At 35.1% G+C, this 72,089-nt stretch overlaps 1 protein-coding gene across 4 annotated transcripts; it reads right to left on the reverse strand.

Moving 5' to 3' along the window:
• Nucleotides 1-1,689: 1,689 nt before the first annotated feature.
• On the reverse strand, nt 1,690-34,148 carry LOC138697840 (uncharacterized). Of its 4 annotated transcripts, none has more exons than XM_069823405.1 (8): nt 33,872-34,141; nt 30,425-30,552; nt 21,610-21,734; nt 17,784-17,887; nt 12,350-12,562; nt 11,111-11,229; nt 9,404-9,641; nt 1,690-4,655 (listed from the first exon to the last, which is right to left on the reverse strand). In XM_069823405.1, the coding sequence occupies exons 1-8, from the start codon at nt 33,914-33,916 to the stop codon at nt 4,521-4,523; spliced, it is 1,107 nt and encodes a 368-aa protein (XP_069679506.1). In that variant the 5' UTR covers nt 33,917-34,141; the 3' UTR covers nt 1,690-4,520. The 4 variants fall into 4 exon arrangements, with proteins under 4 accessions (XP_069679506.1, XP_069679533.1, XP_069679524.1 ...); XM_069823414.1 differs by lacking the exon at nt 1,690-4,655 and adding an exon at nt 5,382-5,440 and having other exon boundaries at nt 33,872-34,148; XM_069823432.1 differs by lacking the exon at nt 12,350-12,562 and having other exon boundaries at nt 33,872-34,139.
• Nucleotides 34,149-72,089: the final 37,941 nt, after the last annotated feature.

Here is a 72,089-nt window from a genome sequence, read left to right on the forward strand (position 1 = left end):
GCAGGAGTAGGCTACGTGCTGGCATCGGGTTTCCCCTTCTCCCTTCCTCATCTTCATCATCATCACCAATTCCATACACTATATTTACACGAACACTTACACATACACTCACCCTAGTATATGACATAACTCTCCACAGAAGTACTTCATATACAGTATAACCCGCTGAAGTGGTGTGTAACTTGAAAATGGGTCACAGTTGTCATCTATCCGCAATATGCAGAACGCGAAGTGGGTTGGCATTGGATACAAACATACACAATTTGTCAGAGCGAATCCTGATGTCGATGTTACATTATACAGTTAATAGCTACTATTGAAATAAGTACTTTTGTGATTAGATAGCTTGGCCGGTGTTATGTGCCAACATTTGAGTAGGGGTGATGTGGAGTGAGTTAGTTTCTCAGAATATTCAGTGGAGTAGAAGGGGGAAGGAGGTGCAATGCATGCATGCTGACAAAAAATTATAGCTATGCTGAAAAACATTGCTCATGTACCTGCACTCCATGAGCGATCACAGTTTTTCCAGTCAATGCTATCCAAACACTCATATTTACCACAATGCAGTCTGCTCTTTTCACTCTTCCACTTCCAATAAAATAAACTACAAAGTCTTTATTAGTTCCATTATGGTACTAATATTTTTGCTATAGTTAGTATACTATATATTACTATATACTGTATACTATACTATATACTGTATATCCTACTATATACAGTTATATTACAGGTTGTTCTGAATGGTTGTGAAACTTGGACTCTCACTCTGAGAGAGGAACATAGGTTAAAGGTGTTTGAGAATAAGGTGCTTAGGAAAGTATTTGGGGCTAAGAGGGATGAAGTTACAGGAGAATGGAGAAAGTTACACAACATAGAACTGCACGCATTGTATTCTTCACCTGACATAATTAGGAACATTAAATCCAGACGTTTGCGATGGGCAGGGCATGTAGCACGTATGGGCGAATCCAGAAATGCATATAGAGTGTTAGTTGGGAGACTGGAGGGAAAAAGACCTTTGCGGAGGCCGAGACGTAGAAAATTTTTAAATTATGGTTTATTTAACGACGCTCGCAACTGCAGAGGTTATATCAGCATCGCCGGATGTGCCGGAATTTTGTCCTGCAGGAGTTCTTTTACATGCCAGTAAATCTACTGACACGAGCCTGTCGCATTTAAGCACACTTAAATGCCATCGACCTGGCCCGGGATCGAACCCGCAACCTTGGGCATAGAAGGCCAGCGCTATACCAACTCGCCAACCAGGTCGACCCGAGACGTAGATGGGAGGATAATATTAAAATGGATTTGAGGGAGGTGGGATATGATGATAGAGACTGGATTAATCTTGCACAGGATAGGGACCGATGGCGAGCTTATATGAGGGCGGCAATGAACCTTCGGGTTCCTTAAAAGCCATTTGTAAGTAAGTAAGTAACGTAACGTAACAAAAAGACTTGGAACCACAGAAACAGAATGCTATTAGCCTACTATTCATTTTATATAACATTATAGTATGCCTTGAAGTGCACATGGTAAAGTTATTTTATTGCACATGTGAATTAACTTTATTTCACGGTGTTTTTAGCAAACTCCTAATTTTTATTATGGTAAAAAGGTAAAAGTAAATAAAATTATTTACCTACTTTTGTTTGAAAGTAAGTTATTATTGGACACTTTCCTATTTTAAAATTATCATTTTATTTTCGTATAAAGTAAAATACGCATTGCTACGTATTTTTGCATAGCAACGCATTTTAATTTTTATAACACTCACTTGGCAACATCAATCTAAAAAAAAATTAATACCCTGGTAGTCATACCACAGTCTAGTATATACATTCACGAAGCTCAATACGTAATAAACATGCATCCATAGATAGTTGCTAACCACTAGGATCACTATTATCGCCTCATTACAGACAATGTGAAATAGTACCGGCACAGTCTATTGTTCCTGTTGTTCCTAGCAGTCTCACAACTCAAGCTTCGTGACTGTATATACTAGATTGTGGTCATATGGCGATGACAACAATGCTTGTTGATTTTACATTTCTAAAATATGATTACCATACCAAACAAACACAAACGCTAATGTGGCATTCTGTACTATAAAAAGTACTACATTTTAACAGTCTTATTATTTATTACGAATTTATTTTCTTCTAAATTTTAGCAAAATACACAACTTATAAAAGAAAATACTACATTTTAACATTATTAGTTATTACGAATTTATTTTCTTCTAAATTTTAACAAAATACACAACATGCAGATTACATATCGTACAGTATATGCCTGGTTGTGAAAGTAGCTTTATTGCACTCATGCGTCTTAGAAAATTCCCTATGTTCGTGTTATAATCTAACCCACTCTTGCATAAAGTTGCACTTCTGCAACTAGTCTTGTAATATAGGGTAGTATTGTATTCTGTAAAGAGACTGATAAGGTATTCAAATTATGTTATGTAAAAAATCAATGACAATTAAATTTTCAGTTATCTCAAACTGAACCAGATAAAAGAACAATAATAGTACAATAAATTTAAAGTAAATAAACAGAATTCAATGAAAACCATAGCTATAGTATCTTGTACTTTAACAAATTATTAACATGAAAATATTTTCCGTTTGTTTTATAAAAGAAGATTTTTTTATCTCATATAAAACTAAACGTAATACTATTTCATTTACAGAGTAAACAAGATCTACTGATTTTACACACAGAATCAACGTAAAATACTCACTGATTTTAAAAACGAAAACAGAGTTGTACCGGTATACCCAGTTATAAAATTTAATCTATCATTTCAGTTCAAAAATGGAAATAAAAAAAATTGAAACGTAACATAACTATAACTATTTTGAATAATTTCAAGGAAAAAATTGTTCCAGGGCCAGGTATCGAACCCAAAACCTTTGGCTAAATGCACTAAGGCTCTATCAATTGAGCTACCCAAGAACTCTACCAGATCTACCAACTCAATTTCTCCCTTTATATCCACAGACCTCAAAGTGAGCTGACAACCGTCAAGCAACAAACACTGAGTGCACACAAACTCTGTGTGACTTAAATTGTGGTTTTCCTGTTAACGAACAGTGACGTGTATTATGCAAATCTAGCCTACAGGTATAATTCCCTGTGAAACTGACTTGAATAATTTCAAGGGAAAAATTGTTCCAGGGCCTGGTATCGAACCCGGAACCTTTGGATAAACGCACCAAAGCTATACCAATTGAGCCAATCAGGAATTTTTTTTTCTTTTTTTTTTTTTTTTCAAATAATGTATCAGTAACTTTTCAATTTTTAACTTCTACACCTACATTTAAATACACACAAAGTCAAGCCGAGAAATGAGTGTGGTCATCATATGAATTAGGTACTTTTACTGCATCTACTTGGAGGAATTGGTGAAGAACTGTTTTCAGGACATGGGAAGGGTAGAGATAGGAGGAAGAAGAAAAAGTGCATAAGATTTGCTGATGATATGGCGTTGTTAGCAGAAGAGGAGGCGATACTAAGGAATATGCTACTGGAGCTAAATGACAGCTGTGAGCAGTATGGGATGAAGATAAATGCAAACAAGACGAAGACCATGGTTGTCGCAAGAAAAATATAGAAGGTAAACTTGCGAATTCTAAATGAGGCAGTAAAGCAAGTGAACAGCTTCAAATACTAGGGATGTACTATAAGCAGTAACATGAGCTGCAGCCAGGAAGTCAAAAGGAGGATAGCAATGGCAAAGGAAGCTTTTAATAGAAAAAAGAGTATCTTCTGCGGACCTTTGGAAAAAGAACTAAGGAAGAGACTAGTGAAGTGCTTTGTGTGGAGTGTGGCATTGTATGGGGTAGAAACATGGACATTACGACGAAATGAAGAGAAAGGAATAGAAGCATTTCTAATGTAGATATGGAGAAGAATGGAGCATGTGAAGTGGACAGACAGAATGAGAAACGAAATTGTTTTGGAAAAAGTGGGTGAAGAAAGAATGATGCTGAAGCTGATTAAAAAGAGAAAAAGGAATTGGTTGGGTAACTGGCTGAGAAGAAACTGGCTACTGAAGTATGCACTGGAAGGAATGCTGAACAGGAGAAGAGTTCGGGGTAGAAGAAGATATCAGATGATAGAAGACATTAAGATAATATGTGAATCATATGCGGAGAAAAAGAGGAAGGCAGAAAAGAGCAAAGATTGGAGAATGTTGAGTTTGCAGTGAAAGACCTGCCCATGAGCAGAATAGTTATGTATGTAGCCTATGTATGGTACGTTTATTGCTAAATTATTTTGCAGTTATTTTTTATTATACATAGTAGAAGTTTAGGGCATATTATGCATGTCAGGATTTAATGTTGATTCTGTTGATTGATTTTGTTGTATTTAAATTTTTGAGAGGGTTCTTATGGTAATAAGTTATCATTATTACATACCATAATAAAATATATTTCTCATTTTGCTTGCATTTTTTTATAATTGAGACAATTCAGGATCTGGAAAATCTTTACACACAGTGCAATTAATTCTTACAATCTTGTTGGTAAATTATATTCCACACTGTTAATCAATGTAGTTAAACTCTTCTGTAATCGGAAAACAACTGAATGTATTCTTGGGTGATCATCCAAGGATTCCCAGAATGGATGCATGATAAAATTAGACTGAAAACAAAATAAAAATTAAGAAATATATACAACGAACAGCTGAAATAAAAATTATAACCAATTACAAAAGATAGCAGAGGATTCATAGAATCAGAATCCTTTTATTGCGTGGAATGTTGTGTTTGGTAGGTGTGTGATTGTATGGGTTTGAATTTTCGTAGATTATGATATGTATAAAAAAAATAAAAAATCATTATGCATGTTGCATTATTAAAAGTTATTTTAATTTGTATATTTTTATGCTACTAGTAGTTTATGTTGCAGGTTGCATTGGTGTGCTCCTGCTAAGGAGCAAAATAGAAGTGGTAACGGACGTTTTTTCGAATAGGTGCCCATTTAAGTTCTACACTAAAAATAACTAAAAAACCTTACATGGGAGTAAATTATAACAGAAGTCTAATGAATTACTGGTAGTTCCCATAGAAAGGGGTGAAGTGATATGGGGAAAGTGAAGTGAGAGAGAGAGATTGCTTTCCATGAAATTTTTTTTCTGTTTCCATGATCAGATTAATGAATTATGATAACATATTTTTGGTTTATGATTTCGAAATAATGAAATTTCATTACTTTTTCAGTAGGCCTAATGCAACTAATATTTTTTAGCTTAATATTTTATGACTCGAAATATTTTTTGATAACAATATTTCAGTAAAATATAATCTGATTTCATATTAAGGATAATATATATATACTGTACATACATTACCTCTGATTGAGGTTCTTGCTGATATGTACTTCTATTATCAAGCAGAAGGCCCTACATCTCACTTGACGATATGTGTCTGAGGAAGAACAATTTGTTTATTGGAAAATTATATTCCAACTGATGAAGTTTAACAAAAGTATAGTTTTTCAATGCATATCAGCACACTGTGGATTATATGGAACCAGTAACGAAGCTGCTGATTGTCTTGCTAAGCAGGAAGTAAAATCTTACAAAACCCCATGTCAACTTTATCATTTTCAATAGTTAAAAGAATAATAATAATCCATGGCGCTACAACCCACAAAGGGCCAAGACCTACCAGCCGGCTGCTGGCCTCACGGCCACATGCCGAAGCAGAGGTGGACGATCATCCAACCAGAATGGAGGTATCGTGTGATTAGCACGATGAGTCCCCCAGCCATTACAGCTGGTTAGTTAAAAGATTAATTATCTCAAAATATCAAGATATAATATACCATTTCCACGAAATTTCAAATAATAAAAGATGGGAGTGTTTCAATGTACAAAAAAATATAATAATTTCTGAGTATCCAAGGAAAAGTGAAATTGCATCCTTTCGATTACTGATGGGGCACGAGTGCTTGTCAACATAGATATCTGAATTTGTACAAAATTGTAATGAAATAGTGAAATATAACTTGGATAATAAAGTATGCAACTGATGTAGGCTACATCAAATGCAATGAAAGAGGAAAGGAACTGGTCACCCTACCCCATTATCTTCTGGCTTAGTTGCCTCTTGAGTGATACCTTATTGGGGTCACTTATGAGGTTCAAACGTGTTCACTTAAACGAAATTGAAATAATTTCTTCAGGAAGAAATGGATCAGAATCATTTTCAGTGATGTCCATCCTTTTCTGTCTTAAAGAATCTACTGTGAATAGTTTTCAATGCTAGCAATTTTAGAACATCTTTTGGAATGAACTTTTCAGACTTCATATGTACCGGGTATACAAACAGGACCCGTCTGTCATAAGGTACATAACCTCTTTAAAATTATAACACTTTTAACGTTTCAACTAAGAAAGCTTCAGAAATAATTACTTCATACCTTCAGTGATGGATCACTGCTGTGCAATAAAAATGGAGCAGGTACTGGTGCTGCATGTCCACTATTCTCATTTTATAAATGCTTAGGTTATCGAGCTATAAAATTTTATGGAGAACTTGAAGCCATCTATTCGATAATTCAAAATCTGTATACCAGATCTCTTATTTTCAACAAACTGTCGATTTCAAAGTTAGTTGTGCATCTTGCATTGTATGTATCTCGTCTTTCACATATCCAATATTTCCTGGTTTTATCACTATTATCAGAGTAAAAGTGATACCAGTATGTAACATTTTGATATTTTAAAATGTGGCGTCCTTTCTTTGAAGAAATGAGGAATGTCACGATTGATTAAATTTCTAACTGGAAATATTCGAAATTTCCATAGCAACAACGACGATTATTATCCAAATGTAAATTATAGATTGTTGGAAACCCAGCATAGACATCTGAATTTGTACAAAATTATAATGAAAAAGTGAAATATACTTTATTCTTTTAAGAAAATTTTGTCTATATTGATTAAGGTTTTTGATTTTGTAATATACAGTATTTTTTACTTATCTATTGGGAACTTGATTTTTTGTAATATAAAATGTTATATAATATATAAGTTAAATTAATTATTTTAATAAAATAACCTAATTTACTAAAGCTTGGATAATAAAGTATGAAACTAATGTAGGCTGCGGTACATTAATTCAAAAGACAGTCTTGAAACGAAACATCTTGTAAAAAAGATGCAGTATTTTGTTAAAGGGACTAAACTTTTTATGTAGGAATGATGTACACACGAGAAATACAATAAGTCACTAAACTTCAGTCTTAAGGTATAACTAACCTGACTTCTACTTCATTTTAATCTAATCTAATCTCATCTAATCTAATCTAATCTAATCTAATGAACAATGTGACTGTATTCAAAACTGGACATATGTAAATTTGGACAAATAATCAGTAGGCTCTAGACATGAAAGTATGAACTAAGTAAACGTGGACATATTACAAGCTGTACGAACGTTATTATGGACGAAAAATCAGTAGACGTGGAACTATGGACCAAACGTCTAAGGGGGGGAGGGGGAAACAGGACAAACTGTCTGTGAACGAAACTATTTGAACGAAACATTCTGGAAGGACAAAAACCACGGAAATACTTTTGTCTGGCCAGAGATTGACGATGTCATTGTCATATACCCACATGTATTGTTAAATTGGAAATACCAGAGAAGATGCTTTGAACGACATTGTGACTAAAATTAATCACCTCCTTTACTTTTGTGATTTTTAATTTTTCTCATCTACTTCGATTTTTATTTTTCAGTTCATGTTAATAAAATAAAATATTCTATGTGTCTCATTTTGAGTTATATTGTGTTTTATGTCTCTGGTTTATGTAATAAGGCTTACTTTGAGCTAAAAAGTCTATAATAATTACTTGGTATCTACGCATTTTCCATAAATTAATTCACACTCCTACAATATTTGAACAATAATGTGGAATATATTTTTTAAATATCTGTTTCCTAAATTAAATTTAGCATAAATTATGAGAATAATCCAAGAAAACTGATCAAGAAACAAATATGTATCACATCACCTCCTCATCTTTATACAGTGATACCGGTACTTAATGAAAAATACTTATCTATCACTTCACCCCAAACCGAGGGATGGAGTGAGACATCAACATTATTTTCAATACATAAAAATCAGCTATCCAGTCATAAAATTTCGGTATGCAAGAAGAAATTGGAATACAAGATCCACGTTTTTGTTGCATGGAAAAAAAAAACAAAACAAATACACACTTTGCCAAAGATGCAAGTAATTTAAGTTTGGAACTATATCACTTGCACAAAATATGGTAAATCATCATTCATCATCAGCAAAGTACTTATATACATTCATTTAAGCATTATTTTGTTAAAAAAATTGTTTTTCTTGTCATTTACTAATTTCAAGAAAAGATTTATTTTAACAATGGATAACAAATAGCAAAAACTTACCAGTAATTTAGATTTGTAAGTATGTTGAGGTTCACTTGGTCCACAAGTTAAAATCTCATACATCAATATTCATTAAGTATGAGGTCTCGCCCAGCTCATTGAATATTACACGTCTACTATGAAGTAGCCAATGTGTATTATTACCATTTAATACGAGAAAAATTCGTACTGGCACCGGAAATCGAACCCAGGACCTCTCAGCTCTGTGCGCTGAGTGCTCTTTCCAACTGAGCCAGTGCCGGTACGAATTTTTCTCGTATTAAATGGTAATAATACACATTGGCTACTTCATAGTAGACGTGTAATATTCAATGAGGTGGGTGAGACCTCATATTAATGAATATTGATGTATTAACTGTTAACAGTTGTTACAAACTGTTGTTGAATATGGCCACAAAGTCATATATATATATATATATATATATATGCGCTCCTGCATATACATGACGTGTATCGTCTCAAATGCAGGTAGTAAAGCCATAAAAACATTATGAGAGGGGTTCGGCCGGCGCCGTGGATCGTGTCCTGGCATAGCTCAGTTGGAAAGAGCGCTCAGCGTGCAGAGCTGAGAGGTCCTGGGTTCGATTCCCGGTGCCGGTACGAATTTTTCTCGTATTAAATGGTAATAATTAAAATCTCATCTTATTTATCTTCGATATCACGAATATGATGTGCAAATAATTTTATAATAAAAGTATCAGAAGAGAGATAAATTTATACTTTGGTAAACATTACCTATATTACAAATACAGTGAGTACCGGTAATTTGTTGAATGTACTTTAAATATTCTCATCTTTTTCATGTTGCTAAAATTTGAACCTTCATATTGCTGTAGTGGAACACCTGTCATGTATAAGAATCTCTCTTGAGCAAGCTCACACATATTTTTAAGCAATCAAGTTAATATTGAATAAATTAGTTTGGATAATGTTTACAGAACATTCCCTAATACCAACCTTGATTTTCTTCAGAACATTCAACTTTGAAGATCCAAATGCTTTCACCAGATAGTGAATGAAGGCATCAAACTTCTCGAATGTCTCCAATGAATCAATGAAATCTTTTACTAGTTGTACGTAAGTCATAGCGGCATTGTAGATAACTTGTACTTCACTCAAGTGTTCATTAATGTCATGAGTGTAGTTTACAGGTACCGGTACCATGTTTAAAATTTCTGGAGTTTCTTGAAGTACTCTATAAGCAGGAAGCAAACAGGAATGATAATGAACATGAGAGAATTTCCTAATGAAAGCATTTTCAATAGTAATAATAAATTAGAAGTACCGGTATGCCCATGTGGCATTATGACTAGAGAGCTGAATTAAGACAAATCCTATTCTTTTCTTTGATATTTAGGGTTTTCATTGATATATAGGTCTAAATAAGGGAGTTTTATAGTGCCTAAAATGCCTATTTCCATGTTAGTGCCTATTTTTAAATTTTTATTAATTTTTTGTAAATGTCTACTATTTTTCTTAATAGCCTGAACTGCATACATTTCAAAATGGCTAACAACCCCTTCCTTTTTCCCATAATCAGAAAGTCCAGAAATAAGCAACAGACAACCTAAAATTCCAACTTCCATTGAAATAGCAATTGCACATCTCCTATTCTATTACAAAGCAGTTCATCCTTTGACATCTAAATCTAAATGGTAGGCAAACTTTTACTACACAATGCCGAAAATTAAATCATCTAAAGCATCGTTAATTCGTCAGTGGCTAAATGAATTTCCTCATTATTCAACTGATGGCAGGAATATTATTTTAAAAGTCTGCAATAAGTAGGTAAGTAAAACATACTTTCAAATTTGATACCTATCTGTTAAAATGTGTTCTGTAACTTGCAAACTATTGAAATGCTTGTTACGATTTCCACAGCAGAATAAAATGTCACAAACTTTTAAACTTTTTTTAACTTTTTCTTTCAGGTGTCTAGTGAAAAAAGGGCAACAAAATTCCATTTTACAGTCATTGCACACTTGATTCCTGTTCTTGAAAGTATTGGAAACCTCCCCTCCACCTTATGAACAACTTGAACTACTGAATACAGCAAAACAGAAGCCTTCTGAACTGCTGGAGAAAGAATGAAAAACAAGTTGGACGCGGTGCTGCAGAAAAACACAGGACTGAAGACTTTACTCACTGCCACTATCATTTTAAGGAAAAGAATAACAAAGCTGAAACTGAATTATCTGTTCGTCTCTTACGAAATCTAAAATATTGCCTCTTTTTCTCAGTTGATATAGAATGCTCTTTATCAGCTTACAAATTAATTCTAAGTAACAAAGTCTCTAACTTCGTGATGGATAAATTAGAAAATATTCTCATCGCCCACTGTGAAGTAGCAAACTGTGGGTGATGGTGATGGTGATGGTGATGGTGATGGTGATGGTGGTGGTATACCATCACTGATTCTGTAGGTTTCAGTGCAAAATCTTAACCTATGAGAACCAATTGTTAAGAAAGCAACCAGATCTGTGCAATAACCAAGTTTATAAGGATAGGTGTGGACTGTGTACCAGGCAGTGGTGGTATTGGAATTTATGTTCTATGTTTTTATAGCATGATTGATATTCTAAAGTTATATGCCTCAGCTCTATTAAAACTGACAAACCACTGCTAAAAAATAGAGCCTATATTTCAGATATCTTTTAGATTTACCTTCTCAAAAGTTTTTCCATTTGACCCCTGTCTGAAGCAAACTTGCTCCACTCTCTCTGCAGCATATCAATGTCTTTCCTGTTAAGGCCAAAGTAACTATTAGTGACCAGTCCGCTCACCTAGAACAAATTTATTATTATTTTTCTCTTTATTGTTACTGTGGGCCTATTAGCATTGTCTAATATTTGTTTTCTGTAAACATTCTTTCTTGTAAGCTTTTTTTTTTTTTTTTTTTTTTCCAAATAATCTTAAAAGAATTTTAATATTACGTCATTTGTCTTGAGGATTTCATATTTTACCTAATGTTACTTAATATAACATAAAGAGGAAGAGGAAAAAGGACGAATGTATTTGTTACTGAATTTCAGACTTTGTCTTCATCCTGAACTTCAAGTAAATAAAATAAATTCACAGTGTAAATCACTTATGAAGAAAAATGGTCCATGTATAGATTAATAGGTGGTTTCAGTTCAAGTACTATGAAGGAAGAGGAAATTTTCGTCAGAAGCATTTCATTTTTTATTTTAATTAGGCCTACAGGTATTATATTTCGGAGGTCTTACATCAGCATTCTAGCTCTGAGATGTAGAACAAGTAAAAAATTACTCAGTACTGGTACGTACCGTACCAGTATATATATCTGTAGTGTTACCGGTATAGAATAAGCTGATTACATACATTTTCTTATTTTACAGGAGAGCAGTTTTAAAATTGTGTCTTTCAGGAAAAATCAAGGCTACATTGGAAGGAATGCTTTTCTTTATTAGTATAAGTATTAGCTACCAATGGGAGTAGACATATCACGTTTTGCAATAACATTAAAAACATTTGCAACATATCTAAACAATGAAATATTTTTCACTAATTAGATTTCTGACTTCTTTACTGTGTTAATATTTACGATTTACCTTGCTTGACTAGTTTCGAAGTCTTGTGCTTCAATGTCCAAAGCCTAGTGGAGATCTCATGCTATCATCTGGTTTCCTGTTGTGATGGGGTGTATTCATGGTTGTGTCGAAAAGGATGTGCATTTTGAAATTGAGCTGAGTGTTCAGGATGTGATGCTGGTGTGTTTTAGTATGATCATAAATTTCATATTGTTCTAGGGTGTCAAGTTTCTGGGTTTTTAGCTGGATGTGTAGTATTTTCATGTCATTGTCTATGTTGCTGTAGCTGTGGTTGGAGTTTGTGATGTGTTCTGCTCAGGTTGAATTGTTGTGTAGTTTGGTTACCACTTACCAATTCATCAATACGGTTGAGAATTCTAATTAAGGATCTGTTTGCTACATGAAACAAGTTTTCAGCCTTCTTATATGCTATCAGTGCTGCCTTTTTCTTTCTAGAATTAATAGGAGTATTTTCTTCTCTTTCCAATTTTTTTAAGTTTTCCAGAACTCGATATTTGCTTACTGTGTCCACTTCTATTGGCCGTTGTATGATATTGTAAATGGCCTGTAAAAATAAAATTTCACTTCGTATTTCATATAAGTATACATTCTTCGTCATTGTTTACATAATATAGTATATACAAGCTGGTGTACGAGTATATTTGGAACAAGACTGGAACACCATTACCGTACAATATTTTTGCTGCTAGGTTTTCTCCAACATACTATAAAATGAAGATTAATTCTATTATTAAGCATAGTAAAAACGATTGTTTGATTAATTGTGCATCACTGATTGGGTACAGTACCTACGAAGATTATAAATATCCCAAGCATATTACTATGTTACTTGATGACATGTTACATAACAGTAGACCTATGCAGATTTTCAGTACTATGTTTTAAAGAAGTTTCAAAGTTGTGTAATCAAGATGCATTTACATTTTTGTTTCCCGAAAGTCTGGATATGTTCAATTAAAAGGTTTACTTTCAAATTATATTCTTCAGCTGCTCCTTTTACTTTTACAACTTGATTTGCTTTTCAGTTCCGTATTTTTCTTTGACATTTTGTTTCTGAAAACTGCAGCGTAAACGTTTAAAATTTCATATTGTCTGTCTTAGCTTTCCATAGTCATTATTAAAATGTTGAAATTTAATGGTTTTGGGAATTATTTTATTTTCAATTTGAGCACTGTGTGACTAATTTTTTATGCACTACATAGATTTCTGCAATTGAAACATTTTTATTTCATTGAGAGCTGATATAGGCTACTTGGATCAATATCAGATTTATTTTTCTTTGGAGGATGGATATCATTTAGCACTTCTGTACAATTCTTTTGTGCCCCTTAATTATGCTTGAAGAAATTTGTTTATTTTTCATTCTTGAATACATTCTTTTAACATAAGTCCTTTAAATACCGTACCCCGAATGTCACTGTAATTCAAGTGTTCTGCTACTATTCTGTAGTGGCAGAATTTCCATTATGCGGGAACCAGTTGAGAGCTGTATTGTGTGTCAGCTTATATATTACGTAAGCATTGTTCTTAATATGCGACTGTATTGCAAAGTAGACCTCATCAACCCTTTCCTCGTTTAAAATATGTTCCCAACTGCCATTTCGTTCACCAATGGGTTCAGCTCGGCTGCGAGATGCACTCAAGTATCAGTAGCGAGATGATTTCTCAACCAGACCAAGTCCCATTCTTTCATACTGAACAAGTGGGAGAATGTAAGCTAGGGTTGCCAACTTCTAAAAATAAAAAAGGAAGATTTTATCGACTTTTTAGTGACTCATGATTTCTTAATTTTTACTTTAAAAATCACATATTAAAGGATTGCACATACAACCATTGTACACATACTCACATTTGTGTCTCACTTTCATATTTTGAAATTGATTTAGCTTCATGTAGCAATTTATTGTGATTTTTAATACATTAAAAAAACTCTTTGCAGGGCATGTCAAAATTTATAACAATTTGAAACTCTGAATTTATCAGTTCTGGTGAGCATCTGTTCCTCACTTCAGTCCATTTGTTCTTCATCATTGAAAACACTCGTTCCACAAACACATTCGATCCAGGTATGCTCAGTATGAAACATATGAGTCGGGAAATATTTGGCACTTTCTGCTGAGGCATCAATGTGAAGAATTTGAAGAATTAGCCTATTTTCAAAATCTAAATCCCAGCGATAATATAACAAAAATAATTGAAACTGTTATACAGTATTTTACTATTATCCAGCGCCAAATTTTAAATAAAGGAAGAAAAAGTTGTACAGGGGAATAAAAAACGTAAAGCCACATTAACATCCAGAAAACATAAGAATAGGGGAAAAACGTACAACCTGGCAACCCTAATGTAAGCTTAAGCTACTTCTTTCATAAGTGGCAATGCCATTCATTACACTAAAGTCTTTTTTCAGCTTCCATCCTGCTAATGATGGTAGAATTCGCAATTTCTTTTGGCTATCCTTCATGAAACACTACTACATCATTCGGAAGTTGGTGTTTGGTACGCTGTTATAGTAGGGAGCAAAGATATTGGCGGGTCGTACTTAGCACAGTTTTGCACATACCACCCCCTCTCTTCTGACCTGTCCATTGGGATGACTGACTGGCAGTGTGTCGATGCATTCGGGTGTAGTTGCTTGCAAGCCAATCGTTGGGTATTGAGAGAGCAGTCATCGTAGCTGTTGTCTGTTCACTGTGCACATATTCAAACAGTAATTTTCAATACTAACACTGGAATTGCTTCTGTGCCTAGTTGAGCGACATGTCTAGAAAGGGAGCGGATACGCAGAGCCAAGCGAAAGGAATTATTTATAGTGTTTACGAATACTTAAAAAAACTTTAATTAATATAACAAATTAAAATTTTCGTAATATGATTGAAATTCTGGTTATTAAGAGAATGAGGAAAACAGGAATTAGGTCACTATAAGTTTAAGTGAAATATTTTAAGATCTGATAGTATATTGGCAATATACTCATTGCAGTGAAGTAAATCGTTAAAAACCATTGTGTTATTATTATTATTATTATTATTATTATTATTATTATTATTATTATTATTATTAAATTTCCACTGATGGATTTCATTTAATATAGTATTACTAGCCATTGTTAAGTCAATTATATTATATACAGTAAAATAAAACCTGGGTACCGACACAATACTATTTACAAATTATTTACATCGTCAACACCAGTGATTTTACTCACGGGACTGGCTTCATCTTTTCTTGCAACCCTTGTCTTGTTCAAAAGGTCTCTGGTCACTGCTATCAGTTGGTCACCTGCTGTGATTCTTCCTGCCGGAAGGTCCCTGTTGACTTCCTTTGTCGCAATCCCAGGACCACTGCCATCATTTTTGGCCTCATTTTTGAACAGCTGGAGCCATTCATCACGACTTCTACTATTTGTGAAGCGGATGACAATAGGACGCGTCTTCCCTGGTCTGGATGGTATGCGATGTGCTACGCTTACATCATGTTGCACCAATTCACTACCGCCTATGACTTCCGATATTTGGTCGACTTCATAAGTTGATTGTTCATCGATCTCCGGAACTCCAAATAGCATTATATTGTCTCTGCATGTGTACTGCTGCAGATCACTCACTTCCTGTTTGAGATGGTCATTTTCTTGCACTAGCCTCTTCATCTCCTCCTGCGTGGAGTAGAGTTCATGTCTTGTGTGCGCCAATTCCTCTCTAAGACTGTCGAACTTGGAAGATATGAATTCAACTGATTTTCTTAGTTACCTCAAAATACGAATGCTATTCGATATCAGTATAGTAGTTATAAAATCATGTCGCATATTGTATACCAGTAGTTTGTATTATAACAAATGAAGTGTTCACATGTGCTGTTGTTTAATGAAATAATTATAATGCTGCGCACAGAAATTACACTAAATACTGACACACAGACAGTGTTTATATATACAATAAACACTATTTCAATGTTACAGACTTTAGGTTACGTAGCGAGGAGTGAAAGATGTTTCAGAAGCGACCCTTCAAAGAACGTTTACAGCTAAAGTAGGGGTGGAACGTGGGTTGGGTTAGTATGAAGGGGTATACCTCCATCCACCAATATTCCTGCTCCCTACTATAGTGCAAGAAGAACAATTGGTTCAATATTTTTAAAGATACGATATACAGCGGTACATTTAAATAATTTTAATTTTGAATCAGTTTTTCGAAGAACTACTGGAAGAAGAGAGACTGTATGAATGGTTGCAATAGAACTCAGCAACTACCCATATGGCTCTCAACTCTAAAGCTATAATAAGTGCAGTGTTTGATGTAATGGCGTATTTATAAACAAAAAAGTGCCCTGGCTCTGGGATTTCGGTACCACCACCACCCCCGCCACCACCCTGCCACTGCCACCATTTCTGCAGGAGTACTTACGGAATGTCAAACGAAAATACATGGGTATGAATCTAGATATAGAGGTTGTTAGGTCTGCGGAGTATGGAATTATTTATAAGATGAACCACGGTAAGTGTTAATTTGGGGCAAGAGTAACCCATGCCATTAAACGCAAAGAGACGAGTCTGTAAAGTGGCGCCAAATATCGAATGTTCATGCTAACAGAAGCTACTTCACATATATTCTTGAGTGGAAACATTTTCGGGTCACTTGTCCTGAGGAAGAGAGCAAACAAAGAACTACGTAGTTTTAGGTCAATGTTCAAGTTGATGCTTGTCTTCTTCTTTCATTCGTGTACAATGGGCCTGAAATACACTCTTGGTTTGATGACAAAGTCATTATTAATAATTTGTGATCTCCTGATCTAAAGCCATATGACTTTTACTTATGAAATAGTTTAAAATACAGTAGTTTAGAATACATGCTTCATGAAACCTCCATACATTGTGGGGATTCAACATCTGGTATCAGATTGGAAACATTCTAGATTCCAATAGCAAAGCTCTAACGAGCGAACAATAATATTTCCAACAGATAACCTTTCTTCAACACAGTATGCAACATTTCCAACCAGTTTTAAAACTAGTCTCTTTGTTCTGGGAGGAAATCAAACCTGGTGGAGAGGAGGAATAGTATTGCAAGCCTAAAGCTTAAATCAAACATAATTATTTTTTTTAAATGAGGAAAATAGACTAATGCACACTCTCTCCCCAACAGGACACTGTAACAGCATATACAGCTAACTATTTTATGGACAAACTTCATACACTGTTTAAGGTTAAAATGATCAGTACGAATATGTGGTCCTCTCATTCCCCCGACCTAATCCCTTTTAACTTTTATCTCTGGGGAACTCTAAACGACGAAGTCAATAGTCAATGGAAGAACTGAAAAATATTATCCGAGGAAACACAGCCCTCATTTCTCAATAGGAACTACAGTGAACACAACAAATGTTTTGAACAAGAGATAAAACAGTTTCAGCATCTACTTTCTTAATTGGTTAAGTACCGTAAATAACGTTTTACCAGCTTATATTTAGTAATATTTTGTATTAGTAGTTTGTGGCTTGTTGAATTACCAATACTGCGCTGCATATAACCGACAACAAGATTTCTGGGTACAGTAACCAAAGTCTGCAACTGGCTTGACCGAGAGCCGGGTTACCACAATGTAGCCTCTCTACAATCTATTCACCCAGTACAAAATAATGGACATAATGCAAATGTCCAGTTAAAAATTTTAATGAAATATCTAGAGTTCTCTTTGTGATTTAGTATGTGCTGAGTATTATGGCTTTCTATAAATAAAGTGGCAATACAACCTTAAAAGAACACTTACCCATGTGAACTCGTTGATTAAGAACATGTTTCCTTTGAAGAGATCCTTTAGATTGTGAAGGGCCACGACCACTTTATCCTTGTTGGTGAGGCTGCCCATAAAATCTAGATGTATTAAAGTGTATACTTGCTGAAAACTCTCAGCAAAATCCAAAAAATAATGTGGCAAAATGGTGTTCACAATGGAAATGTATTCATTAAACTAAAAATTAAAACAGTGTCTCATACATTATTCAGTAAATTCACTGATGTTAAATTCACATTCCCTGTTTCAAAGAATGGTTAAAAGTCTAATAAATCAAAGTACAAGGTGCTATCGGAATAATGTATGAACGTACTTATTGAGACTGCAAATGGATAAACACCTTGTGGTAGTGGTAAGCTTAACTAATTAGTTTGTACTCATGAATGGTGAAATGATAATGACAGATAGAACCAGGGTATTCGGAGAAAACCAAAGGCTGATTCTTAAAATTACTCTGCAGGTAACACTTTTCATATGACGATAAAAAATATCTGTGAATTTAAACAGCGCTAAGAAAGAATTTGTTTCGAGTGATAAACATATCTAATAATGATACCACAGTCTAGTATATACAGTCATGAAGTTTGAGTTGATGAGAGTACTAGGAACAATAGACTGTGCCGATAATGTTTCACATTGTTTGTGATGGGGCGATAGTAGCGATCCTAGTGGTTAGCAACTATTTATGGGTGCATATTCCCTACGTATTGAGCTCATGACTGTATACAGGATGATTCAGACCACCCGTAACAGTAATTTATTTCAGAAACTAGTGCATTAAAGTTTTCGAGACAAAAATATTTATTACTAAAGCACATGTGAACTTTCACTTGAGCTTGATTTCATCAATCAGCCTTAACAGGAAGTAGGGTCAGTGGCACATTACTTTAAAATTTCAAATGGGAGTCGTGGTCAAATATGGTACCATTTGATAGAGCTCTTTAAAACAAACAACTTTCATAGGAAATGTTTTTATTTATTCCTACTCTTTCAATGAGAAAACGTACGAAAAGACAATAGGTGATTCAGACCACCTGTAAGTCATTTATTTCGGAAACTAGTGCATTAAAATTTTCGAGGCAAAAATATTTGTAACGAAAGCACATGTGAACTTTCACTTAAGCTTGATTTCATCAATCAGCCTTAACAGGAAGTAGGGTCAGTGGCATATTACTTTAAAATTTCAAATGGGAGTCGGGGTCAAATATGGTACCATTTGATAGAGCTCTTCAAAACAAACAACGTTTTTATAAATTTCTATTCTTTCAATGAGAAAACGTACGAAAAGGTAATGCCATTAATACTGATATATGGATCATTTGCGCAGACAAATAAATGTTTAATTCGCAACAAATTTTCCTTTTTTTGTAACAATTGCCGAATCCATATTTTATTTTTGTCTATTGCTTTTTAACCCATGGACATATGTAAATATCCAAAAGCATCTACTCATCTGACATTCTGAGCAGAACCGTTGTGTACCTCATATTTATATGTGGACGGACACAGTTACGTAACAGTCTGTTTAGCCCATGGCTGTGAATTAACAGTTAGCATATCTGACTGTGAAATGAGCGGGCCAGGGTTCAAGTCCTGGTTGGGGCAAGTTACCTGGCTTGGAGATTTTCAGAGGTTTTCCCTCAACCATGAAGCAGAACTGCTGGGTAATTTTTGGCGTTGGACTCATTTCTCTATAATTTATTCACATGTCACTGTAATCATTACTATAGCCCTGGTTAAGTTAATGGTAGGAACCAGCATGCTATAGACCTATATGTACAAGAGAACGACCATTGGGCGAAAAATATCATTCACAGAACAGGAATGGTAAGGAAAAATAAGCCTCAGGCTGTGTCATAAGCATTCGGGCCCCTCCTCCATAAAAAGAGGGAAAAACAGTTTGTTTATAATACACTATGTTATTAACTTCTCCTTTTGTCCCAGTAACTGGTTACTGAGTCATGTTCGTTCTTAGATGGGTATGCTTGGGCGAATGACTTCCACCACTTGGAATAACAGTTAGCATGTCGGACCGTGAAACGAGCGGGCCCGGGTTCAAATCCTGATTGGGACAAGTTATTTGGTTGAAGTTTTTCCTCAACCAATAGAAAGCGGAATCACTAGGTAACTTTCGGCGTTGGACTTCGGACTCATTTCGCCATCATAATTACACTTCCCCTCTTTCATCATCATCATCATCATCATCATCTGTCCACACCTGCGGAGTAACGGTTAGCATGTCTGGCCGCGAAACCAAGTGGCCCAGGTTTGATTCCCGGTCGGGGAAAGTTACCTGGTTGAAGTTTTTTCCGGGGTTTTCCCTCAACCCAATATGAGCAAATGCTGGGTAACTTACGGTGTTGGACCCCAGACTCATTTGACCGGCATTATCACCTTCATCTCATTCAGACGCTAAATAACCTACTAAAATAAAAAATCATCATCATCATCATCATCTCCGTTTCTTTCCTAGGTTTCGGACTTGTTCCAATGTAGAGTCAACTGAGGGCTGCCGCTGAGTTTGGATCCGTGGGTATGTGGTCATTTGTTGCTGGTGGTAGCACTGTGAATCATGGGCTCTCCACTGAGCTCGTGGTAACTCGTGGGACCAGGGTTGAGGGACATTGTAAGTCTACGTGGAAAGGTAAAGGGATTATGTAGACTGTAGAAGAGTTCGGAGGCAGTGCATAGGGGATTCCGTAGCGAGGCCGGCCATAGGGCATGCACACCATTCCAGCTGGGGTAGTACAATGGGCTCACCCAAGCAGCCTGCGTGCGAGGAGTCCCAGTCCGTGCCCTCCCTTGAAGGAGGACTAATAGATGGAGTGAATGACGCTAAGTCAAGTACCAGCTAATGAATAAAAAATAATGTATCGAGACAACGTAACTGTCCGACGAAGTGGTTATGTCGCAGGGTCGGTGAAATGGCGAAGTCACGTGATAGTTACTTAACAGGACCCTTTCCTTCAAATTATTTTAAGCAGTGGTATAATATTACATAGAATTTAAATTCCGTACAGCAGATATTTTCAGGAAAGAGCCAAACAGCCGAACTACTAGCCTTTACAGAGAGACCAGCAGAACTGGGTGGGGGAAATCGAGATGCGACATAACCACTCGGTCGGACAGTAGTCTACGAATTAAGGTCCGCTCCCACTTAATGGAATGTAATCGAATATAATTTCTCTCCACAATATATTTAAGTGAAATATAGTAGGAAGCGGAGCGTCGAATCGAATAGAATTAATGAGTTAGAATATTTATTCCACTATCAGAACAGAATTTCTTGTTTCAGGTATGATCGTATGTTTTCGTGAAGCCTTTGTGAAAAACAAATTAACTGTATCAATATTTGGTAACGTATTTGTTTATTGAAAGGTACAGGTATTGCTGAAATAGTAGGCCTATGTATACAGAAAATTACAATTTAATCATGTGAACGAAAAAAAAATAATAAATCTAGTTCCGAATTTTTGCTGTTCTACGACAAAGCATAAAAATTTGTGCCTTATTCCTTTGTATTTTGTAGAAGTTGTTATATAAATTCATTACAATTTATTTACTGCTGCTGATCATTATTGTGCTGACATATTTCAGGCACTTGCAACATAAATTGTATCATTAGTATGATTGTGATTTCCCCTGCAATTGCAATCCCTTGCTTGCTATAACACTTTCTACACCCTTGGCTGAATGCTATTTAGTCGTACAGTTACTAGGCAGTTGTTTAAGACGTAGGCTAGGTGGTGTTAAGTAACATAATATTTTCATAAATATTACTGTGTAATGAAATGATTCTAACCTGATAGTTGTGTCAGGACTATGGTTGCCAGCTCTGTGAAATCTCCTGTTCGTGAAAGATCCGAAGGATTAATCGCAGCAATACTTGTGAAATAATTTTGTGAAGCTTCATTAGTTTCGAACATCCTGTAAAAACAAAGTGATGCATATCAACATGTTATAAAACACTCGTGAAAACCACAAGAAAATAAATGTAAATTTAACTTAGGACCTACGAGTATATGTGATATGTTTTATGATTAAAACACATTCACTATTAAAATAATATGATTCTGTAAGAAAGAAAAAAGTGTAGGCTATAAAATAATTTCCTTCCTTATAAAATAATTAATCAGCAAACTGTTTTGCGCACTAGTACGAGCGTTTCAATTTCTATAGTAACGGCTACAATACTCACTTTCAGTCTTATGTTAACTATAATATTACGTAAGAAATACTATGTGTAACTATAGAGATTTTTCGATATGTTTTCATTCACCAAAATTCTAAGCAAAAATTTAATTCATACGAAGTTCTTCCTTTCCTTCCTTTTTTTCTTTCTTTATCTTTCTTTCTTCTCTTCCTTTATTTTCTTTCTTTCCTTCCTTCCTTCTTTCGTTCTTTCTTTCTTTCCTTTCTTCTTTCTTTCTTTTCTTCCTTTCTTTTTTATTTCTTTCTTTCCTTTATAATTTCTTTCCTTCCTTCCTTCTTTCTTTCTTTCTTTCTTTCCTTTCTTCTTTCTTTCGTTCATTCTTTCTTTTCTTCCTTTGTTCTTTCTTTCGTTCTTCCTTTCCTTTCTTTTTTCTTTCTTTTCTTTATTCTTTCTTTCCTTCTTTCTTCCTTTCTTTTTTCTTTCTTTCTCTTTTTTCTTTATTTCTCTTTTTTCTTTGTCAGTCTGTTAAGACCAGCGCAGACCGGACACTATACTACAGCCCTGGGGCCTGTTTCATGAAAGTACTTCTTAGTATTAGGAGTGTAAAAATTAGTAGTTAGCAGTGTGGAAAATTCTGTTTCGTAAACAAAACTCTACACTCCTAAATTTTCTACACTTCTAGAACGTTAGCAGTATGACTTCATTCAAGGAGTATGTGACATATTATATAAATTATTCCCTCTGTTGTATTTCATGGTCTCCTCTATGCACTGAATTTATAATTATTATCACAATAATTATAGGAGCCTAGTTGTATTGTTGTCTTGCAATATATATCAGATCACTAAATAAAGGAACCAACATAACTTTTTTAATGAAAGTTTTTGAAAATAAATAACTAATTAATGGCAATTCACTAAACTTACTAACAATTTCATCTACATCTTCTGGCCATCGCGCAAGCTCCTAAAAAGATACTCTTCATTAAATTTATAGTATTCACAACAATTTTAATTTATTCTACATAGGCCTACCATTGCTTTTGAAATCCTTTGCATGTCAAAGATACTGTGATATTGTGCTCCATTGCCTAACAAATGTAGGCCTATAGGTGAAGCAATTCGTGATTGCTATTTTGGCATTAGAACCCTATTCCTTGAACTATTACGTTCTAAAAATAATTGTTCAATGGCAATGAACAGGCGATTAAATTTATTAGAGGTTAGGCAGAATCTTTTTTTTTATAGTAGGTTATTTTACGACGCTTTATCAACATCTTAGGTTATTTAGCGTCTGAATGAAGTGAAGGTGATAATGCCGGTGAAATGAGTCCGGAGTCCAGCACCGAAAGTTACCCAGCATTTGCTCATATTGGGTTGAGGGAAAACCCCGGAAAAAACCTCAACCAGGTAACTTGTCCCGACCGAGAATCGAACCCGGGCCACCTGGTTTCGCGGCCAGACGCGCTAACCGTTACTCCACAGGTGTTGACTGGCAGAATCTTTGATTATATTCATATGTCTCTTTCATAAAAACATAATTTATTCTAGATCTGAAAATTCTTGCACGCCTTGCAATAATATTTTCCACATCACTAGATGAGTAATGCATTTCTACAAAATTATTTTCAAAATAAATATATTGTACCTATTGCTCTTAATACTGTCCTACTCACGTTCATCAGTCTCTACTAACTAATAAAATGGACTACTAATTAGGAGTGTAAATTAGCAGTGTTCATACTCTTAAATATGAGTACTACACTGCTAATTACTATTTTTATGAAACAAGTTTCTTTAGTAGTCTGAATCAGCGGGCGTCAGGATGCGCTGAAATGGGTAAGGAGTGTCTCGGAATATGCACCATCGTGCAGAAGGGAAAGAGAGAAAGCATACCCGCCAGCAGCCACTGATACACGATAGTGCAATGTCTTATCCGCGGGGAAGAGATGCTAACCCGAGGGTGCACTGTGCTGATGACCGCTGGTCTAAATTATGAATCTGCACTATTATTATAAGTAGACTGCTAGTTTTCGATGTATTGTGGGTCCCTATCACCACTGCATGGCGCGTTCTCAGGTTGTGGATAGAGGAGACGGCCTCCAGATATGGAGAGTAGCTGTGAATATGTTGACTAAGCAGTCGCGGACAGCCGATAAGGGGTGGTCCTCAGCTTGGGGATTGGGCGAAGAGCTAACAACCCATCGCCGTAAAGAACAGCTTGTTACGAAACCTCAAAATAAGCCTCAGAATGGGACTGATTCTCTGGCACGACCACAGCAAAGGAATAAGGTTATGAGCAGGGAACGGATTTATATGGACTAAAAATATATGAAATATGTAAATATATATGTAGTTATTTTTACCAAAATATGGAATTAAATATGGATTTTTACCAAAATATGGAATTAAATATGGACTTAAAATTATAAAAAAATGACTATGTACGTTAAATATTGGTACATTTTAATCAAACTAAACAAAAAATATAATGGACGTACCTTATCTTCCAATGTAGTTTCAACAAAACACAATTTTTATTGTCTGTTACCATAACAATAGGTTACAAACATTTCTTTCAAGTGCTGAAAAGTGAATCTTCTTCTATTGTCTCTGAGGATAGATTTATACTGACTAAAAGAGCGTTCGACGTCACAAGAAGTAACTGGTACATAATTCAATTTCACAATGTCTGCTGGGGATAAGTCCAAGTTAATCTTCACTGTTGATTCACCACTCATCACAGCAACAACCTTTTGTAGTTCTTCATATCCAGGGTTTTTTGAAAGTACAGTGTCCACCTTAGCTCTTACTGCATCTGCAACTTTACCTCTACCACGATTCAGTTGTTCCACAGTACTATTTATAATTTCAAAACTTTCAGATAGTGAAAGGTGCCTATTTTGGAGACTTTTGAGCGTTTTTATGATGCATGAAAATGTATGCTGAATGTGAGCTAAGTCATTCTTCACACTTATGTCACAGGTAACTGTTTTCGCAGTATCAATTGAGACTGCATCTTCAGAGTCCAATGCAAGGAGAACATTGTTAATAGAGTCTATATGTTCGGCATAATATTCAACTGCTTCTAGCCATGTACCCCATCTAGTTAAAATTGGCTTTGGTGGCAATGGAATTTCAGGGTACATTTCTTTCAACACGTTAACTCTACTGGGAGCTTTGAGAAATACTTTTTTCACTGATGAAATCAACAAATCTACTTTAGGGAAATTGTCTCTGACCACTTCTGCCACACGATGAAATGCATGCGCCACACAAGTAAAATGAGTCAATTTAGGATATACAACAGATAATGCTTGTCCAGCTTTGACCATATAAGGGGCAGCATCGCTAATAAAGAATAACACATTATCGTACATAATACCCTTTGGCCACAGGATACCCATAGCTTCGTTGAACAGTTTAACTATAGTTTTGTTATTGCACTTTTCTAGAACATCACAATGTAAAAGAATTCGTTCAGAATATTGTTCACTTAACAAACCGATAACTACATTACCAACAAGTCTACCTTCTTTGTCGGGAGTCTCATCAATGGAAACCCAAATTGAACTATCTTTAATTTCATCTCTTATCTTCTGTATTGTCTCATCGTAGATGGATGGAGCATACGTCTTCCTAAGTGTTGACTCATCCGGGATTGTATGTTGAGTATATTTTTCAAGGAATTCCCTGAAGACCTTATTCTTTAGTTTGTAGAGAGGAATATCAGCAGAGATGAGAGAACGGCACAGGTCGATGTTAAACTCAGATCTTACATTCGATGTTGTTGGTTGTGTTAAAAACAATTGTCTCTGCTTGGAATTTAGTTGTTTGTTGGCCTGATGTTTACTAGTTGTAATGTGTTGTTGCACCAGGAACTTTTGTGTAGATGATACTGCACACTGACACAAATTACAAAATAATATTTTATTGTCAGTTGATAAACCATCTTCTTTAAATTCTGAAATGTAACTTGTTAGTTTTGATTTTAAATTGACTGAATGACGTACTTTTGGCATATTTACCGTCTTTATAGTATGATTTACAAAACTGAACCTATGTGTACTCTGACTGGCATTTAACTGTTGAGCTGCACAACTGAAGTCTGTTAAAAATTTTAAATTAAATTAATACAGTTTTGTAACTTACTTTCCCATTGTTGATAGGACTGCTAATTTTCAAATAACTCTGATGTTAAAGGGATTACTGAACATGTGTTTAAATCTCTATTGTTGAAATGTATTTTTAAAAGTTAATGGAATTTTGTTTTGTTTTATTGTTAAACCTAATATAATATGGACTGTTTTATATGAAATATGGAAAATATATGGAAATTAACGAAAATATGTACTAAACTCTAAAATATGGAAAAATATGGAAAATAAAAGTAGGATTTTTCAACCCTACACATTGTGAAACATAAAGATAATGCAAAATATAAATTATATTAGCTTTATAAGTAAATATGTATTTACATATAAATCCTTTCCCTGGTTATGAGATTTGGCACTTGGAACGTAACTAGTCATTATAGAACGGGAAGGGTAACAATAGTAGCAAAAGAACTTGCTAGATATGGAATAGACTTTGTGGGAGTATAAGAGGTTAGGTTATATGGGAATAGCATATCACAAGTAGGAGATTAATTGTTGTATTATGGGAAAGGAAACAATAATCGCCAATTAGGAACAGGATTCTTTGTTCATAAAAGAATAAAATCAGCAGCAAAAAAGGTCGAATTTATCAGTGACAGGTTACCGTATTTTGTACCTAAGGGTAGATGGTGCGATATCGTAGTTATAAATGCTCACGCCCCTACTGAAGACAAAGACAACAATATAAAGGATAGCTTCTATGAGGAGTTGGAACACACTTTTGATCAGTTACCTAGATATCACATGGAAATTTTATTGGAGGATTTCAAAGCTAAAGTAGGACGGAAGGATATTTTTAAACCGACTAGAAAAGTCGGAAAAGAGAGCCTACACGTGACTAGTAATGATAATGGAGTTAGGTTAGTCAACTTTGCCACATCAAAAAATTTAATTGTCAAAAGTACAACATTCCTCCATAAGGATATACATAATATACTTGCACTTCTCCAGATGGATTGACACACAACCAAATAGATCACATCTTGAGAGATAAATGAAGACATACTAAGTAGTATAGTAGACAGTCGAACCTTCAGGGAGGCAGACTGTAATTCTGACCATTATTTGGTAATTGGGCAATTAAGAGAAAGACTATTAGTAGCCAAGCGAGTAGAGCAACAAGTTAATATTAGGAGATCCAATATTCCGAAATTAAAGGACGAGGAAACTCAGCAACATTATCAGGTCGAAATTTCAAATAGGTTTGCCGCTTTAGGAAGTTCCGACGAAGTTGAGGAAGATTTAGATGTAAATAGCGTGTGGGAAAATATCAGAGATAATATAAAAATTGCAGCCGAACAGAGCATAGGTTATTATGAAGCTAAGAAAAAAAACCGTGGTTTGATGAAGAGTGTTGCACGGTAGTAGAAAGAAGGAAACAGGCAAAATTGAAATTCTTACAGGAACCAGTTGAGGCGAATAAAGATATTCATTTCTATGAAAGACGGGAAGCAAGTCGTACACTTAGGAATAAAAAAAGAAATTACTTGAAGGAAAACTCAATGCGGTAGAAAAAAGTAGTAAGAATAAAAACATTGGAGATTTATATAAGGGCATAAAGGAATTTAAGAATGGATATCAGGCAAGGGTAGACGTGGTCAAGGATTAGAATGGTGACTTGCTTGCAGATTCTCATTCAATTCGACCAGATGGAAAAACTAATTTGGACAACTACTAAATGTACATAGGCTAAATAGAAATAAACGGGACGAAATTCAAATAATACAAACTGCTGAGCCATTTATACCCGCACCCACATTTTGTGAAGTCGAAATTGCGATAGAAATGCTGAAAAATTACAAGTCTCGAGATATCGATAAAATTCCAGCAGAATTAATACAAGAGGGTGGAAGCGCATTATCTAACGAAAATTATAAGATTGTACTTACTATTTGAAAAAAGGAAATTGTACCAGAATAGTGGAAGGAGTCCATAATTGTACCTATTTTTAAAAAGGAGGGCAAGACTAACTGTAGTAACTTTCGAGGAATATCACTTTTGTTGACGTCGTACAAAAGGTTTGTCCAATACTCTTTTGAGAAGATTAACTCATATGTAGATAAAATTTTTGGGGATCATCTGTATGGTTGTAGGCGTAACAGATCGACTATTGATCAGACTTTTTGTATTCGACAGATATTGGAGAAAAAATGGAAGTATAAGGGTACAGTACATAAGTTATTCATAGATTTCAAAAAAGCATATGACTCTCTTAAGGGAGAAGTTTTATATAATACTCTTATTGAATGGTATTCCCAAGAAACTAGTTCGATTAATTAAAATGTGTCTCGGTGAAACGTACAGCAGAGTTCACATAGGTCAGTTTCTGTCACATGCTTTTCCAATTCACTGTGGATTAAAGCAGGGAGATGCATTATCACCTTTACTTTTTAACTTTGCTCTAGAATATGCCATTAGGAAAGTCTAGGATAACAGAGAGGGTTTGGAATTGACCGGGTTACATCAGCTCCTTGTTTATGCTGATGACGTGACTATGTTAGGAGAAAATTCACAAACTATTAGGGAAAACACGGGAATTTTATTTGTAGCAAGTAAAGAGGTAGGTTTGAAAGTAAATCCCGAAAAGACAAAGTATATGATTATGTCTCGGGACCAGAATATTGTACAAAATGGAAATATAAAAATTGGAAATTTATCCTTTGAAGAGGTGGAAAAATTCAAATAACTACTTTTTAAGCCGGGAATCGAAACTCGGAGCACTTGGTTGGGAAGCATACACTTTAGCCATACATCCAAAACTATGGACTCATATGAAGTTATGCTTACAATAAATTCTTACAAAAGAGAAGACTAATAAAAACTGAAGGTAAGCAACAATAATCATTCATGAAATTGAGCAACATGTAATACAGTCTCTGTACTTCATAGAAAGATAATTTGAGAATATGTAGATGGCGAGGGAATATTTTCAGGCGGTTTCTTTAGAACGGATAGGTACTGAAAACAAATGGGTAGCTACCGATTCGGTATTATGGTATCACTTTTAAAAACACAATATATCGCAAAATAAAGTGTTTTGAACACAGAAAGATGGTGAGAAAGAGAGATATGCCTTTTGTAATAGCCATGAAGTGGAATCGATATGATGCCTGGCTTCCACTTAAGACGATACAGAAAAACATCCATAGGCCTACTTCGGACATCATTTAAACTCACGACCACAGAATCGGTGCAACGTTGAAACTGCACACCTTAGTAGCCTACTGAGCACATTGGAGTAGAAAAAAATATTCTCCAAAGGCGATATTACGAATTTTAAAGGTTGAATATACGAGTTTTTAGGCTTTACCGGTGACTTATCAGAATTAATGTTCGGGTACTCTACCATGTCCTGGAACTTGACACGGTGGAATACCCAAAAACCTAATTCTGATTTTTTTGTTGTTTAGCCAACTGTCCGGAGACAAGTTTGAACTTCATAAGTGATACCAATAAGGCATCACTCACGAGGCAATTAAGTAAGGGTGATAATGGGCAAGAGTGGCCGGTGAAGAGGTGGAAAAATTAAAATATCTTGGAGCAACAGTAACAAATATAAATTACACTCGAGAGGAAATTAAACGCAGAATAAATATGGGAAATGCCTGTTATTATTCGGTTGAGAAGTTTTGTCAACCAGTCTACTCTCAAAAAAGCTGAAAGTTAGAATTTATAAAACAGTTATAATACCAGTTGTTCTTTATGGTTGTGAAATTTGGACTCTCACTTTGAGAGGGGAACAGAGGTTAAGGATGTTGGAGAATAAGGTGCTTAGGAAAATATTTGGGATAAGAGGGATGAAGTTACAGGGGAATGGAGAAAGTTACACAACATAGAACTACACGCATTGTATTCTAACGTAATTAGGAACATTAAATCCAGACGTTTGAGATGAGCAGGGCATGTAGCACGTATGGATGAATCTAGAAATGCATATAGAGTGTTAGTTGGAAGACCTGAGGGAAAAATACCTTTGGAGAGGCGAGACGTAGATGGGAGGATAACATTAAAATAAATTTGAGGGAGGTGGGATATGATGGTAGGGACTGGAATAATCTTGCTCAGGATAGGGACCGATGGCGGGCTTATGTGAGGGCGGTAATTAACCTCCGGATTTCTTAAAAGTCATTTGTATTTGTATATAGGCTACTAAACACTCGGCATTGGAAAATATAATTCCGAGTGAATTCGACAATCTCAAGAAGTAACCGAATTCGTCAGATGATTTGATAATTAAATATTATCCCGAATCTTTACGTACAATTCCTCACTTGTGAAAGTCCATATTATAAAGCATCGAATACTTACAATAACATTGCTCTTTTTACATCTTCCAGGGGACTGGCGTCGTTCGTGAAGAAGTTCCAGGCATCACGGAGGCTTTTCAACTCCATGTTCGATAGACCAAACATGTTGTTCGGTCTGTGTGAACATGTCTGTGAACATGAAACAAACCTATTGCGAAAGATATATTCCACAGCGTACATTCTCATATTTAGTGGACATTTGATATATCTGTGTCGGACATATTTCTGAACTAACCCACACGACTCCATTTGGTCGCCATAGAAATGCATTGCTGGTGTTCTCATCAGAAAAGTGCAAACGTTTGTCGAATGACTAACAGACAACTCTATGTAGGAAACTAAGTACACAAAGAGCTGTACATAGAACTCATGTGGGTTTTCTATTTTGCAGTCTATTTCGTCAGATGGGCTTAAAATAATTGGCTTACTCACTGGCAATGGCAATTGCAATTACTGGGTAAAACTGGATTATTTCTAAGCATTGAAACCCAGTAGACGTTTTGTGTATCTGTTGTGCAATAAGTTGCATGCCGAATGCATCATTCGCCGCACTTCGCCTTCTTCAGCCAACAAGTCTGACACAATGTCCTCTTTTCACGAGAAGATCCGAGCAAGGAATGCGAGTTTTTCCCCTACTCTTATAACTTATCGCCGACACGGAACCGGCCAGCAATTGACTGAGTCTTGTTTGTACCAGTCGGCCAATGACACCACTCCCATCCACCTGCTCCTTCAAGAACGCCGAGTTAGGTACGAAAACTGTTCAACTTGTTAAAAAGCTACGACAAACAGAATCTCTTAACGACAAAATCTAACACTCGTAATTGACAATTAACAGGAGAACACAGATCGAATGGAAGTTACGATAAATTAAAGACATAATCATGCGTACTAGCTAGTTAACTAGTGTAGGCCTATAAAGTGATTCCATATTCTGCGCTGTCTTTCTCAGTCTGATAATGTAAAAACGATATAAAAGTAAAATTACTTACAAAATTATAAAGCCAATTTATTGCATTACCTAAATCTGTAATCCCATCTGTGGTCACATTACTAACAACAATTCAACTTTTAAATGCACAAAATTTGTAATATTTCGTGCGAAGTCGCTTACATACAGATAGGACAGAATTTGGTAATTTAGAGTAGATTACATCTCAAAAACCTGAACAGAGACTTGCAATAAAGTTCTTATTGGGCTTCAACATGACTAAGATAAAGAAATCTTGGCTAACACGTCACTAAATTTTCACATAATAACTGCTAAATTTTTGTTTCAATTTTAAAATATTATGTTTAATTATTGCGCATAATTAGATACGAAGTGAGAACATCAAATTGTAACCAAAGGAGATACAACTTATATATATATCATTATTTATTTATTTATGGTATTAGCATTAGTAGGCCTATTAGTAGGTATTAATATAGTATAGTATAGTATAGTATAGTATAGTATAGTATAGATGACGTGAATATCTTAAGAGAAAAATCTACAAACTATTAGGGAAAACACGGAATCTTTACTTGAAGCAAGTAATGAGATTGGTTTGGAAGTAAATCCCGAAAAGACAAAGTATATGATTATGTCTCGTGATCAGAGTATTGTACGAAATGTTTATATTTCCATTTCGTATGCTTGTAAAAATTCAAATATCTTGGAGCAACAGTAACAAATATAAATTGAAGGGTACACGGGAATAACGATCAAGGTCCATTTTAGGAAGTTTCGAGAAAAACGAATTTTAAAGTTTGAGCACCTAATACTTAGTTATATGTGTATTTAATAGAAATTGACGCAGTGGAATGTCAAGAACGATGATTTCTTTTTACTAGCTAGACCACATGATAGTACTTCCTTTCCACTATAAGATAGCATTATTAACTCAATTTCGATTTTTGATGGACCTTGATCGTTTTTCCCGTGTACCCTTTAATTATATTCGGGAGGAAATTAAACGCAGAATAAATATATGGGAACTGCCTGTTATTATTCGGTTGAGAAGCTTTGTCATCCAGTCTGCTCTCAAAAAATCTGAAAGTTAGAATTTATAAAACAGTTATTTTACCGGTTGCTCTGTATGGTTGTGAAACTTGGACTCTCACTTTGAGAGAGGAACAGAGGTTAAGAGTGTCTGAGAATAAGATGCTTAGGAAAATATTTGGGGCTAAGTGGGATGAAGTTACAGGAGAATGGAGAAAGTTACACAAAGCATAACTGCACGCTTTCACCTAACATAATTAGGAACATTAAATCCAGACGTTTGAGATGGGCAGGGTATGTAGCACGTATGGGCGAATCCAGAAATGGATATAGAATGTTAGTTGGGAGGCCAGAGGGAAAAAGACCTTTGGGGAGGATGAGACGCAGTAGATGAGAAGATAACATTAAAATGGATTTGAGGGAGGTGGGATATGATGATAGAGACTGGATTAATCTTGCTGAGGATAGGGACCGATGGCGGGCTTATATGAGGGGTGCAATGAACCTTCGGGTTCCTTAAAAGTCGTAAGCAAGTACATTACAGTACGGTATGGTACGGTACGATGTTACGATACGGTGCAATATAATATAATATAATATAATATAATATAATATAATATAATATAATATAATATAATATAACATAACATAACATAACATAACATAACATAACATAACATAACATAACATAACATAACATAACATAACATAACATAACATAACATAACATATAACATAACATAATATAATATAATATAATATAATATAATATAATATAATATAATATAATATAATATAATATAATATAATATTGAACTGAAATAACTAACAAGGTTATCTGTAAAGAGTCCAGGACAGTAATGGGCGATTATAAATAATTGGGTATTGACCAAGAATTGATTTTTTTCAAATGACGTAGAGAGCATAAAGCACATAGTCTGTCATTTATTTCTTGAAAATAACGTCCTTTAAGTGACTACTACTGAGTTGGAAATGTGCTTCGTCAGACAGTCACTAAGTGTCAAAGTATTCATGCAATTTAAAATCTCCTCACAAAAACGCCCTTTGATTGAGAATATTGGGACTTTTAATTGATGTAACTTATACTACCTGAATTTTGTATGGACAAAAATGTATAAGTTGCATCAGCAGATGGAACGGGATCATGTCGCTATAAATTAAATTGACGGTAACGCCTAGTAGCCTCAAAACTGTCGTTGTTCTTGTAAAAGCGTTTAATTGCAAAAGCACGTTGTGCACCGTTCCACATTTCCATGACAACTAAATGGTATTGTATTGGCAACAATGTGTGCGCAGTTCATCGTCCCTCAGCTACGCTGAGAGAGATATTACGCTTCTTACCTAAAATCGCCCGTTTCTCTGCCGGACTCTCTACAATACTCATTTGAGAAATAATTTAGATAGAAATGTTCCATTGAAAGCGCATGTAACGGTAATACTTACCACTAAAGCAATGGCTGTTGCTAGAAGGGACACTATTGACCACATCTGCTCCTGAAATAAAAATCAGTCACTTAGTATACAATATATTCCTTACTGGAGTGAGTTATATTATATAAATAAGTGGTGTTTTAAATCATGATACATTCGTTATATTACGACCGATTCACCACTCAGAATTAGTGATATATTTTATCAGCTGAAACGTTTGTTAGAACAGTGTGTTCAGATCTGACGAAATATCGAAACATAAACTTTGAAAATTTTAAAGTGAACTGGATACTTGATGTAAACCCTTAAATACGTATAATTTTAATATATTTATTAAAACACAATTGTTGAGTTCTGCATCGGGATATTTCAACACGTTCGTTCCAAACAAAGTTTATGGCGTTGCTGAATAGAGAATGTAATTCAGAAGCAAGTTCATATCACTTAGTCATAAAATACTTTATTTATACTTCTGGAAGCTAGTTTAGATTATATGTTCGTACCCTTTGTCATCAACTCCAAATAATCAAACTTAGATATGATTACTTAATCTCAGTCGTGAATAATAATTCAGTCACAAAAGTAAAATCGAGTTGAATTATTCTTATAAGGCAATTCTTAATTCCAAGCAGTATTTTAAACAGAATATAGATTTAAAGAATACAATGCTTACGCCCTCGATCGGTAAGACCAGTAATGAGTTAGTATGTACTGATTATAAGACGACGACTAATCATTAATCAATGATTGTGATTTTTTGTGGTATCATTGTTCTCACAATGTTCAGGATACCTGACAGCTTCCTATAATTATGTTATTCATTTATCTTTCCTCACAATTGCAGCAGGAGTGGAATTATTTACGGCTGTAAGAGCTGTGGTTGGAGTCTCAGAACTAGCGTCTTTGATGATGATCACCTTTCATCTACAACATTTTGTATAACACAGAAACAGTATATAGGGTAGAACAGATTCCCCACAAGTCCCCTATAACATTTCATACACCTCAGCAAAATTTTAGAGCAGCATATTGTTCTTTTAGGTTATTTTACGACTATTTATCAACATCTTACGTTATTTAGCGTCTGAATGAGAAGAAGGTGATAATGCCAGTGTAATGAGTCCGGGGTCCAGCACCGAAAGTTACCCAGTATTTGCTCATATTGGGTTGAGGAAAAATCCCGGAAAAACCTTAACCAGGTAACTTGCCTCGAACCCGGGCCACCTGGTTTCGCGCTCAGACGCGCTAACCATTACTCCAAAGGTGTGGACAATATTGTTCTTCACGCATCAACTCCATTGTACCAAGCGATACTAAATCATTCCAGGACGATACATTCACTGCAGTACGTTCATCAGACAATTCTTTCAGTTATTTTACCCAATGAAATGAGTCCAACAAATATTTTGTCCATCAGAAAGTATGTCCATCACATTCCCGCCTACCAAAATAGACAAAATATTTAGTATTTATTCTATAACTTTTTTGTCCATTTCTATTTGTCCACTAATTTTCGTGTCCAATAAATACTTTTTCCATTCACATTTAGTTCAATTTTAGAGGACAAGTATTTATAATATGCAAATGAAAAAGGAGTTTGCTGTGGAAAAGTTACTATTATTGTGTAGCCTAAGAATAAGTTTGTTTCCATGCTAATATGTAGCTACAGTATCTGGTACAGTAAACAATTTTGAAGTGAACGAATTTAATAATGGTTTACAAGACAAGAACTGCAACAGGACAAAAAATGCTAATCCACAACACTTCTATTCGCACAGCAGAAATGTGAAAATAGGGAATTACGTAATGCCCGTTGCACAGCTAAGATAGATCAGACTGCAGAAATACTGCATTATAGAAGGAGAGCACACTCGTGTTGTCAACAGGGCTTAAAGTAAAAGTGAAAGAATGCAAAGGGACGAATCAAACGCAGGACGGAAGAATATCCCATCAGTTATTGGATGCAGAAGAGGAGGTTCTTATGCTTAGGCCTATTCCAGAGAGAAATACTCCACAGTTATATTCGTTAAGTAACTATGTAATCATGTTTTGGAATGCGATATAAGAGGAGGCCTATGTATGTTTTGAAATAATCACGGTCAGTAACTGATTAAAGAAAACATTGCACCAGCAATTACGCCAAAAACTTCTGTTGGCGTAAATGAATTTTATTCCACTCTAAAACCTGTTTGATACTATAGAAGTTGCAGTTGTACGTGGAATAATTTCAGTTGATAAATGTCAACTGTGAATTTAAATGGCAATTAAAATTGCACTACTTCAGAAAATAAGTGCTTGGAAGCCTTACGACATGTTCAAATGGCTAAATCTGATAATAGGTTAAGATTTAATAGATCGTAAAATCCACGTGATAACTTTACACGAAAATATTTCATTAAATTACTTAATTAAAAAAAAAAAAAAAAAAAACAAACCGGAGTGAAACTGAATCCAATTATATTGGGCACGAAAAACGTGAGACTCCATTAAGATTTCTTATTCTTCATCATCATCATAGCTTCCTCAACATCTTCAGTTTCGTTTTTTTAAACTTAGTCTTCAATTTTTCTTCTTAATCGTCATACCATAATTAATCATTACTGGTAGTATTTTCCGTATTTTAGTTTAATGAGAAGTTTAGTAATTTGCTGTATCATCATAATCATCCACTCGGTAATGAGTTTTGGAATAATATTCTGGGGAAATTCGACAGAAATTAACAGTAGGCCTATATTTCTACGACAAAAAGAGTAATTAGAATAATAGTATGTGCCAAATCTAGGGAATCGTGTAGGATTATTTTCAAAAAACTACAAATAATGCCCATGGCTTATCAGTATAATTTTTCATTAATAATCATCCTCGTATGTAATCGTGAAAACGTTGTAACTAATTCAGTAGTTCATAGTATATATATTTTTTATTTTAGTAGGTTATTTTAGGACGCTTTATCAACATCTTAGTTATTTAGCGTCTGAATGAGATGAAGGTGATAATGCCGGTGAAATGAGTCCGGGGTCCAACACTGAAAGTTACTCAGCATTTGCTCATATTGGGTTGAGGGAAAACCCCGGAAAAAACCTCAACCAGGTAACTTGCCCCGACCGGGAATCGAACCCGGGCCACCTGGTTTCGCGGCCAGACACGCTAACCGTTACTCCACAGGTGTGGACTTCATAGTATAAATAAGGGTCAAAAATAACTTTCATACTCCATTGGCAAGTCTATCGTGTATCAAAAAGGAGTGCGTTATATGGCAGTAAACATTTTTAATTGTCTCCCTGTGGCTATAAAAAATGAAAGTCAAAATATAAGATTATTTAGGGCCAAATTAAAGAAATATATAATTTCTCACGCCTTCTATTCTGTAGGTGAATTCATGACATTCAACAACGCTTCATGAAATTGATACTAAAACTTTATGTTGTACTAGTAGACTATATTGTAAACCTCTTATGTATATATTTCAGCTACACTGTGATGTAGTATTAAGTTTTTTGACATATTCTAGCTGTGAAGCAATGTATGAATACCATGGAATGTTTACTTACTTACAAATGGCTTTTAAGGAACCCGGAGGTTCATTGCCGCCCTTACATAAGCCCGCCGTCGGTCCCTATCCTGAGCAAGATCAATCCAGTCCCTACCATCATATCCCACCTCCCTCGAATCCATTTTAATATTGACATATTGACATATTGACATATTGATTTATTGATATAGTTCACAGGTACAAAACTTAATAATATAACAAAAGATCTATAAACAAATGTAGTTCTACATACTAAATATACAATTTCCTAGACTCATTATTTTATCGCAAATCTCAATAATTTATTGGTTCAAACTTGCACTTACCATTTTAATATTATCCTCCCATCTACGTCTCGGCCTCCCCAAAGGTCTTATTCTCTCCGGCCTCCTAACTAACACTCTGCAGGGTGTTTAAAAAATACGGGGCATAATTTCAGGTATGTATTTCCCACATGTAGACAATCAAAATAGTTCATTACAACATGTGTCCGGAAATACTTTATTTCCGAGTTATGGCCTTCAAAACATTGAAATTCAAAGGAACGTTTTTCTTTCCGAAGATCGTTGCCGTCAAAGGAGACATTAAGAGGGCACTCTGACAGTTCATTCCGAGGCGAAGGTTACATTCAGTGTTGTGTAGGCGTTAGACTGTGCGACATGTATTCAAATCAAGAGCTGGCAGAGATACACTTCATGTACGGTAAGGCGGACGGCAATGCTGCGCTGGCTCGTCGTTTGTACCAGGAGAGGTACCCACAGCGACAATGTCCAGATCGGAAGACATTTGTACGTCTCCATTACCGTCTGTGCGAGTATGGAAAATTTAACTCTCCTGGTTTGGGAAGGGGAAGACCAAGATCTACAACTCCAAAAGTACAGGAGGAGATTCTGGAGGCTGTGAACATGACTCCTTCTATCAGCACACGAAGGGTAGCGTTGCAAGTCAATGTTCCTCATACGACTGTCTGGAGACTGTTGAAAGAGTATCAATTATATCCTTATCATTTGCAACGTGTACCAGCAGATTACCCTGCACGAGTTAGGTTCTGTCAGTGGTTCTTGCAGCAGTGTGGTGTAAATCCGAACTTTCCTGCCTTAGTATTATTTACAGATGAAGCACAGTTCACACGAGATGGCATAACAAATTTCCACAATCAGCATGTATGGGCGTATGAAAACCCACGTGCAACTGTTCCATCTCATCACCAGGTGCGGTTCTCCCTCAACATGTGGGCCGGTATCATTGGTGATCGATTACTTGGACCCCATGTACTTGTAAACAGACTTACGGGGCAGGCGTACACAAACTTCCTGGAAAACACCATACCTCATGTTTTAGAAGATGCTCCACTGATCAATCGTCAACACATTCACTTCTTGCATGATGGCGCTCCTGCACACTTCAGTCGTACGGCTCGCCGGTACTTGGATCGAAGGTTTCCTGATCGATGGATAGGTAGAGGTGGCCCAATTGCTTGGCCTCCACGCTCACCTGATCTGAACCCTCTCGATTTCTACTTGTGGGGCCATTTAAAATCATTGGTTTATTCGTCTCCGGTGCCTGATTTGGAATCCCTTCGGAATCGAATTGTGGCATGTTCTGAGGACATACGCAATACTCCTGGAGTTTGGGATTGTGTTCGCAGGTCAATGAGACATCGTTGTGAGGTCTGTATTCAAGCAGGAGGTGGACATTTTGAACATCTTCTGTAATGACAACGACCTGCGGAAAGGAAAACGTTCCGGTGAATTTCAATGTTGTGAAGGCCATAACTCGGAAATGAAGCATTTCCGGACACATGTTGTAATGAACTATTTTGATTGTCTACATGTGAGAAATACATACCTGAAATTATGCCCCGTATTTTTTAAACACCCTGTATATGCATTTCTGGATTCGCCCATATGTGCTACATGCAATGGAATGTTAATAAATATGATACAATCTTAATAATATTATCACTATCATTATTAATATTATCACGTGTTGGTCGCCTTGGTCTCAAAGTAACACGTTAGTAGGTCTACTCATTTCTTTTGGAGGCTGAGTGAGGCTCAGAGTCATATTGCGGCCAGAAGGATTAGAGCAATGAGAAAAATCCATGATTGCATTGGGAATCGAACCTTCGACCTTTCGGCTTATAGCGCAACGCCTTCAACGTAAAGCTTCAGGGCGCCTGTTAATGCATATAGGCCTATAGGGAAATGTATTGAACTTTTAGTGAACCATTAAATTTTAAGGTTGCAATTTAATTCCAAGTTATCTATTTTCTAGCAAAATTAATAAAAATGTTTTACTGACATATAGAAAAGCCAGGAATTATAGTAAATTATACGCATTTTAGCAACGTCCACGCTTATCAGAAACAATAAAATAATTGCAAGGAATTTACGGCTACACGCTCCTTGATACTTTCCGTCACTATCGTTTCGGCAAACGAAGTCATTGCAGATCCTTGAATCCATATCCAGTAAGCGTGAGTATAAGCAATGCAAAATTAAACTAAACGTATAAACTTAAGCATCTGGTAAATTTGTACACAGATCCAACTCCTTGATGTGTTTTTATTATCATCATCATTAAGGCTTATCAAGTAGAAATTAGACCATAGTTATAGTAACATTCTAATAAATGTAGCTTAAACGATGTTCTTAAAACACAACAAGTAATTACGTTTCAATTTACAAGTAGTGGTGTCATTCAGCCGGTTCGCCCAAACCGTTAAATTTGTCTCAGTTAGTAAAACCAGTTGTTAAATGTTTAAACTTAAAAAATAAAGCATTTTTTAGAAAAAGGAAGAACATTAATATATTACGAAATTCTCGAACTTTTAATATTGCAGAAACATAATGCAAAAATAAACGACAATTTACAGCGCTCGAAGCGATCAAATTTATTATTACATTGCTATTCCCTGTCCCTGACCAAGTGTGCTCTGTGCGGGCAGTAAGGCAGGCAGGCAGGAGATAATATGTCTGCAACCTTGAAACCATCTGCGATTACATTGACATTCGCCTACCCGTTCTCCTTCTAGTCCGGGTCAACTTACTTAATACCCTAAGCGTGAAACCTAAGCATTCCCCCCCCCCCCCATTACTACATAAGCTAGTGGATATTATGGTGATTTTCTAGTTTTCAGATTGAATTTTCTTTTGCCAACTTCATTTCAAATTTCGGTACTGAGAAATACTTACAACTGGTAGTGATTTTATAACTGTTATGTTGGCAGCAGTGACACAAGTTGTCTGTGTTTAAATTCTGAAAATTCAAATTGTTCTAGATTTCTGAGCCCATTACTGGAAGCTAGTGAAATTTGAACATACTAATAATTAATTATATCAGTATTAATATTAATACATAATAGTTATTGTATGTGTTGCTTTGTATTGTGGTTATAATTTCAAGATTAGAGTCAGATAGGCTAAGTGTAATATATATATATATATATATATATATATATATATATATCTTGTAATACATGTCCTTGGGTAATCGATAGAAATACTATTTCACATTTTAATTAATTTCTTTCGTGTTTAGACTTATATTATAATAGTGGAGTAAATATTCTAAAGCATACATTTCAAAGTGGCATTCGTTTTCGGAATTCATACTAATCATTTCACGTGATCAAACAAAATACATATTTAGGTTAGGTCTCGTGAATCGTAAACTGTTTAATCAAAGCAATGAATTTCATGAATTTAAAATACAATTTGAATGAAATAAATTATTTTGTCATTAAGAGTCTTGACAATACAAAATGCATTATTGGTCATTGGGCCAGTAGCATTTATGTTTGAATCTAAGTTGCATGGAGCAATCAGTGGTAGTGCAAAGTGCAATAAAGCGTTGAAAAGTTAGATCAAATTCTTTTAGCATTGGTGATAGAATTATGTCCAAAAAAAGTAAAACAGATAGATGATACATTGATTGATGTTTTGGAAAGTTAAAACGGTAAATGTTCAGAATATCACTTAGCAACGCCATATCGCATATTTATTTGATCAAACATACAATACGGCTTTGCTACGGAGTGGCAGTGATGTGCTAAATATTTAATGTTAATTTTTTACTTGGTTATTTAACGACGCTGTATCAAATACGTCTACTTTTTAACCTTGCTCTAGATTATGCGATTAGGAAAGTCTAGGATAACAGAGAGGATTTGGAATTGAACGGGTTTCATCAGCTGCTTGTTTCTGCAGATTACACGAATATATGTCAGGAGAAAATCCACAAACTATTAGAGAAATACGGAAATTTTACTTGAAACAAGTAAAGAGATAGGTTTAGAAGTAAATCCCGAAAAGAGAGAGCATGTGATTAGTGTCTTGTGTGCAAGATTAACCCAGTTCCTATCATCATAACCCACCTCCCTCAAATCAATTTTAATATTACCCTTCCATCTACGTCTCTGCCTCCCCAAAGGTCTTTTTCCCTCCGGCCTCCCAGCTAACATTCTATATGCATTTCTGGATTTTCCCATGCGTGCTACATGCCCTGTCCATCTCAAACGTCTGGATTTAATGCTCCTAATTACATCAGGTGAATATAATGCGTGCAGTTCTGCGTTATGTAACTTTCTCCATTGAGTTTCCATTTTCCATCCTTTTCATTTCCTGTGTTTAGTCAGCGGCAGAATAGCGTCATGTTATACTACCGATGTATACTATGTCCTAATTTCGCTGAAAGAGTGTCGTTTAATATTCTACGAGATTATCCCACAGTGTTTACTTTGGTATTTTGGTCTTTAGCCATAATAACCTTGTACTCTTTTTAGTATCCGTCGCCTATGAGCCTCGGTCTATATGTATCAATTAATAGACGATATCGTGAACTAGCACCAACAGATAGCGCGCGTGTACTTTGAGGGATGCGCTTTGCGTGTGCATTTGTTTTCCAATATATAAATATTGAGGATTTATGTAGTGTATTAGTATATTAAATACTCTTAAAAACAACTCAAAATTCCACATTTTTGTTGTGTTCCTATATGTAAAACCCAGGAAAGCTTTTTGCCTTCAATCAGGTCCCGAAAGATTCTGAATACGAATATATGCTTTCACTTTAAAAAGCATAACTAATCAAATTGCACCTATTAAACAAAAAGAACTACTTACAATAAGGAATTGATGGCTACGGTTTCATTTTGGAAAAGGGCAAAGAAAAAAAATAAAAACATATGCAACCTCGACAGCAAGCTATGTTAGCTTAGATTGTATGCGGTACTTGTAGGAAGGAGTCCTCGAAGTTTACAACTGCATTTTACAATGGAACGATACTTGGCCTACAGTAAACTCTCGATGAAATGGAATGTTTATTATTATTATTATTATTATTATTATTATTATTATTATTATTGTCACTTGTCAGTCGCAATGCATAAAACAGCCACGGGCGTGAATTAAAAAAAAATAATTGTATTGTCAGGTGCGAGGTTTGTCGAGTGGCAATGTATTACAAATCTGTGTGCCACGTGGTGAATTTTTTTAGAAAACTAGAAATCTTATTTTCATCTCATTCATTGTATCAGCACCGAAGCTTTAAGATGTGGCACAAGTCAAGAATTATACATTTTTAATAGTGGTGTCTAATTTAAAATTAATATCAAACACCAAAAATTGTCACAAAAATTAGAAGAAACATTTTTTTAAGGGATAGGTGAAAAATGAAGGCCATAGTAGAAGTAAGAGTTGTCTGATACATTAATTTTAAATGTCTAAGACCTACTTTAATAATATAACAATATTTATAACGATGTTTCCTTTTTTTACAGTTACATTCAACTGGCCGTCCGAAATTGTAAAATGGAATATGTGTTGTCCACCGCAGCAATTGCTATAATTCTACTTAGCACCATCATCCTTACTGATGCGTGTAACGTAGAGCCTGACGAATCTATTCGTCTTAAAGTACAAGCTTCCAGGAAACCAGCAAGAACAAAACCAGTGGCAGCGAAAATAAAAAAGAAAATCCTTATAGTCAGTTCCGATTATTCTTCTGGTTCGAAAATAAATGACACATCAAATGCAAAATATAAAAATAACTTGAATTCTCGTATTAAGAGTTCAAATGATTCTTCCCAAAAGAACAGCGTAAACGATTTTTTAACTATGGGATCAAACGACGAATCCATCGGTGCAGAATTCAATAATGGAGACGCTTACGTCATCGCAGGAAACCCCACACCATTATCGTGGTTGAAGTCTTACGCTTTGAATCAGAGCAACAATTTGTCCTCTAACGATGTACGTCTGAAATATCAGAGAGGAGCTCACGAAGGAAATCGTAGGCATGAAATATCAGAAAAGAGTGATACTTCAGCTATAGGAGGAAGAAGAGAAAATAAAATTGCCATTGAGGAAAACTTTGATTCATTTATACAATACAACAAAGAAAGTTCTTTTATGGCACTGGTCAACGAGAAATCAAATCCAGAACACTCAACTGAATCTTCACAAATTTCAGAGAATAATGTTTTAGTCACGGAACCCTATGTGGAATCATATCAGTTTGTGCCTTTGCTTGACACGATAACTCCGTGGTCCTTAGACGAATCCACTAGCGCACAGGACAACACAGAACCTGTCAATAACGCATCAGGTATTATGGAGAAAGTTAACAATTCTGAAATGCTTTACAATCTGTCGTCATCGTAAAATTAATCCACTATGTTAACAGGAGGAAATATTAAGAAATCGAGTTTATCCAACGACTTCAACGATGTTTCTGGACAAGAAACAAGTACCAAATACAAAGATATACCTTCAACGAGAACTATTCATAATTCAATAATAATAACAGCAGAAAAGTTAAGAGTCGACAGTTGAACCTCGACGGGAGAATAAAGCAGTCACTAAATCAAACAAATATTCTCCGAAACCAGTGTTGGGGAATTTCATCGCATGCTTCACAAATTAATTAACACTCATCTTCATAAGAAAATAATTTCAATGTTAAAGCATGTGTGGAAAACTTACATTCCATATCTTACACAACTTCTACTCTGCTCCGAGCAAACACACCATCAACTCTCACGATGCCACCCACGAATGCAAATGTCATTAAAAGTCATCCGCCTGCATCTCTCACAAGCAATTACAAAGACATCGACAAGAGGAAGATTAACAACGCTTCGTGTCATGCTTCAGAAGGAAAGTCTTACGAAATTTCAAAGCACTTGACGAAAGTATGCGCAGAAATTATGGTAAAATTATCTTTCTTCGGAATCATAAGCCAAAATGAGCTTCGAGGAATTAAAGTTACATCCAGAAGAACACAATGTGAACTCCATAATTAATCCATTAGTAATACCAAGATTCGTGGGACATTGTCCACAACATATCACAACAATATTGGAAAGCTATTCAAATATCGAATTTAAGTTATCAGTTGAGTATAACTAAAATAATTTAAAATCTGAGAGTTACAATCGTCACCGGAGTAATGGAAATGTTACACCTCCTGACGCAAAAACGAAGCCCGATGAATTCGAATGCATGTTAAGGCAGCAAACAAATATAACATATTGTGAATCAGAGGTCTGCATCGGACGTTTTCGCTCGAGCGCCAAGTAGTTCATAGCATAATCCGAAAGGTAGCGCACATGCATGATGGGTAAAATTGTCACGAGTGATAAATCCTCGAACGGTATAAGCCGAGCGTTAGACATTCGTTCTTGTTACAGTGATGAACTGTGTAGTAACATCATAGATGTTTATCATTTCAAAACTTTGCAGTGTTTGACTAACCTCTCCATAGTACAACTACAAAACTTGCTTTAAAATGCAATATAAAAGTTGTAGGTAAAAGTTTCCTCCCCCCCCCCCCACAGGAGTGATTTTGTTTTTGCCTTATCTGATAGATGTTATTGAATGTAAATGTAATTATTATAAACGGAGAACACAACCACGATAATGCAAGAACCGTATCAAGTTTTCTAGTAATAATAATAATAATAATAATAATAATAATAATAATAATAATAATCTCCGATAATTAGTGTATCAATCTTTGCGTCTGTAACAGTTGTGCAGCTTGATTATTCGTTTTATTATATTTTCTGTGACGTTATCTCTGTACTATTATTGTTATTAATCTACTGCTATATCAATAATATTTTGTAAAACGTTTCTACATTGTCGCAGTATATAGGCGGAACACTATGTATGGACCTATCATATTATATATGTGGTAAATCAAATATTGAATAATTATTAATTAACAATTTTTTATTGTGCTTCCTCAAATTAGAGGCTGCCATTAGACAAAGCATACAAAACAATATAAATGTATCAGAGTAAGGAAAAAAGTAAACAAGTACACAAACAAACAGACAATAGTAATAACTGTATATCGAAGTTTTTCGTACTATTTTATTTATAACTCCATGTTCCTGTTTTGGTACGTTCCATTGGCTGTTCCATTAAACGTTTGTCACAAACGCAGAAAATAAAGCCTTATTTTTACCGTGTGAGCAAAACATATGTGTATCTTATCTGTCGCTTTCCATACAAGATAAGACATGTCGGTGAGATGACCTTGTACTGTGCTTCTATTTATTACGAGCGTATCACGACCGATCGTATCTCACTCGAGGATGCGACACTCGACCGAGTTCAAGCGAGCGATTTAACTCCAATGCAGCACTCTGTTGTGAATACTTCCAGCGTTCCGAGGACCAAGCAGAGAAAAATAATTTGGAGAATGGAAGAAATTCATTGACCGAATATAATGCATATCACAAAGCACGTAACAAAGTATTGGAAGAAACGTCACTCAACGACTGATCATTACTGAAGAATTACACAGAGTGCACAAAAAAAGACCGCCCGATTTATATTGGGTACTGCACCTTCACGTTGCGGAGCGTGCGCAAACAGCCGGTGACATGCGTGCTCCAGTGTTGGGAAATTCAGTTGAGATGGATAAATGGAATGTTCAAGATCGTGTTCGCGTGGTGTGGCTTTACGTTGAGACTAAATCAATAGTAGCGATCCAGCACGTTCACCAGATCTGACAGCTCTAGGTTTCTTCCTCTGGAAGCACTTGAAGTCACGAATCTTTGAAAATCGTTCGCCAATGCTCCAGGAATCCGTACAATCGCCGCTGTTTTTGTCGCTACACTGCAGAATATCGTTTGCATTGTGTCACAGCTTTGTAGCTGGACTGCACGAGTGCTCTGAGAAAGGCGGCGTTCATCTATGTGACGTGACCTTCAAAACTTGATTGCTTTACATTACATGGAATTCAAAAACTGTGTAACATCCCTGTAATTATAAATCACAGAGATCTGTTCTAATAAAGTATTGTTACCTTTTTACATTGGATAATCTTTTTGATTCACCTTTTATTAATAATTCAAAGCCTGAGTTGTTTCATGTGACACCCTTAAATAAATTAAAATTCAACAGAACTTACATATTCCAACAAATATGAAGAATATTTAGAAAGTTCTATCATTACGGAGCTTCCAGAGAAACAATGATAATGAAACAAGCGTAGAATCTTGGAAACACTTAGATGTTCTGTCGAATATCAGATTTGGTTATGAAGTCATATCAAGAAAAAATAGAAACAATGAAAAACAATCTATTCCTGTTACTGGGACGAAGACATACACTCCATCAACTGACACCTTATGTCGGTGAGAAAATCAAAATTACTACTTACAGGATCTCGTGACTGGCGAAAGAGAAAAGTCAACCTCAAGTCCGATAGAAGACTTCCCAGATTAATTTCACATCACGCATTCTGATTGCCGTTATTGTCCGATGTAACTATTGAATTACGGATCTTAAGAAAAGAACGAAGGACAAGTAAAAAATATACTTCTGGCATTTAATAAAAAAGACAAACTACTGCAGAAAAGGAAGAAAAACACGTAAGACTACTCAACATAGCAATGAACCAACGTGACTACAAAGGAGAGCTAAACACAATCAAATACACAGCACAAGAAAACGGATACAACCCCAACATAATAGACAACATAATAAGAAAGACAAAACATAATCACAAAAAACATAAGAATACAACAAGGTAATGTAAAATTGAACACAAGAAAGACAAATAATACGTTTTTCCGAAGTGATATAGTGTTAAAAGTTGTGTAATCAAGATGTAAAACGTAATTAAGGTATTTATATGCAACAGAACCTGAAAGTGTTACATGCATTATGTTATTTTTGTGCCTTTTCTTTGTTTTTAATGTTTATACGATCACAAATCCATGTCTTATTAGTAAGTGTTCATCAATAGAAAACATATAGCACTGTTCCACTGAGTAACATGCATCGTTGTTCCACTGATATTCTTTATAAAACTACTCCAATTTTAAAACATTCAGTAGTAGACGGCTGATCAAGAGTTTATATGTATTGTGATGTTGTAATGTGTCAGTTTCCTTGATATACTGGTTAAATTATTGTTTCTTTTTATGATAATATTGTTTTATGTCTCTACTGTAAAAATGGAAAATTTTCTATACAGCGTTGTTCGGGGGCGTACTTCAAATCATATTTTATCATTAGAACTAGGAATAATCCTACGTTATAATAAAATTATTATTTAACTCAAATCACTTATAACTTTCATTTGTCAAATCTGTAACTTTTATTTGTCAACATTTTGTTTATGGATCATGGCCTACTTATAACTGATCGTGATTTTACACAAGTTGCATGATTACACCTTTTCCATATTCATTTCAGAAAGTATAATTTGTATTTCAGAAAGTATAATTTGTATTTCAGATTAATCAATTGTATTTCAGAAAGCATCATTTGTATTTTAGATTAATCAATTGTATTTTAGAAAGCATCATTTGTATTTCAGATTCGTCAATTGTATTTCAGAAACTGCCCTTTGTATTTCAGATTCGTCAATTGTATTTCAGAAAGTGTCCTTTGTATTTCAGATTCGTCAATTGTATTTTAGAAAGTGTCCTTGGTATTTCAGATTCGTCAATTTCGTCAATTGTATTTCAGATTCGTCAATTGTATTTCAGAAAGTGTCCTTTGTATTTCAGATTCGTCAATTGTATTTCAGAAAGTGTCCTTTGTATTTCGGATTCGTCAATTGTATTTCAGAAAGTGTCCTTTGTATTTCAGATTCGTCAATTGTATTTCAGAAAGTGTCCTTTGTATTTCAGATTCGTCAATTGTATTTCGGAAAGTGTCCTTTGTATTTGAGATTCGTAAATTGTATTTCAGAAAGTGTCCTTTGTATTTCAGATTCGTCAATTGTATTTCAGAAAGCATAATTTGTATTTCAGAAAGCATCATTTTCGTCAATTGTATTTCAGAAAGCATAATTTGTATTTCAGACTCGTCAACTTTATTTCAGAAAGCATAATTTGTATTTGAGATTCGTCAATTGTATTTCAGAAAGTGTCCTTTGTATTTCAGATTCGTCAATTGTATTTCAGAAAGTGTCCTTGGTATTTCAGATTCGTCAATTGTATTTCAGATTCGTCAATTGTATTTCAGATTCGTCAATTGTATTTCAGATTCGTCAATTGTATTTCAGATTCGTCAATTGTATTTCAGAAAGTGTCCTTTGTATTTCAGATTCGTCAATTGTATTTCAGAAAGTGTCCTTTGTATTTCAGATTCGTCAACTGTATTTCAGAAAGCATAATTTGTATTTCAGATTCGTCAATTGTATTTCAGAAAGTGTCCTTTGTATTTCAGATTCGTCAATTGTATTTCAGAAAGTGTCCTTGGTATTTCAGATTCGTCAATTGTATTTGAGATTCGTAAATTGTATTTCAGAAAGTGTCCTTTGTATTTCAGATTCGTCAATTGTATTTCAGAAAGTGTCCTTTGTATTTCAGATTCGTCAACTGTATTTCAGAAAGCATAATTTGTATTTCAGATTCGTCAATTGCATTTCGGAAAGTGTCCTTTGTATTTCAGATTCGTAAATTGTATTTCAGAAAGTGTCCTTTGTATTTCAGATTCGTTAATTGTATTTCAGAAAGCATCATTTGTATTTCAGATTCGTCAATTGTATTTCAGATTCGTCAATTGTATTCCAGAACCCGTCAATTGTATTTCAGATAATTGAATCATATATTTTTGTTGTCATGGAAACTATGTAATTGCTTATCATGAGTTTGCAGTAACGAATCTATAGCCTTCATTTTGTCTTTGACTTTCCGGTATTTTACAATTTATTTTTTCAATAAATAAAGAAATACTCCTTTGATGTTCAGAAAAAAAAACAATATTTATACTCTGAAAATATGATACAATATATCGTACTATCATCAGGTGAACAACTACTTTGTGAATCACATTCGCTTCAGTACGATAGCACTTTGAAGTTGAACATGACAAGATCCATTATTCAGAAGAAGAAGAAGAAGAAGAAAAAAAGCGGTTTAAATGAAAATAGTCCAAAAATCTCGTAAACCAGCCAAATAAGTGTTTCTAAGATTTTATTAATTACTTTGGAAATGATTGATTTAAAATAATTGACGAGAGCATAAACACTTCACTAGAAATTGAGAATTCTATTTAGTGTTTTATTGTAAAAAACAAGTACACAGATTGTTGTAAATATTTAGAATGTAGCGGATATTTACGTGTATATTTGTCCCTCATACTTAGCATTGGTCAGACTTGTTCAAATAAAAAAAAAATCTATATACGTTTTGTGCACACTCAATTATTACGCCTAATACGTACTTATAGCAGAGGTTTAACACTTTATGAAACATTAATTTCTTTATATGACAGTAAGGAACAAGAAGATATTTTCTCACGTTTCATAAACAAAAAGAATGTAATTAGGCTGTAAAAGAAATATAATTTTTATTTTTAATTACCAATTAGCAACATTTACAATTTTCTTGATAGAAGTTAAGTTTAGTGTATCTCATACAGTTATTTCTTAACAGTCCTATTCGTAACGGTAAGAAAATATTACAAGAATATTACAAATCAGTTGAAGATAAAAGGTCGAATATTGAAGTTTTATAGAGGATAAAATAAAAATGAAACATTAATGCGGAAATAATAGAAAGGAATAATACAATTAATTGGTCATACAATAAAATTTAACATATTTAGTTAATATGTTGGAGGAGAAAATATTAGAAAGAAGGGAAGAGGAGGACCCAGAAGAAAATAACTACATCAGACATATGCTCAATGGAATTAAGTGCAACAGATATGAAGAGTTAAAAAGAACAGCTGAGGTAAGAGAAACAACGAGGAGAAGTCTTTAGAATTGATTGATAATTATTTATTCACAGTTTTCTGCTCAAGGGCATCTCTTTCACTGCAGACCCAGCATTTTCAAAGCTTCCCTATTTTCTGCCTTTCTCTTTGTCTTCACATATGATACATATTATATCTTAATATCGTCTAACATCTGATTTCTTCTGTCCCGAACATAAGAGTTCACCATTCCTTCCAGTGCATTTTTACTAGGCAGTTTCTTCTCAGCCAGTGACCCAACAAATTCCTTTTTCTCTTTATGATCAGTTTCAGTATCACTTTATCTTCATCCACTCTTTCCAACACAGTTTCATTTGTTATTCTGTCTGTCCATTTCACACGCTCCATTCTTCTCCATATCCAAATTTCAAATGCTTCTATTAGCTTCTCTTCACTTCGTAGTAATGTCTATGTTTGTGCTCCATATAATTCTACACTCCACACAAAGCACTTCATAGTCTCTTCCTTAGTTCTTTTTTCAGAGGTCAGCAGAAGATTCTCCTTTTTCTATTAAACGCTTCTTTGCCATTGCTATCCTCCTTTTGACTTCCTGGTAGTAATTCATGTTACTGCTTATATAGTATACCTCAAATATTTGAAGCTGTGCAGTTGCTCCTCTGCAAGCTTGCCTTCTTTATTTTCTTCCGATAACCATGGTCTTCGTCTTGTTTGCAATTTATCTTCATTCCATATTGCTCACAGCTGTCTTTTAGTTCCAGTAGCATATCCCTTAGTATCGTCTCATCTTCTGCTAACAACGTCATAACATCAGCAAATTTTAATAATGATGATGATGATGATGATGATAATAATAATAATAATAATAATAATAATAATAATAATAATGTAGTATGTTTAAGAACGTAAAAATGTATTAAGAAATAATTACAGTTGTAAATTGAAGAAATAATGTTACTGGAGCAAAAGCGAGAATTATTTTCATAATCATCCTTTTGGGATATCTAAAAATATTATTCGAAAAGAATAATTAAGCAGTACTAGACGCAATGAAAGGCAATCTAATCATCGTTATCGTTTAGTGAGTCATAAATTTATAGCAGTTACGTATAGGCGATTTCGATATTCACATGTAAAAAAAAAGCTACTGGAAGTGTTGTCATAAAATCAAATTATGGATAATAAAGAACATGTGAATAAATCATTTTATATTAATATAAACTGCGTATATCTTATTTCATAATCATTAACTATATCCTGTTCAGTAATATTTTTAGTATGAAGCTGATTCCGAACAACGAGACGTAGTAATTCTTCCGTCTTCCCTTTCTCTCTCTCTCCCTCTCTCGTTCCTTCCTTCTTCCTTTCTTTTCCTCCTTCCCTCTTTCTCTATCTCTCCCCTTCGTTCTCTTTCCTCCTTTCTCTCTCTCTCTCCTTTTTGTTCCTCTCCTTCCTTCCTCCCCTTTTTCTCTTTCTCTCTCTCCCTCCTTCTCCCCCTTCCCCCTCTTTCCGCTTTCCCCCTTTTGACAGGTCTCCTGTTCTTGTAAACTCGCTCACAAGTATCTAATGGCATTACAAGTAGTTGACTATGAATTGATTAATCATCCTCCATTGTTCGTATGATTTAGCTCCCTCCGACTATCATTCATATCCCAAATTAAAAAGAAAACATTGAAAGGAAACAAGTTTTCATTGAATGAAGCAATACCAATAAGTTGTGGAAGGATGGTTTGCAGGTCAAGACAAATTTTTAAATATTAGTATTGCTTTATGACCGTTGTGCTAAGTGCGCTCCCGCCCAATTTTCCCAATCCGTATTCCCGAATATCCAGTTTTCCAGAAAAATCATTGTCCTGAAAGACTGTTTCTCGAATCTATGTTCCCGAAGCCACGTATGCGAATTTAATTTCGTACTCCCTTTTCCAAATATGTATAGGCCCTAAACATTTCCGAAAAAAGGAATGATAGTGGAATTTTGATAAATTCAGCATGACTCCCATAATAATAATAATAATAATAATAATAATAATAATAATAATAATAATATATAATTATATAATAATAATAATATATAATTATATAATAATAATAATATATAATTATATAATAATAATATATAATTATATAATAATATATAATTATATAATAATAATAATAATATATAATTATATAATAATAATATAATTATATAATAATAATATAATTATATAATAATAATAATAATAATAATAATAATTATTATTATTATTATTATTATTATTATTATTATTATTATTATTATTATTATTATGATACCTACGTTAAATATTATTAGAAACTTGTTTTACATCATTATTATTGTCTTAACGTTCGAACATCACATTTAAGAAATCGTCAATCGTTACATAAAAACAAACACCTCAGCACCTAAAAATTCACCAGTGTTAAAAATGTGTGTTCGTGCGTGCGTGCGTGCATGCATTGAAATATGTAAGACATGGGATCTAGATTTCAGTATATTTTCTTGCATTAAATATAAACATTTTCTTATTAAAATATTTAAAAGCAATTTATTTTAAATAATATTGCTTTCTATTTGTTACTCTATAATTTTTCATTTATCGGTATATTTTACAGCTTTCATTTATCTGTGTAGGACTAGAGGCTTTCCCGGGGTTGAACATGGAATAATTCCTCTCGGGTTCTCAGCCAGGTGAATTGGATAGTTGCTTCAAAGTTTCGATGACTAACTCTGCCATCTTCTTCATTCCCTATCCAACTCACCAGGCTGAGAATCCAAGAAAAGTTATTCTGTATATATCTATTTTTTATTTTTCATTATATCTGGGTCTTTTATATATGCATGTATTATCTGTTGTTTTTTTTTTCATTTTTGATTTTTGTATTTACCTTAATACATGTAACTTGCATTCATATCTGTTTTATCTCTTTTTTTTCATGTTATTTTCTCCATTTTTTATGTTCTACTAAGCAACTATTTGTACTGACTATTGTAACTAGAGCTTTGCCCTCTTATAGACATACATTTATTCATTCATAGTATTTTGCCCAAGGGCAGGTCTTTCGCTGCAAACCCAGCATTCTCTAGTCTTTCCTATTTTCTGTCTTCCTCTTTGTTTCCTCATATGATCCATATATCTTAATGATGTCTGCCATCTGATATCTTCTTTTGCCCCGAACTCTTCTCCCGTTCATCATTGCTTCCAGAGCATTCTTCAGAAGACAGTTTCCTCTCAATCAGTGACCCAGCCAATTCTTTTTCCTCTTTCTGATCAGTTTCAGGATCACTCTTTCTTCACCCGTTCTCTGCAACGCAGTTTCATTTCTTATTCTGTCTGTCCACTTCATACACTCAATTCTTCTCCATATCATATTTCAAATGCTTCTAGTCGCTTCTCTTCACTTCGTCATAATGTCCATGTTTATGTCCCATACAATGCCACATTCCACACCAAGCACTTTACTAATCTTTTCCTTAGTTCTTTCTCCAGAGGTCCGCAGAAGATGCTCCTTCTTCTAATAAAAGCTTCCTGTGCCACTGCTATTCTACTTCTGACTTCTTGGCACCAGCTCATGTTACAGCTTATACAGTAGTACACCTCAGGTATTTGAAGCTGTCCACTTGCTCTACTGCAGTGGTCATCAGTACAGAGCACCCTGGGGCTAGCGTCTCTTACCCGCGGAGAACACACTGCTCTATGATGCAATCGTAGCTGCTAGCGGGTATGCTATCTACTTCTTTCTGCTGCACGATGAGCACACGGGACGGCTCCTCTTACCTATCACCCATTTCAGCGAGTGCTGACGACCACTGCTCTATTGCCTCATTTAGAATTCACAAGTTTACCTTCTTTACTTTTCTTCCTATGACCATGGTCTTCTTGTTGTTGGCATTTGTCTTCATTCCATACTGCTCACAGCTGTCATTTAGCTTCAAAAGCATATCCCTTAGTATCATCTCCTCCTGTGCTAAGAACGCCATATCATCAGCAAATCATCTTCCTCCTATACTATCACTTGTTATAGACAAATAGATGAATAATCATTATTATGAAAGTAGGGATTCCCTGCGTTTCTCACCTCAATACTAAGATGATGACTGGTCAGATCTAGTTCTGACTGCTTTACCACCAGGAAAGGAAACCAACACTCATTTCTTAGAAAGTTGAGTCAGTTCCAGAGGCGATGTGGGGAGTTTTAACGAAGAGATGTATTGCTTTTCTTCTTTTATAAAATGCATGGTTTTTTCAAACCAAAACTTGGCGCTTAGTATTGGTTTTCATAAGTTCTCCTTAAACTTTAAATCTTCCTCTTATATTTTGTCTACGAAGATGAATTATTTATACATACGTTGCATCAATGTGTCGGTATTTTAAAGATTTTTCTCTACACATTCCTAATGAACAAAATCAACTACGTTAGTTGTTCCAAATCGTACGTTGGGACGAGGTCATTAACAGGATACTGCATACGAATTTCATCTCTGTTCATTAATTATTATTAATGGACATTATTAGACCACGGAACTTTATGCACTAAAAACCTGAAAATATGGATGGAACTATGCAGTAAAAACTATTGAAATATGCGCTAAAAATTTTAATATAGGCCTAATCAGTAGAAATTGACTTAATACGAGTATGTTTATTTCATTTAATAATAAGATGCGAATGAAAATAATTTAAAGTAGATAATAATAACACAGGTCAACATGGGTTCTGGGATTTGGAAAGTAAGTGGTGTTATTTACTAATTTTGCAATCCTGGACATGAAAATGACATCAGTTTTTTTTCCATCACCCTCAGCGTTCTTTGCACAGCTACCCCTCCTCCCCACTTACTGCGGGTTATTTACCATAGTTTAGTGCGTGCGAGGCTGGGCGAAGGTGCTTGCGCGAGTTGTTGTCAGTAACGTTGTTTCATGGAAATGGTGTTTGTAAAATGTCAGGAAGACAGTGTGTTAATAGCCCTGATACATTGTTACATATGTGGAATGTATATATGTATTTATTAACGCAATGAATTTATATGACTATTACACTTTTACTACGTCACACTACTTTTGACCAATAAAACGGTACGAAAGGACGTCTTTCAACCAATCATGGCTGCTTATCGCACAATTTTATCGCGTCCCTAGCATTTGTTTAATTTTATCGCTTCCCTAGCATTTGTTTATTTTTATCACTACCCTAGCATTTGTTTCTTTGTTTGCCAACATTTCAAACTGAACGATCTGGACGTCAAAAAACAGAAAATTACAAACCACTCCAGTCGATGCACAGCACTTTCAAATATGACTCGCATTGACATTCAAGAACAAGAATTATTAATAAAGTTCACTGGTCATAGCTATGCATCTTCCCTGAAACCCTATTTACAAATAAATGAAGAGCACCATTCGAAAATCCTGAATAAGTTGAGGGATACACCATGTACATCAAGGAGTTCACTTCTTTCACGCACACCTTCAATATAACATCAACTGAACCACCATCCACTAAAATATTCAAATTTGAAAATTGTACTTTCAATAATTGTTTCTTTTAAAATTCTTCATGTTTATTTTTTTATTTCATCGTTAATCAAAACGAAGTTATTCAAGAATGATCTTGTTGCAATAACTTGCAGGAATTCCCGTCCCGTATCAGCATATCCGGCCGTGATCATTGATGCAATGTCGAAGCCTAGTCTCACTTGTAGAGTCTGAAGTTTAACCTGATATATCCAGTAAAAAGTGAAGTTAAAAATATGATTCATGAAGTCACAGCAATTCTTATTATTGTTCGTTTGAAGCCTTCGTGTTGAAGTGCAGCTAGTTGAATACGAGGAAGAGGAGGAGTAGCAGTAATTTTATTTAACGACGCCTTCAAGAATAGAAGTTATTCAATGTCAACAATAAATTGTAAAAAAAGAAAAAAAATCCTGAAGCTTTCTATTGGGAATAAAGTTATTTCAAATGTCGTAAGTATACGACGCTTTGCTCATAGCTTTATTTTCCTTACGGAGAACTAAGAGACTTTTAAAATAATCTGGAATAAGACATTTCTCATTTTAATTGCAGTGCTACATGAAACCGGTTTACCTAGGCAATGCATGATTAATTGTTAATAAGAATGCTGTCCTGTCTTTGTTATATTGCCAAGGAAATATTCGTGACAGTTTTAATGCTGTTAAGCAATACAAAAATGAAGAAACTACAAGACATACTATTTCTTACCTTATCTTTGAAGCATTTATACAAAATATGACGGTAGGTTTTGCCTGTTTCATATTCCGAACATTTCATCGTCGGTATTGTTATCAGCCAGAGGTAGGAAATTCATACACTTGCATATCTACATAGGTAGGCCTACTGTATATGAGGCGTGTAGTTGCAAAATCAGATACAACACTTTTTTTCGAAAATGAGTTGATGTTATATTTCATATCTTCATATGTTTTATACAACTGCTATAGCACTGTTATGCTCCAAAGCCAGATAAATCACATGGATTTGTATGATGAAAGAATAGTATTGGTTGCAAGTCCTTAGTTCCTTGCAAACTTTTTCCTTCATACTGAAAAGTTATGTTTTAGTGATGTATCTGATTTTGCAACTAAAAGCCTCATATATAAATGTAATATATATAAGCAAAATTTATTGAGTGAGCATTTAAAAAATGTTTGTTTTTTATGAACGAGTTCTGCATATATTATTAACATACAGCATACAATAAGCATATTTTAATTTGTTTTCCATATTATTTGCATATAATTGTTACACATCCTCTGTAAGGTACAGACTCAGAAACAAAATTTGAGCCACCTGAATTTTGTTTCTGGGTCTGTACATATTTTATGTGACTTACTGCTTATTACACGCTCACCGGTATTTAATTTCTATTTTATACATAAATATGTTATTGTAATTTTCTCTCCCGAATTCATTAAGAACGATTAATGTTATTATTTTCCTTCATTTAATAAAATAATGTTTATATGTGCCATGTTAATTTCCATTTGTCTTTACGAAAACAATCACGTACAATGGGATCCACACTATATTCACATTGGAATTGTTGGATAACTTTCGGCTTTAGACCTCGGACTCATTTCGTTTTCATTAATATCATTCTATTAATCATCTTAACAGTTACAGGTTGACCAGGAGGACATGGCGTACGTGGTTCCACGCTCTGCCTATAAGCGGCATCTGTCTGCGGGAGCTGCACATATCCAGCGAAGCCGCAGGGGCTTTAATAAACGGATTTCCTGTGACCGAGGGAGTGTAGCTCCCTTGGATAGATGGCGCCTTGGTGAGTCGTAGAATCGACGGCGGCATATTCTTCTGTTTGAGGATGCAGCAGATTCAGGCACATGAAATGCGAACAGATGCCATCGATCTGAGGAGGCTGCAGAATAACATCACAGGCAGGCAGAGGATCAGGTCTCCAGTCAGAACTGGATGTTGTGGCAGAATCGATATAATGACACCATGCAGTAAATCATGCGCTTGAAGAGCGATCCTAATGTACTTCAACAATCATTCCAACATAAGGAGATTGCACAATAAGCCTAAGTCTGCGATTCTTGCCTGCGGGCCCTCCTTCGAGAAAAAAAACTGCTGAAGGTAGTAATGAAATAGGCCCAAGCATGTTCTTAACTATGGCAGATGAGAGATGAAATTTAATGATGGGAAGGTGAAGAGTATTGGTGAAATGGTAAAGGGAAGAATAAGATCGAGAAAAATCTTCTGCGAGGCTGCTTTTGCGTATTCCACAGTGTTCTATAATTTAACAATTCGGAAATATTAAGTTACAGGACATATTAGAATATCTAAAAGTCTAATTTTGAAAACAATCATCGTCATCATCATCATCATCATCATTATTGACTATCTCTGATTAGCCTGTTCCGCTTCAGGTTGAACGCTGGTTGAAAGCTGGTCTCTCTCTCTCTCTCTCTCTCTCTCTCTCTCTCTCTCTCTCTCTCTCTCTCTCTCTCTCTCCACAGCTTTCTTAGCAGTCCAAGGCATCTCTTTGCACAAGGATTGTAGTGAAATAGCGTCTGAGGCAGCCTGTCATTGGGCATGTTCATACCAATTGTTTCGGTACGTTAATATGGTGTCGGTGATGGCGGTTATGTTTAATCCGTTCCTGATGTCGATATCCCATTGTGATCACATCAGAATATCCTGCCAAAGGTCTCAGCAGCCTCATCTTTGAGGCTTACATTCTTCAAAGTTGTCCCATTATTAAAGTCCATGTTTCTAAGACGTGTAATAAAGTTGGAATTGCCAATAATTTATACAATTTCGAAATTGTCTCTAGGTGGACTTTTTTTAATAATGTCGACTTTATTGTACCTAAAAGTTGTTGAAATTTGGCTAATTTGATGTCTACATCTCTGGAATTTATGTAAGAGGGACAGATTCGAGGTAATTAAAAGCATTTTCTTGTTCAAAACTATTATTAATAACAATAATTAGATCTTACGTAGTTTTTCCTTCGAAAGCCATTATTTTGGTTTTGTTTATAGAAATTTCCAAATTACAAATTTTTGCTACCTTAAATAATGTACAGTATGTACTGCTCTTTGTATGTTGTCTTCAGAGTTGGCTAGAATAAACTGGTCATTTGCGTATAGCAAATAGTATAGGGAAGTTATGAATCTTGAAGTGTAGTTAATCTCATTATGTACCTAAATCGTATCAGTATGTTTATTTTTATTTATTCGTTAAAGACATCAGCTCAAAGAATTTGAGTGACCACAAGGGTCCTGAATACAATAAACATGTACAATATAATGTGATTTGAAACATTGAAGAAAAAGGAAAGTTAATTGTTGAAGGCAAATATATAAGGGAATTAATTGAAATAGAGATGATGATGATGATGATGATGATGATGATGATGATGATGAAACATTTGAAGAGAATCCTTGATAATATTTATAAGAATAGATATATTTAGTTAAATCTGATCCAGTTGTATGTTCAACTATGTAAGCAAGTTTTAATCCTGGTTGAGTGTAAGAGAAGGCCTTATGGCCTTAACTCTGCCGGTTAAATAAAGCCATTATTATTATCATTATTATCATTATTATTATTATTATTATTATTATTATTATTATTATTATTATTATTATTATTATAGTTCATTCAGTTTCCCAGGTTTCGTTGATATTATATATATGTGTCAAATAAATTGGGTGATATTGGACAACCCTGCTTCACACTTTGGTTTATTATTTTACTTTCGCTAGTTATTAATATTATGTTACTTATTTTTATTTTGATTTTTGTGTTTCCATATCTACTTTTAAGTGCATAAATTAAGTGTTGGGATATTCCTATTAAAACTAGAGCTTCCCATAGTTGTGTTTTATTCCTGAACACATATTACAGATTGATCAGCCTATTGGACTTTCAAGACAACCACTCTTATCAAATTCACTATGCTGCCATCTAGTGACTGCAAAACAAGTCACGTTATAAACATTATAGAACTGATAGGAGTAATAACACAGTCTAGTATATACAATCACGAAACTTGAATTTATGAGGGTACTAGGAACAATAGACTGTGCAGGTACTATTTCGCATTGTCTGTAATGAGACAATAGTAGCGATCCTAATGGTTAGCAACTATCTATGGATGCATATTTACTACGTATTGAGCTTCGTGACTGTATATACTAGACTGTGGCAATAACTTGCAACTATATTTCCATCTAGCGGACATTACCAAAAAATATATTTTCGACAGTAGAGGCCCTGGTGGTTGTTCTCTTTTTATGTTGCCATTTCATAACATGGGAATGTCCAATCTGATATATATGAAATCACGGGCCCTACTCATTGTATCGAACCTAACAATAATCGCGAAAGCCTAAAAACGCAAACGATCAATGTTTTATTTGTTATTTTATTAGTTACTATTCGATTCCCTTCTTGTAGTGTAACGTTATATTTCTTTGAAAAAAATTGCACTAGCTTTCCCGATTTTATCGTACTGCAGAAAACAGGATGGAGATAGTAACAACTAAGATGTAGGAAAACTGAACGCGGTACGGGGCAGCGAGGTCTGAACCTTGGAGAAGAGAATTGTGGTTAACTACGTCATGGAACGTTCACCGCAACAATTCCATGCACCGGTTCTCGTGGGAATATAACAGGATGGTAATTCCCCTTGTTTTATGCACCATTGATAAGAATGATAGTAAATCATCAGAAGAAAAAAATTAGAATGAGAGTAGGAAAACAGGATTATCTTAAAGGTACTACAATAAATCTCTCAAGAACATGCCAAAGATGTAATTACTAGCCATCGTGGTGAAAAGTCGTGAACTGAATAAGTCCGATTTCTTAGACTGAATACATTATGTCCTGTAGAATTACTGTAGATACTATTGATAATAAATATGTAAATATTTTAGTATGTTATTTAACGACGATATATCAACTATTAGGTTATTTAGGTCGATAGAAGTGGAACCAGCGAAGTGATATTTAGCGGGATGAGTCTGGGGATCCGCCATGTGATTACCTGACATTCGCCTTACAGTAGGAAGGTCTCATAAAGAACCCAACCAGGCAACCATCCTAAGCGGGAATCGAACCCACGTTCGAGCGGACCTTCAGATCAGCAGCAAGCGCGCTACAGTCTCAGCAATGCCAGTGGATGATGATGATGATAATAATAATAATAATAATAATAATAATAATAATAATAATGTAAATATTTCTTTACCTAATAATGCAATAATAGCGGTATTTTGATTCTATGTTAGTAAAATCCATCAAGTTTCAGTATAACTCCACATGTAGCTATTTGGTGGCACGACAACATCAAGGCGATACTCCTCTCGACAGATATTTTACAGTACAGTATTTACGACGTGATGGATTCACAAGCGTCTGTCTATGTCGAAGATCATTCAGGACTGCACCAGGTTTGTAGACTAGAAATTTTACACCAATGTAAATAAATGTAAAGGGATAAAATCTGGTGACCCGGGAGGTCATATAATGGGACATGCTCTACCAATCCACGTCTCTGGAAAACTATTGAGTTCTTTATAATATATTTTTTATTGTCCTTGAAGTCTCAAACACATTCATAGCACTATGAAACTAGGTAATGGTGGTTCTGTTACATTCCTATTTTTTTATACTCGTCCTATTCTTACAATAAATAATCTATTTAAAAATTACCAATACATCATATACTGTTCATACCAGCCCACTCTTGTAATCTCTATTAAATCTAAAAATCTAACTATTATAGCACAAAAAACTTCTAACGTTTTACTTAAAAACCTTCAGCAATACAAACTTTATAATTTGACTCTTTTTTTTCTCACCTTACCTGAACTATAAACAAACATGTGTGACAGATGACTTTGTCAGGGAAAGCAATAAAATTGAGAAATGCGTTGTCATTGATTTGAAATAGCATTTTAGTTCATATATAGTCACCTGCCAAGCATGCGCACCAATATGTACAGTTACCCTTAAAAGGAATGAGACGACTCTTGGTCATCGGAAGTTAAAGTTCTACAGCGCGGTTCACTCGATATCGACGTAACAATAAGTGCCATGAGAAACATAACAAGAATTGTTACAAGGACCACAACAAGGACAAGGACCAGAATAAGGATCACGAAGAAGGTAGCCATTTAAGGCCACGATTTCACAACATAGCTCGAGTCACAAAATATCATTGCTTCTCTGTACCGAATGGCAAATGCCTGCTATGGGATCTACGGTATATTCTGGACTGCTGCTGTTACTGTCTTGTCTCGGTAGCTCATATAGTAGCGTGTCGGTTGCACTGTATAACCAAAACGTCTCGTGTTCGATCCCAGGTAAAACTTTTTTCTAATTGAGATGTAATTAATTTCTTTAGAGTTCCTCGACTGTCTAATTTGTCGAAAAATATGGAATAATTTATGTCCAATTTCTGGGTCTTACAAGTGGGCTGAACCTCGTCAAAAAAAATAAATCTTACTTGGAAGTTAAAAGTATTCTTCCTCAAACAAAAATCATGAGAAACAGAAAGAGATCTGTTAACTTAAAATCTTGTCCACATGCCATCAGCTTCTATTACAACTCTAAGTCAATCCGGGATGGATGTAAAGAGATTGTGGAATAAGTTCTGATCCCCGGCGAGATCTTCCGGGGTGTCAACAACTTGATTCCAAAATTCGTCTCGATTTCGAGGGCGTTGGTGGGCATAGGTGGCTATTCTTCTCATTTTTCAATTCCGCCCATAAATGTTAGAGGACATTCAAATCAGGTGACTTCGGAGGCCAATTAATGATTTCAATCTCGGGTCTCCTTCGAAACCATCTTTGAATGCTTGCCCAATAGTGCAGGGAATGTTTATCCTGCTGGAACAGCAATGTTCCTTCGGGACGGGAAAACGTTCTCGGGCGGAAGGAAGGAATACATTTTCCAGAATGTGCTCGTAAGTTCCCACATTAAACCGGCCATCGATGCGTTCTATAACGTCAGGTCCATCGTAAGAATCCACGCCCAACACGATATGCTAAAGCGCCCCGATCTTTCACGTCGGTGCACATAGCGCTGATCATGTCGGAGACCATCCTCACGATAGACACGGACAGGACTTTCGTAATCACTCGAGATGGAGAAAATTACATTTCTCCAATCGAAATCCACTCGATTGGTAGCGAAGGCAAGACGGTCGACAGCTTGTGCTTCCCCCAACATTTCCATTTGCTCAGCCCTCCGGCTCCTAATACCGCGGTTCCTCAACCTGCTGATGACAGTCTGTGAAGATCCGGGAAAGTTAGATGCTGCTCTTATTTCGTTAGCAGTCCGAAAGGGGTCCTGTCGAACTGTCTCGAATAAGAGAGCATCCTCTTCCAATGAAGAAATCCGCGGTCGCCCAGGAATAGGGCGATTTTCGACCTCCTGAATTTTGGTAACGATGAACAAACCTCGCGGCTGTACTTCCAGGAACACCGACCAAACGGCCAGCAGATCTAGCCCGATATCCAGTCTCAACTAGAGCTATAACTATGATAAATGAGAGATGACGATAATACGTTAGTGTAGACAATGACTATTTAACGTGATATAGAATTATTGAAATAAGAGGCATCTTGCACAGTAAGAGTTAATAAATCAAATCTAACTTAAATATTTAAATAACAGGATATAACAGAAAGTCCAATTGTTTCGAAAGTAATCAAATTAAATCTAATTACATTAAGTAAACAAACCCCAAGTTTTGACACCACATTGCTATTGCTACAGCTAAATTGTAGGTTATTAACATAAGCATTGAACAGGTCCGTACTTAAGCGTTGAAAGAAAAAACCAAACATCGAAAGTTCGAATCTTGCCGCGGAATGTAACTTCTTGCTTTTTATAATGTAAATCAGACTTATAACTACAATCATTCATATTTCTTACATTATTTATTAATATTTATAGCCAGCATTGAATTTGTAAAGAAAAGATGTTAGAAATCTCGTTTGGAATTTGTGATCTGTAGTTACATAAACATAGATTATCTCTCGGTAACGTGTGTATATAAATGCATTCATTAGATTAACGTTTATAATATTATAACTTGTAATTTTGTATTGTCTGTGATCATTAACACTTAATTTGAGGACTTTGTAAAACTCTATTTCAACGTTATTTAGACAAAAAAAAATAGTTGATGACGAAGAATCGAACTCGCTCTCTTCTACACAATATGCAGAAATCTTAGCGCCTGAGCTATTGAAACAACACGAAAGCTTTGCTTTCTGTGCGGAGTGTCGATCTAGTCATGAAGGTCCATTGTCGATTTAACTACACGATTTATGTATATATTTATCTTCTATTTACGTAATATTATCATATTTGTTGCAGTTTTTGAAGTGAATTTCGGAACGATGCTAGTAACAAACCAAATAGCCTGAATTTAAGTAACTCAATATTCGTTATCTTGTGTATCAGTGCTCTGGTCTCCGATCATGCGCAGTGTCTTACAGCTGAGACTTAGGAATATTCAATCGTCTTATTCTTTTCCAGGGAAACTGTACGTAGCCATTATTTTTTGGTCAATAAAAATACTTGGAGAGGTTTACAACAAAACAATAGAGCAACCGTTATTCTGGCATTACTAAGTGAAGAATTATTTACACTTCATACTGGTCGTAATTCTAGCGATCAAAATGTACTTAAAATTAGTTTCATAAATTAGAAATTGGTGGCTGTGCATTTCCTCCTTCCCGCTCTTTTCTTGCTTCCGACTTGCTTATACACTCACGTTGCTACGTCGTCCTGTCATACATATTGTTACAGAACTTCAATGAAATTACGGCGAAACCGTCAATGTTATGCAAGAAACCAATAAAGCATATGATTGTTAATATTTGCTCTACAAAGTACCCCAATATCACCTCTCCAACGTCTCCAATTTTCCTGGAATATGCGTTCTTGTTTAACCCTTCACTCATCTCTCAAGAGGAATCTATTTATTCCTTTTCCACTCTGTATATCCTTTTTCTAGCGAGTCAGCAGAATAATATTTTAAGCCGTATTAAATTGATATGTAATTAATTAAGATGACTTGTAATTATTTAAGTTGATAATAGTTGGGTTTAATAGAAGTACTTATAATTAGGTTTACTTTTGCTTATAGTAGGCGTTGTTATAGCATAGTTTTTATTTATAGTCCTAGTTTTAGTGTATTTATTTATTTATGTATAGTTAGAATTACATTTACGTTTATTTTATTTTTTATTGCTGTAATTATTGTAATATTATTGTATATTATATATCACAGCCACCGAGTGTATACCCAGTCATGTTAATACATACATACATACATACATACATACATACATACATACATACATACATACATCACACATACATAACGGTCAGCGCGTCGGGTTCGAATCCCGGTATGGGCAAGTTACTGGTTGAGGTTTTTTTCTGGGGTTTTCCCTCAACCCAATAGGAGAAAATGCTGGGTAACTTTCGGTGCTGGACCCCGGACTCATTTCACCGGCATTATCACCTTCATTTCATTCAGACGCTAAATAACCCAGATGGTGATACAGAGTCGTAAAATAACCCAATAAAATAAAAATACATACATACATACATACATACATACATACATACATACATACATACATACATACATACATACATACATACATACATACATACATACATACATACATACATACATAAAATAAAAAGCTGCCATTTAGTTAAAAATAATATATAGGCCTATATGTATTTATTAAAAATAATTTTAAACAAATTATAATATACTATAATAAAAACAAACATCGCTGCTTGTATTGTACAATCTATTCCATTAATGCCGTCACATTCTGAAATTTGTTTACAACTAATACTTCATTACCCTCCCACTGGCTATGCTGGTTGTATACAACAGACGCACAAACAGCCGTTCATACAAACAGTGGTGTGTCGCTAAACCTATGAAATTAGAGGTGGGGTGTGCCCGCGTTTTGCCATCACATCTCCGAACTGTGGCAGCTCCTGAAAAATCGCTGTGATAAGTAAAAGCGATTTTATCACAATGTGATTTTTGTGTTTGGATGATTCTTGGCGATTGTGAGGCTCCGTTTCCTGTCAGTAGATTTTCAAGTAGTCTAGAACTCAATATCACTGCCATCTACAGTACTTATCTCTGAACAAACCACGAGAAATAGCCATGTTTCTCATCACGAGCCGACAGATGTTTATATTTATCTCTCTTCTGCGGATTAAATTTATATACCGGTGCCATGTCTTACATCAACAATAGTGAGTAGCATGGCATAATCGGGTGAATCATTCGTGAAAGAATATAGAGAGTGCATAGCTTCAGTATCAAAAAATTGTCGACGTTAAACTTTTGGGTGAGACGAAAATTATTAGATCCCATATATGTTGTTCTTTATGTTAATCTTCTGACTTGCAGTTGTCTGGACCTTGGGGCTGTCACATATACGTACATCAGTCGCCATCGCTATGAGTCACATCGGGCAGAGAGCTGTGATTTTAGAACTGCAGTCACAGTCAGAACCAGTGACAAATCTATTACAGCAACAAATGCACATGTCTTCAAATCACACCCCATCACTAGTTGGCGTAAATCGTAACCCAGTTCTAATTGTGTAGCTACTGCTCTAGCAAGAACACTACTAAAATCCTGAATACTAAATACATGTGAATCAATCCGCACCTGCACAGTAGGGGTGGATATAGAAGACTCAGTTTTCGTTGTCAGTAAGTCTAAGAAACGAGACGGCATTAATGGAATCTAGTGTACATCTATACAGGGTATTAAAAAAAAAGTATCCAATATTTTAGGAGGTGCTAGTAAGCATCAAAACAAGAAAATAATGTCGAATAAACATGGGTCCTACAACACATACTTTCTAAGATCTGAACACTTCTTCATACCAGGTGCTCAATCTGACGTCCATTCATGGCAATACATTCCTCTGCCCTTTGGAGTAAGGAATCACGCACTCTTTGAAATTGACCTGGTTCCTTCATGTGTCCCCATAACCAAAAGTCTAGGGAATTTAGGTTTTGGGAACGAGCAGGCCAAGATGTGGGGCTTCCCCAACCAATGCAGTGGTCCTGAAATGTCAACGTCAGGTGTTAACGCACATTGCGGAGAAAATATGTGCTGGTGCATGAACCACATCTGTAGTCCTGCTGACATGGCACATTCTCCAGCAAGGCAGGCAATACGTTAATAATAAAGTCCTGAAGTCTTTGTGGTAGCACGTATGGCCCTATTAATCTATCACCAAGAACGCCTGCCCATACGTTGATTGAGAATCGGTACTGATGTCTTGTTTCTTCAACTACATGGGAATTTTCATCAGCCCACACATGCTGATTACGAAAATTCACAACACCATCTCTGCTGAACCCCGCTCATATTCGCAACCAGACTTGTTTTCAGTATTCCTTGCGACGTATCAGTATTCCATGCCAAGGGTGTCAACTACGGTATGATTTTCTGGTAGTCTGCTGTATTGTAGGGCAGAGAAATGCATTGCTATGAATGGACGTCACATTCAGCACCTCCTATGAACAAGTGTTCAGATCTCAGAAAGTATGTGTCGTAGGACCCATGTTTATTAGACATTATTTTCTTATTTTGATGCATACTATCACCTCCTAAAGTATTGGATACTTTTCTTAATACCCTGTATACGCATTAAATATCCAAGCAGTCCTAAATGACTATCCTGGAAAAAAATGTATCAAGTATACTCTGATGTGTTCTTGTAATAGACGCGAACAAATTCAGAGCAGATAAAGAATTGCCTTCCTTACTTATCTTCCTGCAGTTGAGCAATACATTTCCTTGTATCGTGATTAGCCACTCACTCTTTTGTGGTCAGCAATGTCATCACTTCCCTCGTCTTGTTTTGTTGTAGTTTTCAAACAATTACAATCTGCATTTTATTGTAGTAATTAAGAATTTTCAATGCACAAGAACTCTTCGTATTTTTCGACGTTTAGCAACTACGAAATTTCTTCATTTTCAGTAGGCCCTACAGGTGATATATGAAATCTTGAAGTCTCTATTCTTGAAACCATAGTGAGCAAAGAAAGCAAAAAAAATGTTTCTCTACCCATTTCTCGACAGTTAACTGTGAAAAATTACATTACAACACGCTGCAAACTACCCGTTCGTTTATTAACTGTCCCATTAAGCAGCGTAGTGGCCCAAATTAGCGAAAAAAATTAACATTACACACCGTGTAATACATAAAATAATGTAACAAACTAATACATATATATGAAATACGCTAACCAGAAGAATTTAGGGCTAGTTCTGTTTTCTGTAAGATGTTAACTAAAGTTGGGAGATTTTATGGACTAGCAGTAATTGGACGGAGTTTCGCAATAAGAGACCAAGCGTCAAAAACCTGTTTCGAATATTGGCCATTGAAATAAATCTGTTTTTTTTTTATAAAACATTTTATGCAAGAAGTATTATAACATTCATACTATTACAAAAATTAGCACAAATAATATCAAAAAAGGCTAACGGATTTTTAATAATAGACCAGCAGTTGAATTATTAATATTTCAAAGCAAAATAAATAAATGAATTATATGCAATAAACGAATTTTAGCTTATAAATAGCAGCAAAATTCAGATATCGCATTCTTAATTTTTTCCGAGTTAAATTAGCCTGCCATCAACAGATTTGTGCAAATCTCATTTTTTTTCAAATTGTCGCTTGGTCTATTATTGCGTAACTCCGTCCAATTAGTAGAGTCTTGCGATTGGAGATCTAGCCTAGTCTCTCCAAACAACCTGCAATGGTGTAGGTGTGAATGGAATACAGCTCGGAGGCATCCGAACCTTACACACTCAGGTCTGCTGTTCAGGGAACATGCCAAAACAAAACAAAGCCATGCCCTTGGATATCAGTGCTCCAAGAGAAGGATTTGGTAGCGAGCACTTCACCAGGAAAAAAGGACACGCATTTTATCAGAAAGAAGCAGACATTTTTCATTTGAAATACAAAATCTTTACAGTCGTGCATTGTAATGTGTTGAGACTCGTGTAGCAAGTAGTCAGTGTAGACCTAAATAATTTATTTTTACTGTGATGTACTGTATTCTATTATTGTAATTTCCACCATATATTTAAGTATGCATTTATTAATTCATTTATAGATGCATACATAGGCTATATGGGCTGTGTACAGTTACAATGTCCACGTGTAAAACAAGTATTCATAATTAATTTATACAATCTGGTATTAGAGACGGTAAAAAATTGAGACAAAAAAACTACAAACATTTCGAAATGAACAAAAGTTGAAACATCAGGGCCGAAATATATTTTATACATTTCAATAGCCACCGGCGTGGCTCAGTCGGTTAAGGCGCTTGCCTGCCGGTCTGAAGTTGCGCTCGGGCGTGGGTTCCATCCCCGCTTGGGCTGATTCCCTGGTTGGGTTTTTCCGAGGGTTTTTCCCAACCGTAAGGTGAATGCCAGATAATCTATGGGGAATCCTCGGCCTCATCTCGTCAAATACCATCTCGCTATCACCAATCTCATCGACGCTAAATAACCTCGTAGTTGATACAGAATCGTTAAATAACCAACTAAAAAATACATTTCAATACTGGCTCATTTTCAATTGTGAATATTCAAATTTCAATCCTTGCAATAACTTTCCATATTATTTACTTCTAAATTCATTTTCACTTTGATAAAATATCTTTATATTAAAAAGTGCATTTAAATGTTCAAAACTCTGTAAATAGGAGAAAAATAATGAGAATTTGTTTTTACTTTTTGGACGAAAAATATCTTACGAAACAAAGTATCTAGAATCTAGATGCGTTTTTACTTATTGTGAGAACAATCTTCTGTTGTCCTCTGATTGAGGTTCTGGCTGATATGTACTGTGCATCTATTATCAGGCAGTACATTTCACTTGACGATATGTATCAGAGGAAGAACACTTATTGTTTGTATACATATGAAGTCTGATTAGAGTAATATGTAGCTAATCCGCGATGTATACAATGGAGAGGGAAAGGAACTAGCCAAACCTACCCCATTATCTCCTGGTTTAGTTGCCTCATAAGTAATGCCTTATTGATATTATTTGTGAGGTTCAGACCTACTTTCGGAGAGTTGATTAAACAACAAAACATACAGGAATAGATCAACTTTGCTGGAATCTGTTGGCCTGAGTACACAACCGAAAAAAGTCGTTCAATTCTAGAGAATACCATTCACTTTTTAGGTACTAACAAGGACTGTAAACACTATATTCATACAGGAATAAGTACTCCAAACAACTGAGGCACAACAGACCCAACGAGGTAACTAACCTTTCAGGTTTTAGAGGGATGGAATAAAGAACTAACATTATTTTGACAACCAGTTATTTTTATAAGGTTGACCTGGCAGTTATCGGTAAATTTTGCTTGCTGGTTAAACCTGATAACCAAAAGACACGTTACATCTTAAAATATGTACAGTTGTCAAAAGAAAAAGTGGCCGCTCTCTTGAAGCAAAGTTCTCTTCGGGTATCTTCGCTACAATGCGGAGACAGGCGATGTTACATGTTGTTGATCCACATTGCCTGATATCTACAGTTATAATTAAAGTATTTTGTGCGAGATCGTGCGAATTTGCTTGCTTTCCGCACAAAACCGATACGCGGTAAGTGTGAAATACCACATTCAGTATTCCCAACGTAACACACATAACAATTTCCCTCTTCTTACCGCTTAAGCGCCATATTCATTTTACTGCTTTAGGCTTTTAACATATTATTTTTAGAGACGTTTAACATAGTAATAATTATAAATTGGAAACTTACCACTGCAATTTCACATAATTTGCACTGTTAATTATTGTTTTTAAATATTTGCAAAAATTAAGTAAACTCTACAACACCACAATAGTAATATGCGTTACAAGAGCGGTATGTTGATGTTTTCATGTTCGAGGAAAAGAGTGAAAAAGCGAAACGTAGTTGAGCTTTTTTAATTTCCGAGAACATGAAAACAAACATACCGCTCGTGTATCGTACATTATTTTGTGCGAAGGTCGTTTATTACATACCTGAAAGAGGAATTTCTAATTAGTTGCAATGAAATCTCCATCTTGGTTTCTGTTCAATGACGGCAACTTTTAAAAACAAAAGTATCTATCTTCAAATTGTTGCTATAAAATGTTTCCTGTGTTTACTATATTCCAGCAGGCCGTGATATACGTCTGTCTTTTTTTTCCCCCAGTCTATAAATGCGAACTTAAAACAAACGGTAAGGTTATGTAATGTTTTATTTTTCATTTTAATATTTTAACAATATTATTTATATAACATATTGCAGTAATAACATCGGCATCTGGAATCCTGTTGATTTTTTCACGGCTTCCTTAATGTTACTTGCATTACAAATGCAGTAACTTTTGTGATGTTGTGAGTTTACTTAATTTTTGCAAATATTTAAAAACAATAATTAACAGTGCAATTTAGGTGAAATTGCAGTGGTAAGTTTCCAATTTATAATTATTACTATGTTAAACGTCTCTAAAAATAATATGTTAAAAGCCTAAAGCAGTAAAATGAATATGGCGCTTAAGCGGTAAGAAGAGGGAAATTGTTATGTGTGTTACGTTGGGAATACTGAATGTGGTATTTCACACTTACCGCGTATTGGGTTTGTGCGGAAAGCAAGCAAATACGCACGATCTCGCACAAAAGTGGAAGTAGTATAATTACGCAAATTTTAACAGCTTATTCCTTGGGTAGAATACAAACAAAAATGCAAATGACACTTCGTTGGAACGTGAATACTTTACGGGAAAAAATGCCACTTAAATCTATCTAAAATGCTGCTGTATCATAAAATCTCAAAGCAACCAGTACTTTCACCTGTGGCGAAATCGGTAGGCCTCATTTATGAATTGGAAATTATTATAAGCAACTGCTTAAGTGTTTCCTTACGATAAGTGTTGACTATGAATTCGGC

Source organism: Periplaneta americana, chromosome 1 (genome assembly GCF_040183065.1).
Source record: "Periplaneta americana isolate PAMFEO1 chromosome 1, P.americana_PAMFEO1_priV1, whole genome shotgun sequence".
In the NCBI taxonomy this organism is placed as follows: Eukaryota; Metazoa; Arthropoda; class Insecta; order Blattodea; family Blattidae; genus Periplaneta; species Periplaneta americana.

Excerpts from the sequence above, each read along its gene's own strand:
- LOC138697840 (XM_069823405.1), bottom strand. The coding sequence starts at position 33,916 with ATGTGGTCAATAGTGTCCCTTCTAGCAACAGCCATTGCTTTAGTG. Across the intron at positions 12,563-17,783 it reads TAATCAACGAGTTCACATGG|GCCATTTACAATATCATACA; the intron begins GTAAGTGTTCTT and ends TTATTTTTACAG. Across the intron at positions 11,230-12,349 it reads TCAACCGTATTGATGAATTG|GTGAGCGGACTGGTCACTAA; the intron begins GTAAGTGGTAAC and ends AATTTGTTCTAG.